This window comes from Sturnira hondurensis, unplaced genomic scaffold (assembly GCF_014824575.4).
Source record: "Sturnira hondurensis isolate 20B ecotype Veracruz unplaced genomic scaffold, ASM1482457v3 Scaffold0001020, whole genome shotgun sequence".
NCBI classification, from domain to species: Eukaryota; Metazoa; Chordata; class Mammalia; order Chiroptera; family Phyllostomidae; genus Sturnira; species Sturnira hondurensis.
Genome location: NW_028073651.1, coordinates 1,913,491 through 1,983,789, shown reverse-complemented (window position 1 = coordinate 1,983,789; position 70,299 = coordinate 1,913,491). Strand labels below are relative to the sequence as shown.

The following is a 70,299-nucleotide window of genomic DNA, read 5'->3' as shown; positions in this document are numbered from 1 at the left end:
GCCCTGGGGCCCTCTTCATTTGCTGGCTGACGGCACCTCTCTCCCCCTGTCCCGCAGGCCCCAGGGAGCGCCATGGCCCGAGCACGCCAGGAGGGCAGCTCCCCGGAGCCCGTAGAGGGCCTGGCCCGCGACGGCCCTCGCCCCTTCCCGCTCAGCCGCCTGGTGCCCTCGGCTGTGTCTTGCGGCCTCTGCGAGCCCGGCCTGCCTGCTGCCCCTGCCGCCCCCGCCCTGCTGCCCGCTGCCTACCTCTGCGCCCCCACCGCCCTGCCCGCTGTCACTGCCGCCCTGGGGGCCCCCCGCTGGCCTGGGGGCCCCCGCAGCCGCCCCCGAGGCCCGCGCCCCGACGGTGAGTGCCCGCCCCACAACAGGGATGATGGGAGCCGGGCGACAGACACTGAGGAACTGGCCAAGTGGGAGCGGGTGGGGGGAGGTGGCGAGCAGGCCGGGCCACAGGGAGGGTGTGGCCTGTGTGGTCTTTGTGTTGCAAGAAGCAGGAAGACGGAGTAGGAGGCTTGGGGGTGGGGGCACGCCGAGTGGGAAGTCCCTCCTGGAATCTGACTGCAGTCCCCGAGTTGCAGCCTGTGGCCAGCCTTTCCCAGCCCCTCTCCCCTAGCCTGGGTCCCTTTAGTCCCCCTGAGGACTGTAGAGGGAGAGAGTGTGGGCAGAGCGGGAGGACGGTCACTTCAGGACTTTGGGGAGGGGTCGAGGGTGGCCTTTTGCCATTATCTGCGTGTTTTTGGCCGAGGTCCGCCCTCTGCGCAGTCCTGTAGGAGGACAGAGGGGGGAGGGGCCATTGTGTTGGGAAAGTGTGTGTGTGTGTAGGGGGGGGTGAGCTTTGGGGAGGGAAGGGTTAAAGGTCCCCTGCCTGATGGGCCGTTAACCCTGTGGAGCCCGGTAGCCCCATCCCAGCCGGCACACTCGGTGGCAGGGGACCGACCCACTGTCCCGGTTGCCCTCCAGCCCCACCCCGTCCCTGGAGCCCAGGGAAGCTCAGAGAGAGAAACTTCTCCGACTCAGTTCCCTGGAAGTGGGGCAAGAGGGGGCTCGATTTCAAGACCGGAGTCCCAAGTGTGGAAACTGAGGCCTGATTTGGGGCCTTAGGGATCCCTCAGGCCCGGACCTCGGGTGACAGGAGGGAGGAGGAGAGAGCAGAGGAGCTGAGAAAAGGGTGGGGCTGGAAGGCATCCCTACCCCGCATCCCAGCCCCCCAGGCCGGTGCTCGGAGGCAGCCAGCCTGGCCTTCTGGTCTCCAGGCCACATCCGGAGGTGTGGCTTCACTGTGGTTGGACGCGACAGGCCAGGAGACCTGAGGCTTGTGACTCTGGGTGTAGCCAGTGGCTGTATCCCTGTGTGACCTTGGGCCACTTCTTAGGGTGGCCCTCAATTTCTCCATCTGTTAAATGGAGCAGGCAAAATTTGGCCCCGTTCTGGAAGACAGGTACTCAGGTTAGGTGAGAGGAAGGCCTTCTAAACTAACATGGGCTAGACAGGTGACTTCCGAGAGGCCACCCCGAGACCTCTTACTGCTTCCTGGTGCCTGGGGAGTAGGAGCTGACCACTCAGGCTCTAAGAGGGGACCCTGGAATTGCTAGGTATAACGCAGGAAGCTGAAGAGAAATCAGGTGCCTGGAACAGGGAGAAGCGGGCCCTGGCTAACTATCCCCCAGGAACCCCTCGGGGCCTAGAGGGATCATGGGTGCTGACCACACCCCTCGGCTTTTCCCAGGTCCTCAGCCCTCACTCTCGCCCGCGGAACAGCACCTGGAATCCCCGGTGCCCAGCGCCCCGGGGGCCCTGGCGGGCGGCCCCACTCAAGCAGCCCCGGGAGTCCGTGGGGAGGAGGAGCAGTGGGCCAGAGAGATCGGGGCCCAGCTGCGGCGAATGGCGGACGACCTCGACGCTCTGTATGAGCGGCGGGTGAGTGCTGGGGGAGGGGTAGACGGCAGGTGGGACTTCCCGCCGGGGAGGGGGCTGCGGGCGGCCCCGCCAGATGTGCCGCAGCTGCTGCCCTGCGCGGCGGGGTCGCGCCGGGGACAGGCCAGTGGGAGGGGCGGCGCGGCCGCGGAGCCGCCGAAGGCCCCGCGCGGCGGCTGGCCCGGCCCGGCCCGGGGCTGCCCGGAGCGCCGCGGCGCACCCGAGCCCGCGGCCGCGGGGACTGAGGGCGGCGCTCCGCGGAGCGGCTCATATATCCCGGGCTATTTATAGCCGGTGAGTCAGCAGCGGCGGCGCGGCCGCGCCCGCCCCTCCCACCCGCCCGCGTTGCAGGCGGCGCGCCACGCAGCGTTCCGAGCGGGGCGGGGGCGGGGGCGGGGCTCCGGGCGCGAGGGCCCGCCCCCGAGCCCGCCGCTCCTCCTCGGAGCAAAACAAAATATCTGAAGCCTGCAGCAGGGGATGGAGAATAACAAGCACCAGGGCGCCCACCCGGCTCTCTCCAACCTGAACCTGACACCCGCACTGCCTGCTTATTGAAAGCAAAACAAAAACCGGATGTTGTGAAGCCCCTTGTCCCCCTCTGTGACCCCATCCCTTTCCCATTCCCAAGGAAAGCTCTCAGGCTGGCCTGTCCCATTCCTCTGCGGGTGTGAGCCTTTTACTCCGTATTTACCAGGCCACAAACAATGCTAAGGACTGTGGGGCATTTGTGGCGTAATCTGTAAGACAGAGAGTGTGTTTCCCTCCAAACTTTTCCCCCTCTCCTTTTTTGCTGGAGATTCCTCCACGTGGGCAGAGGCGGCTCACCCACTTTCACTGCTCCTTAGCTTTCGGTTGGATCGGCATATAGCATCCACGTTCCTTCTCTCATGGTTGGATCTTTAGGATTTAAAAATAAACGTTTCATATTTTATTCATTGGCTTTTTTGTTTTTGTTTTTTTGGCTCTCCCAAGTTAAGCACCTTTCCAGGAGCACCTGTGTGTCTCCTGAATAGATTCCCCGGGTGGTCTGCCCACCCTTATGGAATGTTTGCTTGCTTGCTCACCAAGGTGGCTGTGCTGTGTGGCACGCGGAAGCCATGTGAGGGTGTCAGGCTTTTAAACTTATGCCAATCTGTCCTGGCTGGTGTGGCTCAGTGGATTGAGCACAGACTGTGAACCAAAGGGTCACGGTTCGATTCCCAGTCAGGGCATGTGCCTGGGTTGCGGGCTAGGTCTCCAGTGGGGGCCATATGAGAGGCAACCACACACTGATGTTTCTCTCTCTCTCTCTCTTCTTCCCTTCTCCTCTCTCTAAAAATTAAAAAAAGAGAAGAAAAGAAACTAAACTTACTCCAACCTGATGTGCCCCCTTTGCTACCTCGTGGCTGTGGGAGTTGGAGTTGGTGGGGAGTGAGGAGGGCGCAGGGTCAGGCACCAGGCATCGCCCCCCCACCCTCGGATGCTTTATCTGAGCTTGTTCCCAACTCTAAGGGGGGCTTCTCCTTCCCAGTAAGGGAATGGTGTCACTACCTTTTTATTTTATTTTTTTAAAGATTTTATTTATTTATCTTTAGAGGGGAAGGAAAGGAGAGAGGGAGAGAAATATCAGTGTATGGTTGCCTCTCGTGAGTCCCCTGCTGGGAACTGGCCTGCAACCCAGGCATGTGCCCTGATTGGGAATCGAACCGTGATCCTCTGGTTCGAAGGCCTGTGCTCAATCCACAGCTACACCAGCCAGGGCTGACTTTTAATTTTTATTGGTGGGAGTCTTTTTGTGTCTCGCTTCCTTCTTGCTCACTTTCCTAACACTCTGGAGCTGAGAGGGTCCTCGAGGCCACTGCGTGTCTTCATCCTGCCCCTCAGCCCCTCAAAAGAGGACAGGGCAGGGGTCAGCTTTGCCTCGACATACTTCTGTGCAGCCTCAGCACAGGTGATCTGTTCCCAGTTCTCCTCCTTCCACAGATTGTTCTAGAATCGCTGAGACTGCAGGCTCCCTGCTCCCTTCCCACCAGCAGCCTTTTAGGCTGCGATCCAGCCCCACCCCTTCCCCCTCGAGTGACTTCCGTTGGGTGACTGTCATCTGGAAATTGATGACGCACGCTCTGTCCTCTCTCGAGGTGACGACACTGGCCCACTTCGGCAGAGGAACTGGGGTTTGAGCCCAAGTGATAATAAAAAGAGCACCTACGTCAGCGGCTGGGCCGGCCGAGGGTGTAGCTCACCCTCAGGACCGTGCCTCCGGCTCCTCCATGCCCTGGGACCCGACCACACTTGTGCCCCTGCCGCGAGCCCACTCTCTGACTTCCTCTTCTCTCTCTTTCCCTAGAGACAAGAGGAGGAGCAGCGACACCGCCCCTCACCCTGGAGGGTCCTGTACAATCTCATCATGGGACTGCTGCCATTACCCAGGGGCCGCGGGGCCCCGGAGATGGAGCCCAACTAGGTGCCTGCACCCGCCTGGCGGACGTCGGGGACTTGGGGGGCAGGACCCTCCCGCCTCCTGACGCCCTGGCCAGCGCAGGGGTCGTCGTCTGCACCATGTAGCATACTGGACTGCCAGCCCTGCCTGTCCCAGGGGCGGGCCAGGGCAGCCCCTCCAGACCCAGCCCTGGCTTTGCTTGGGGTGCACTGAGGGAGATGCGGACTCCTGGGCCCCTGGCTGAGAAGCCGGGGGAGAGAGGGCTGATGGACTCAGCGTCTAAAGGCGGCGGTGACCGAGGGGGTGGGGACTGAGCCGCCCGCCTCTGCCGCCCACCACCATCTCAGGAAAGGCTGCTGGTGCTGGCTGCCCGTTCCGGCTGCAGGGGTGACATTGGGGGGGAGGGGTCTCCCACCCAGTGCTCCTTCACTTTGGGCCTGGCCTCAGGCCCCTGGTGCTTCCCCCCCTCCTCCTGGGGAGGGGGCCCATGAAGAGCAAATGAGCCAAACCTGACCACTAGCCTCCTGGAGCCAGAGAATGGGGTGCGTCTGCCGGCTGCCCCCGCCCAGTGCCCAGCCGTCTTCCCTGAGCCAGCCGGCAGGTGGTGGGCATGCCTGCCTCACCTTCATCTGGGGGTGGCCAGGAGGGGCCCAGACTGTGAATCCTGTGCTCTTCCCATGACCACCCCCCGCCCCCATAAATCCCATTGCATAGGTTTAGAGAGAGCACGTGTGACCACTGGCATTCATTGGGGGGGTGGGATATTTGGGCGGAAACCGCCCCAGCCTTAGTCCCCAGGGCAAAGCGCTGGGGGGAAGACCGGGGGAGTCAGGGAGGGGGGAGTCTCAGAAGAGGGAGGAGTCTGGGAGCGGGGAGGGGCGGCCCAGCTGTAAATTTCTGTATATGCGCTGCTGTAGATACCGGAATGGATTTTCTGTACATGTTTGGTTAATTTTTTTTGTACATGATTTTTGTATGTTTCCTTTTCAATAAAATCAGATTGGAACAGTGAATACTCACTCTTTCTGCCCTCCTTCCCCGCCGCGCCAGAGCCCCTGACCCGTCGGGGCCCACGGTCACACCCGACCGGCTGAGGCTTTTCCTGGGGGGAGACCGAGCCTGGCCCTCATGGTGCCTGCCCTCCTCCCACTCAGTGCAAAACCCAGTGAGGGTTTGGGTACTTTCCCATTTACCCACCCCCAACCCCACTGGGTAAGGTATGTCACGGGGGCTCAGTATTTACTGAGTGACCTGCGAGGAGTCTCAAGGAATATGCCTGTCATGAGACCTTGTCCCTGCTCCCATGAAGGCACAAGGTGACGTCTGGGAGAGCATCACGCTAAATGCAGAGTGAGGTTCGCCTATGTCTCTGTCCCAAGGCCTAGCCCAGTGCCTGGCGTAAAGAGCTGGTGTTGAATGAATATAAGAAGGGGCCCTGGCTGGTGCGGCTCAGTGGACTGAGCACCGGCCTGGAAACCAAAAGGCGGTTGGTTCAATTCCCAGTCAGGGCACGTGCCTGGGTTGCAGGCCAGGTCCCCAACAAGGGGTGCATGAGAGGCAACCGTGCATAATGTTTCTCTCCTTTCTCCCTCCCTTCCCTTTTCTAAAATAAGTAAAATCTTTAAAAGAAAAAAAAAGGATGCTCCTACAGGGCAGCTAGCCGAGTGTTTTTCTGTGCCCTCCCACACGAGACTGGCAGACACACCTCCGATCCCAGCTCTGTCCCTTCCTGCTCTCCTCCTGGGACACGGCTCTTTTCCTAAAAGTCCAGGGCCAGAGGGAATCATCAACTTGCTATTCCACTTGTGGATGCGTCCATTGGTTGATTTTTGTATGTGCCCTGACCAGGATCAAACCCACAACCTTGGTGTATTGGGGTGATGTTCTAACCACCTGAGCTACTCTGGCCTGACCATCTTTTTTTTTTTTTTAATTTGTTTACAGAGTGAGGGAAGGGAGGGAGAAAGAGGAAGAGAAACATTGATTAATTGCCTCTCACACATGCACAACTGCAGTCCAAACCTGCAACCCAGGCATGTGCCCTGACTGGGAATCAAACTCGTGACCTTTCAGTTCACAGGCCGGCATTCAATCCACTGAGCTATACCAGCCAGGGCCGACCATCTTCTTATAAGTGACAGAATCAGATTGCTTTAGTCATGCATATTTCAAATAAGAGAGAAAAACATTTTTTAAAATTTTCTCAATTATCTATCATTCCTAATGCTCTTCAATGTGTGCTGGAGTTTGAATTTTCTGAGCCAGTATTTATTTATTTGTTATTGATTTTAGTGAAGAAGGCAGAAAGAGACAGGGAAACATCAATTCGTTGTTCCTTCCACTTCTTGAAACAATCATTGGTTGATTCTTGTATGTGCCCTGACCAGGGATCGAACCTGCAGCCTTGGCGTGTCAGGATGACGTCCCAACCACCTTAGCTAGATACAGACAGGGCCGGTATCTTCTTGGTTTTTGTTTTTTTAATATTTTATTTCTTTATTTTTAGAGAGAGGGGAAGGGAAGGAGATAGAGAGGGAGAGAAACATTAATGTGTGGTTGCCTCCCATGTGTACCCCACTGGGGACCTGGCCTGCAACCCAGGCATATGCCCTGACTGGGAATCAAACCTCGACCCTTTGGTTCACAGCCCACGCTCAATCCACTGAGCTACACCAGACAGGGCCAGTACCTTCTTTTTAATAGAACCAAGCCTATCATATTGAGGACTGAAAAGTGGGGAATCCCCCCCCGCCACCACCCAGGTTAGATGGTTGAGAGGCAGGGACCTAGGGACTGGGACTGGTTGTTCCAGCTGTCCGTCTGTGCGGCCTTCTCCCCAGCGCTGAGCCCTCCTGCAGCTTGGCAGAGCTCATATGCTGAGGCTCGTGGGGGCCTGGCCGTGAGGCTGGCTGCCAAACCCCGGCCACCTGCAAACCGTGTGACCCCTAGCAAGCTGATCCCACACTTGAACCTGTGCCCCTCACCGCCTCCAAATGCTCCTATCCTGTGATGGTTGCTTCTGGAGAGACTTACTTTTCATTGTCCCTAGTTTCGTCCTTCCTTAAAAAGCAGGACTTTGCAAAGCCTTCAATTCTGTGCTAAGTGCGTATGTACTATCTACCCAAAGCACAAGCGGAATGTACAGTGCCACCGCCCTGCAGTATTTCGGAATCACCGTCTCAAATGCATTTGGACACCCCGTAACCTGAGCAGGCGGCTTTGGAGAGCTTTTCCCCGAATGCGAGCAGAGAAAAGGGGCCTGGTGTCACTCAACGGCAGCCTGATTAAACGGCTTACGGTTCATCTGTGGTTTCGGAATTTGATGCCTGATGCGCTGACAAGGATCTCCAAGGCAGTGAGGAAAAGCGAGTTGCAGACCAAGTTATTTCTAATAGCAGCTCAGAGAACATACTAGTTCGCTCCACGTTCGCGTGTCAGAGGGATGTGCGACCATGACCCCATCTCACAGACAGGGCGACTGACAGGCAGAAGGGTCCCTCGCCCAAGGTCCCATAGCGAAGTGGTCAACTCTGGATTGGAACCCAACAGCCTGGAGGGAGTCACTCTCCATGGCCATGAGGGGTGACCTGTGGGAGCTGGGTATGAAAGCAGACACACCCAACCTACACAAACAGCATCTCGTGTTTCTCTCCGAAATCCCGAGTTTGGCTGTGAGGTTGGCTGCTCCTGCTACGTGGCTGACATTGAGCTGACAGGCCGAGATGCGGTGGGGGGAAATCGCTTTCCTCTTATTTTGGTATGTTGCCTGAAGGGTTTAAAAAAATTTTTTTTTAGATTTTACTTATTTTTAGACAGAGGAAAAGGGAGGGAGAAAGGGAGGGAGAGAAACATCAACGTGTGGTTGCCTCTCACAACCCCAGGCACGTGCTCTGACTGGGAATCGAACCGATGACTTCTTGGTTCACAAGGCAGAGCTCAATCCACTGAGCCACACTAGCCAGGGCACCTGAAGGTTTTAATACAGGCTTAAAAACAGATTCCAGCCCTGGCTGGTGTAGCTCAGTGGATTGAGCGCGGGCCTGCAAACCACAGGATCGCGGTTCGATTCCCAGTCAGGGGACTCATGAGAGGCAACCATACATTGATATTTCTCTCTCTCTCTCTCCTTCCCTTCATCTCTAAAGATAAATAAATAAAATAAAATTAACACAAAGATTCCATCTGCCCTCCTGGAACCAGCTGAAGGCCCTCCCTTACCACTTGGGCCTGACCAGGGGTTTTCAGCGCTACTAGGTCTATGGACCTTGGGAAGGCAGAGCCCAAGTCTCCTTGTCCTTTTTGAGATCAGAGGCATGGCTGTTTCACGTCCCCCACAAAAGCACTGCCCATTGACCCACAGTCCGTGCCTCACCTCTTAGGGGAAGCTGTTTCCTTATCTGCAACATGGACACAACAGCAGCAGCATCTACCCACGGGGTTGCCGTGAGGACCGGAACAACTTACCAAAAGCACCGATATTTTGGGACCTGGCCAGCGTGGCTCAGTCGGTTGGAGTGTCACTCCGTAAACCAAAAGGTCATGGGTCAGGGCACACACCTAGAGTGTGAGTTGGTCCCTTGTTGGGGCATGTGCAGGAGGCAACCAACTGATGTTCCTCCATCCCCTGCCCTTGCTCTAAAATCAATAAGCATGTCCTCAGGTGAGGATCCAATAAATAAGCAGCATTTTGGAAAGAACCTGGCAGGTAGTGTGAACACATTAGCATTATTATTATTAAACTCTTTGGCCTGAAAACCACAACCAAAGCTTCCTTCCCTCCACCTGCAAAGGGGAACATAGGACATACCTCAGTAGATTAAGACGTATGTACCGAAGAAGTGCAGGAAACTGAAGGCATGGATCTACACTGTAAGAACGGGGGTGGGGCTGGGATGGAACCGAGCATTTTTCATTGTAATTTTTTACCTTTTTGTTTCTGAGTAGCATCTGCTTCAGTAGAACGTCCTGAGTCTGTGGCGCATTCACCAGACTCGGGGCTACCGCACAAACCAGACAAGAGAAGCGGGGCTGGCCGTGGGCAACCCTGGCTGCCCCGAGGTACCTCCAGCGCCCCGAGCACCCGTCACGCCTGTGGAGTGGGCCCTCCTTCCCGCTCGGGCTATGCAGCGCCTGGAGGTACCCAGAAACCTCGGGATAACCGCTGCGCACTTCCTGGAGACTAGGAAAACCCATTTTAGGCTAACACTGACGTGGAACACGGGAGAGGGCGAAATTTGAGGAGACGGGAAGAGACACATTTCTTGCCTGGGGCTGGCGGCTTCCAGCACACCCTCTCTGATTCCCGAGGGGGTCCGCTCTGGATGACTCAATCTCTGCCATGAGAGGTACAGGGTGGAAAAGTTTGAGAAGCTTCGGAGAAAGCTACATGTCAATTTTGTTCTCATCCTTCCAGACCCACCTGCGCCCCCTTGTGACCAAGGCCCCACATTGCAAGGTAAAGGGTGTTGGTGAGCTCTACCTTTCAGAGGGCCTGAGATTCGTGGGTTAGAACCTCTGACCTTGGGGTCCAGAGAGGGGGCCGTTCAAAAATGCAGCCCTAGCCTCGCCTAGGGTGGGAGCTGGGGTGACCCCGAGGGTCAGGAATTGAGTTCCGCCTCCCGCAGACCAGCTCCTCTTCCCCGAGTGCAATGGGATTACAACAGGCAAGGAGCTGATCATTCCTTCCAGCGGGCCAGGCGGGCCCAGACCTGACAGGGTTTTCCATTGTTGGGACGAACGTGCTGTTCCGATGACAGCCTCGACTCATCCGAGTTGTGGGACCGGGGCATGTTCCTCACATGCCACTAACTTCCCAGCGAGGCGGCGCCCACCAGCACCCGGGTCCACTCCCATCCTGTCTAATTCTCGTCACCCAGGGCAGCCACCAGCAACCGAGCCACTCGCAGACAGCCGGAACCAGGAGCCTCTGTGCCCCCCACCCCGCTGCACCGGCCACACGCGCAGCAGTGGCAGGGGAAGAATCTTGGGGTCACATTCAAGCACCCAGTGGGATTTTCTCAGGTTTAAAACGGCGAAAGGCGGGGATCACTCCATCGGAGGACGTTTCAAATGTGCAAGAAAAACAAACAAATCCTATAGCAAATAACTTTATTTCTATCATTCCTGTTTAAAGAGCCATGGAAATCTAGAAAGTATAAAAAACCACACAGACAGCTGCCAATGGGGGGGTGGGGGGAGTGAAGGACCAACACGGCCCTTAAAGGCAGGTCTCCAGCGTGGCACCGGGTCTGGGGCTCCGTGAGGACGGCTGCTCCCTCCCAGCATGGCCTGCACGTCGGAATCCCTGGGGGGTGGGCTCCTGGCACCTGCCCTTTAAAACAAGTTTTCTTCCTAATTTTCAGCTTGAAGGCCTCGCCCGAATGCCCAGGAGGACCTGGCATCCCCGGCCCAGGCTGGGACTCACTAATCCTCGACTGAAACGCGGCAACGGCGCGCCAGGTGCCACCTGTTGTTTTGCAAGGTCTCGAGCTCTGGAGGAAATGCATCCCGCCCGCCCGGGCTTTTCCTCCCGGGGCTCCCGTCCGCCTTTGGAATGGTGGTTCCACCAGTGCTGCATCCGGCCTGGGCCTTACTCTCCACCTGAGGCCACGTGCCTCTCTGTGTGACCTCAGGCAGGGAGCGAGTCCAAGGCGGCAAGAGGCTCCTGAGCAGCCAGGCGTGCTGGTTCCTGGCAGGCATCTCCAGCAGCGCCCCAGGGGCCTGGCGACGCCATGGTGGCACCAGGGCAGAGCGGCGTCAGAGGGCGAGCTCTCAGGTGATCGCCACCTGGGAACTGGCAGGCTGGAAGCTGGCACACGGTCCTGAGCAGGGCTGGGTGGACGCAGCTGGGCTCTCCACCCCCAGGCGCAGAGCGGTTGCTGGCGCTTGCAAGGAGCACATCCGCACAACGTGGGCGTCCGCGGAAAACGGTCTGGATGGGTCCAATGACTTTGCTCTCTCTCACCCGGAGAGGCCTTCGTGGGGGAGGGCATGGGACACACTCGGGCATTCGGGGCGTGGCATCTCCGAGGCAGCCGCCCCAGGGGGTCACTTGGGGCCGAGGCACTCCACAACACCACTCCCCTTCATGCCGTCGAAAAAGAAGAAGTTGTTGTGAGGTGGGTCCCTCTGAGACAGGGCCTGGGAGAGAAACAAGGAGAGCCTCAAAATGGAGAAAATGGGGGGGGGCGTAGAGAGCAAACCACCTCCAAACCCGACCCTTGATAAGCAGTGTGGGCAGTGGTGTCCTAATACAGGTCCATTTGGCCTCCCCAGGGGCCAGTCGGCCATCTCCCCAGACATTCTCCGCCCCCAAGTACTAGCGAAAGTTCATTTAAAGAATGAGAGGTGGGAGAAGTGAGCCAGCTGGGCTGCGTGGGCTCCGAAAACAGGGCACAGAGGCAGAAGGAGGGCCCTGAGAGGTCAGGAGGAAGGCAGAGACCGCACCGGGGAAGGAGGGGGCAGGAGGGGGAAGGAGGGAGAAGGAGGGGGAAGGAGGGGGCGTGCCCCCAGAGGTGCACACGGAGACATTGGGACATTTGCGACCCTTAGGTCTCTCGGTATGGCCCTCACCAGCTGTGTGCCCTGAGACGGCTCCGCCTCTCTGAACTCACTCTCCCGTGTAAAACAAACACAATGAGTGTGTTATCCTAGGCATTAAGAGATGATGTGCCTCAAATACCTTAAACAGTGCCTAACATGGAGGCCGCTGCCTGGTGAATGACGGAAACAATCATTTATGACTCGGACTGAGAAAGGCAGTGATTCACCCCGACTGCGGCCTTCATGACCCGCGGGGACGTGTGGGGACACGTCTGCAAGACCGCTCCTCCAGGAAGGGCCTGGAGCTGCTCCTTCCCCTCAGGCACAGCAGGACACGGCACTTTCTGGACAGAGTCAGGCAGCCTGAAAGCCAAGCTGATTCATGCGTGCCTGTGTGTGCATGCCCGTGACTTTCCCGTGAGGTTCCACACCCAAGCTGGGTGACCCCTGAAGGACGACGCCACCCATGCAAGCTTCTAGTCCATGTTCCCAGGTTCCCGGGGCACCACAATGTTGCTCGTAGGGCAGGACCTCATGAACAAGGTTAGACACTGTTCTCCACATCCTCAGTGTCTCCTTGAACTGAGTGCCAGTCCCAATCTGCTCCCTCAGCTGTGAAATGGGGACAATCGCATCTGCTCCGAGTGGCCATTCGGTCACTTGCCCCCGGGAAACGCACCGAACACCTGCTCGGTGTCAGGTGCAGTATGAGGCATTTGGAGGGTGGTTTGCCCCTGCACTGGTGACAAGGCCCAGCAACAGCGCCTCCTGCTGGAGCTGCGGCTGAGAACTTGGTGCCACCAGCCTGGCAGCGAGTTGGCACAGAGAGAGGTCTTGGTGAGGGGGCCGCTGCTGCTGACAGGGCCAGGGTCCCGTACCAACGTCCGAGGACCCCAAGCACCCAGGCAGGTGGGAGGGCCCGAGAGCCCAAAGCTGCACCTCCGAGAGCCTGGAGTGAGGCCAAGTTACAGGAGATGACACAATGCGCCCTAACGTGGAGCCTGAGGAAGCACCGCACGGGGACAGGGCGGGACGCTTGGAGGCTGCAGCGATGTGAGGACAGAAGGGAACCAGGATGGCTACGGGGACAGGCTTTCACCCACAGGCCTCATCTCCTACTGCTTCCTTCCTGGGGGGTCAGAGGGCCTCTCGGCAGGGAGGGCAGCAGGCCCCACTGCCAGCTGACTGAGGCTGGGGCCCTGTTCACTGCGCCTGCTCGTGGGGCGGGGAGAGGGGGGAATAGGATATGGGGTGAAGCAGGGCACGGGGTGAGCGGGGGCAAAAGGTAAAGCGCTTCCCAAGCCAGATGGGGGAGGCGGAGATGCCAGACACACCCAGCAACCAGGAATGTGGAGTGGCCGCACAAACAGAAACGGGACGCTGGGCAACAGCTGTCCCCAGCAGGCGGGGGGAGGGGCTGTGCTGGAGGTCAGGGCTGGGTACAGAGGGGCTGCTGCCAACAGTGGGGTCCGGGCCCGAGAAGACCACGCAGACCACCTGAGGCACGCCGACCCACGCGGCGGCGAGTGGAGACCGGACACCAGACGGCTCCTCCACTTCCCCACACCCCCGCCCTGCTTTGTACCCCAGGGGTCCCAACACTTCCTCCCTCCCACGGTGGCTGGGGGGACAGGTGAGCTCAGCCATGGAAAGAACAGTTTGGTGGCACGTGCGGGACTTTGAGTGCATGTCCTCTGTCACAGGCTACAAGATCGCGCCTGCACCCACCCCCACCTTACGCTTTTCCTGCTGCTGCTCTCCTTCACTTAACCAACCAGGCACAACCCCGGCCCATGGAAGGGAAAACTAAGCTGCCACCGCCGGTCCACCGTGGCATGGAGACCCCGACAAAGGTAAATCTAACACCTTTAGGCAAACAGCAAAGTCCCCAAAGGATGCAAAATTTATGTGAGACATGCTATAGTTTCAGTAACCCAAATGTTCCTCTGGAAGAAATTTAGAACCCTGTGCCAGCGACAGGTCACATGACCCCAGGTGAGGCGTGCCCCCTTTGGAGAGAGCCAATGGCGCCCACCCGACACACCACAGGCCACGGGCACCAACCTCCCTCCTTCTCTATGAAACCCTACGGGGAGGCCGTGGTGATGGGCAGAGGGGGCCGTGACAGCACCCTGTCACGCTGCGGGTGTAGCTCAGGGCAGGCACTCAGAGGCTGTTTGCTACACGCCCGGCGGACAGGCTGGGAAAGGGCGGGAAGGAAAAGGTGGGGAAACCCGGAGGAGCCGGGCGAGGAGCCAGGGCTGACACTTGGATGTCTCCGGGGTGTATGGCCGGGGGTCGACTGCCGTCTGCTCCACGGCGACTGTTTACCTTCACGATTTCCTGGGCCAAGATCCCCCCAACCACGGCGCACACCGGGGCCATCTCCGAGAAGCAGTACCTGGAAGAGAGGACACATGGGATGAAGCGCTGAGGAGCAGGAGGCTGCCAGGGCGGTAACGGGCCTGAATGAATGAATCATCTCCTGAATGAATGAATCATCTCCTGAATGAATGAATCATCTCCTGCCAGGAGGAGGCCATTCCAGTGAGAAAGTTCAGCCGGATCGGGGGTTCGAGCACAGGTGGCTGGGAAAGACCTCTGAACCTTGGCAGGCAGGAACTGTTTCACACCACTTTTTTTTTTTTTTAGATTTTATTTATTTATCCCTGGAGGGGAAGGGAAAGAGAGAAGGAGAGAAATATCAATGTATGGTTGCCTCTCATGAGTCCCCTTCTGGGACCTGGCCTGCAACCCAGGCATGTGCCCTGACTGGGAATCGAACCGCGATCCTGTGGTTCGCAGGCCCGTGCTCAATCCACTGAGCTACACCTGCCAGACTCACACCACTTTTTTTTTAAATTGAAGGAAAGACAATCTCTGTGCCTCCTAAAAATACGGTCCCCTCCAACACCAGATGTTTCAGTGCCCGGGTCACATTCCTGCCACTCCCTCCTGACCCCCACGGGCGCTGGGTTCTATATGCTGCTCTCGGATGGCTGCCAGCGGGAAGGCCTGTGTTAACCTGCAGGCTCGGGAGATCTGGGGCCCCAAATTACAGTGCAGGGACCGAAAAAGTCTCTGCTACCCACGTGGACTCCAGCTCTTCCCAGCCAGGATGGGACACCCAGGGGACAAATGTCAGCTGATCCCCTCACTGGCCCCTCCAGGGGATCATCGTCCCGGGGACTTAGCACTCGCTCCCACCACCTCCCCAGAGGAGGTGCGCCCTGGACTCCAGGGTATTTCTGAAATAAAAAACGGGAACACCAACAAGGTGCGGCCCCCACCGCCGACCTTCCCAGCCTGTGCTCATCCTCCTGGACGCGTTTAAAAGTGCGCACATCTAAACGCATGCAATTTTAAAGCCACATAACACCAACTACCGTTCACTGCACACTGTCGCCTACTGAGGGGCATTCAGACTGTTCCTCATCGAGACCACACACCCTGGCACAAGTGTCCCCACAACTTGGGCAAATCCCGGAACGCAGAACTGCTGGGTCCCGACACATTTTGCCAAACCGCCCTCCTTCAGAAAGGCTACGTCCGTCACGTCCTCACCAGCTGGGAATGGACGTGCCCTCCCCTCACACCCCCGCCAGCACCAGCGCTGCCGTCCGTCCATCCATCCATCCGTTCATCCGCTCAGCCATAGAGGGAACTCGTCCTCCTGGGGGGAGGACCGGCAGAGAGCTGCCACTCACGCGGAGGACAGCACCAAAGACAACAGATCACCCGGAGCACGACTATTCAACGATAGCGAAGTGTGAGAATGTTTTCCTTTTATTTAAAAACAAAAACCAAAACACACCTATTTATTCTCTTGTGATCATCCCACACAATTTAATACTCTGCTTTTTTTTCTCCCTCTTAAAAATATATTCTCTTAGTCCTGGATGGTGTGGCTCAGCAGATCGAGTGCTGGACTGTGAACCAAAGGGTCACATTCCCAGTCAGGGCACATGCCTGGGTTGCGGGCCAGGTCCCCAGTGGGGCACCAGGGAGGCAACCACACAGTAATGATTTTCTCCTCTCCTTCCTCCTCTCTCTAAAAATAAGTAAATAAAATCTTTTTTTTAAAAAGTATATTCCCTGAATTAAATGCTAGGAAACCAAACCAGGAAAACACAAAAAGGATTATGCACCACTGTTAAGTGGGACTTACGCCAGGAACGCAAAGTCTGCCCAACACCTGAAAAAACAACCGATGTAGTGTGCTGTATCCACTGAGTAAAGGACGAGAAACACATGACACCTTAAAAGACACGGAAAAAGAACGTGAACAAATCCAGCACCTTTTCACGATAAAAGCACTCAGCAAAGTGGGAAGAGAGAAAAACCTCTTCAGCCCGAGGAAGCGTGCCTGTGGGAGCCCCACGGCCAACATCACGCCAAGGGCAGACCAAGCGCTTCCCTCCCACCATGAGGAACCGGCCGAGGATGCCTGCTCTCCCCACGGCTACCGCACGGTGCGCTGAAGGCTCCAGCCAGGGCAGTGAAGGAAGAAAAAAGACACGAGACCTCAGATTGGAAGGGCACACGCAGCCAGAGGTAACAAGCTCTAGTATATAGAAAATACAAAGAAATTCACAGGAAAATCACTGGAACGATTAATTCAGCAAGGCTGCAGGATACAAGATTAATATACGAAAATCAATTGTACTTCAATACATTAGCCGTGAACATTCTAAAAATGAAATTAAAATTAAGGCCCTGGCCGGGTAGCTCAGTTGGACAGAACATCATCCCGACGCGCCAAGGTTGCGGGTTTGATCCCCGGTCAGGGCACCGACAGGAGTCAACCAAAGAGCGCATCAAGTGGAACCACAAACTGATGTCTCTTTCACCTACCCCCTCTCTCCCTAGAATCTATAAAGTTAAACAAATCTATAAATTAAAAAAAGAGAAAGAAAAAGAAATGAAGAATTCCACTTGCAATAGCATCCAAAACGAAACATTTAGGAACAAATATAACAATGAATGTGTAAAACATACTCTAAAGACTACAATATAGTGTTGAAAGAAATAAAAGACCTAAATAAATGGAAACATATCTCGTGTTCCTGGATCAGGAGACTTAGTATTGTCAGGACGGCAATACTCCCCAAATTAATCTATATACTTGACAAATACATCAAAACTGCAGCTGCCTTTTTTGCAAACACGGAAAAGCCACCCTAACACTCCCATGGGAAAGCACGAGGCCCAGAACAGCCAAAAGAACCTGACAAAAGAACCAAGTCCCAGAACGGAGGTGTCCTGATTTTAAAACCACTTGGAGCTTGGTGGCGCGGTCTTGGTGACCGCGCCACACCAGTGTGCGGACAGGCACAGAGAGCGATGAACAGAAGCAGGAGTCCAGACATAAATACATAAACACACACAAGGTCAACAATTTTCTGACGAGACCATTCAACGGGGATGAAAAAGCCTTTGAAACAGACGGCCCTGGACGACTGGGTCTCCACGTACGCAAGAGTGAAATGGGACCAGTCCTTCCCGTCATGTACGAAAGTTAACTCAAAGATGAAGCACCGCCCTGGCTGCTGTGGCTCAGTGGACTGATCACCAACCTATGAACCTTTCAAAAGGTCGCTGGTTCAATTCCCAGTCAGGGCACATGCCTGGATTGCGGGCTGGTTCCCTGCAGGCCAAATCCCAGCAGGGGACACACGAAAGGCAACCATACATTGATGTTTCTCTCCCTCTCTCCTTCCCCTCTAAAGATAAATAAATAAATAAAATCTTTAAAAAAAAAAAAAAAAAAAGACTCTCAGAAGAAAACAGAGGAGTAAATCTTTATGACCTTGCACCAAGCAAGGATTTCTTGGGTGTGACACCATACGGATAAATGGAAGAAGAAAACAGATCAACTGTATTTCATGAAACTCAAAAACTGTACTTCAAAGGGTTCCATCAAGAAAATAAAAAGACAAAGCACAAAATGGGAGAAAATGCTCGCCAAATACGAACAGCGGGCTTGTACCCAGAGTGGATACAGAGCACTCCCTATAACCGCATCGCTGCGGCGGCCTGGGAAAGGCAGACCTGTCCGCACAGAGCAGAGGCCAGTCTCTGTGGGGGGAAGGGGTGGGCCACAGCAGTGCCACGGGGGATTGCCAGGTGGCGAAATTTTACTAAGTCTTATACCATGAAGAAGCAAAAAGGAATTTTACTATATGTAAGTCTAAATAATAAAAATTGCACAAGACAACAAGACAACAACAGCATTACCTCAAGAAATAATCAAACAGCCCTGGCTGGTACGGCTCAGTGGATTGAGTGCTGGCCTGCAAACCAAAGGGTCACCAGTTTGATTCCCAGTCAGGGCACATGCCTGGGTTTCGGGCCAGGCCCCCAGTTGGAGGCACACGTGAGAGGCAACCCCATGTTGATGTTTCTCTCCCGCTTTCTCCTTACCTTTCTCTCTAAAAATAAATAAGTAAAATCTTAAAGAGAATTTATTAAAAAGAAGAGAAATAATGAAGCAATCCAGAATATGTGGTATTCTAAAATATAAATGGCCTGGACTGGGGGAGGAGGGGAGGGAGGGAGGGAGGGGGGGGGAGGGAAGGAAGGAAGGAAGGAAGGAAGGAAGGAAGGAAGGAAGGAAGGAAAAAAACGGGGCCAACTGTTCTAGATCAAGAGATGGGGCCCCGACTGGTGTAGCTCAGTGGATTGAGCACGGGCCTGCAAACCAAAGGGTTGTCAGTTCGAGTCCTGGTCGGGGCACGTGCCTGGGTTGCAGGCCAGGTCTCCAGTAGGGGACACGTGAGAGGCAACCACACGTTGCTGTTTCTTTCCCTCTCTTTCTCCCTCCCTTCCCCTCTTTTTAAAAATAAATAAAGTCTTTAAAATTTTTTATTGTGGTTAAATATATCAATATAAAATATTCCATCTTAACCATTTTTTAAAGAAAGATTTTATGTATTTATTTATTTTAGATAAAAGGGAAAGGATGGAGCAAGAGAGGGAGAGAAACATCAACATGTGGTTGCCTCTTGCTTACCTCCCAAGTGGGGACCTGGTACACAACCCAGGCATGTGCCCTGAGTGGGAATCGAACCATTGAACCCTTGCTTCGTAGACTGGCACTCGATGCACACTGAGCCATACCAACTGGGGAGATTTTAACCACTCCTGAATGTACGGTTTGGCTGCATTAACTGTATTCACACTGTTGTACAATCACCACCACTATCCATCTCCAGAACTTCTTTATCCTCTCAAACTGAAAATCTGCATCCATTATGCACCTTAAATACCCGCTGACAAGATGATGGTTAAATAAATAACTAAACATTGGACAGGGATATGGATGTGAATTTTTGACAGAAACAGGTCTGACATGCTGGAAAAAGGCTATTATGTGAAGAGTGTGACCTCATTTTGACTTTAAAAAGGAGAAAATACATGGGTAAAACATACACAGAACTCTGAGGCCAAACCCCAAAACGTTAGCCACGGCTACTTCCCAACATTGGGACCCCGGGTAGTGTTCTTCCCTTCCTCGTTTTCTGCCAACAGGCACCTGTTCCCTTCGTAACCAGAAAAGCAATAAAGCTCTCCGGGAGGAGAATAACTAAGGCCCCATAAAGGACGGTGCAAGCGAACCACGGACAGATGAGGAGCACGGAGACTTGGGCACGGCTCCGGGAGGCAGCACATACTGCGTGAGGGGGCGCAGCTGCCAGACGGCCTATTCCATCTCAGGCCGTGAAGAGGCCACCAAACCTTCTTACTTAAGAGGCAACAGAGTGGGAGCACCCGAGCACACGAGGACCTGCACACGGGAAAGTGGGTTCTCTAAGCGGGTGGGCCGGGGCAGGAAGTGTTTCGCAGGGAAAACCAGCCGGCAGCTAGCTGGGCTGTTAGCTGTCAGGAGGCAGCCCTCTCCTTGTGGGAAGCGGGGCCTCTGCCGCTGGCCCGTGTCGCAGAGCCAGGACACCCGTCCCTCTAAATGCCCAAATTAGTCACTTGGCTGCGTGCTCACGGTCAGGCACTTGGGCGCGCTCGGCAGACGGAGCCCTGCCTGAGCCAGAGCAGGTACCACCTGCTTCCCATGCCAGGCCCCCCTTTCACCCAGCCCGAGGGCCTGGCTGTGAGTCCGAGACGCCCCCCGCCCCAGCCTGCAGTGCCAAGGGCCCCTGAACTCTCCCAGTGCCAACCTACGAAAGCACCTTATCTACGGCTGCCTCTGGCTTGGCGGGCAGTTTAAAGGCTACCGCTGGTCCCCCATCTGTGGTGTCTGCCAGCGCCCACCCAGGGGTCGAGGCCCCGGAAAGACACGCAACTGTGCTGAGACCGACGGCCCCGCAGGACCAGACCCTGACTCACCTGACTGCTGGGAAGGACAGCCCAGCAGCGTGCTGCCCCAAGAGATCCGTGTGGTGAGGTCGGTGAGGCCTCGGCTGGCTGCTCACAGAGTCCTCAAGCAAGTGATGGAAAAGTCTTTCTGCTCTAAGTGTCTTCATTTAAAGTATGGGGAAATAATCATACCTTGAGGGACGACAGTGGCAATTAAGCGGGGTAGAGCAGAGACGGTCTCCCGCACACGGTGCTGCCGTTACTGGCCACACGAACCGTGCATGAGGCCCTTCGCTTCCTCACCTGTGACAAGGGCTGTGGTAGGGAGAGACCATGCCCACGAGTGCTATTCAGTACATCACCACCGTCATTATCACCGCTACAAGCTGGCCGCATGGCAAAGCAATTTGGGAAGTTTCCCCAAAGACAACGTGAGAAAACAAGAGTGAGCAGACGACCGCAGATCTTCCTGGAAGGGGCTCCTGACTCAGTCACCGCGTGGACTTCTCCCATCAAACCCTGAACCGACTGTGCGTAACCGCGAAGGCCGGTCACGTTACGAAGAAAGCGCCCACGAGCCCCAGGGAGTGGAGGCTGGGGACACGACTGCGCCTGCTGCTGAGGGGACGCACTGGCAAGCCACCTGTGCAGGGCAGTGAGGTGGCGTCCACCAGGGAACAAAGCGCACTGTTCTGTGCCAGCCGCCCCCTTGCTGGCCGCGCACCCTGCGGCTGCAGCTGCGCGCACACGGCCACACACGGCACCACGCTGCTGGGACAGAAGCCCGGCCACACTGGAGGCTGCGCGGCCTCAGTCTGGGGACGCGGAGGCCCCCGTGCTGGAAAACCACAGAGCTGGAGAAAGGCGGGAGGAAACTACCTCCTGATGGGGAACACCCCCGGGGGGCGCTGCCAAGTGAAAAAAGCACACAGCAGCGCACGCAGACTGGGCACCGCCCGAACCCTGGATCATGCGAATCCAAAACACCCACTGAGCAAACAGACTGCGTGCACCTCTCTGCTTCTTGCACTCAGTAGCCGCACCAAGGCAGAGGCCCTGGGAAGAGAGGCCTGGGAGGACAGGACGCGGGACTCGGGCTCTCTGCGGGGCCGCCGGTCTCAGCACAGCATGTCCGAGCTCACAGGAAGTGCTGCAGGGGTTTACCAATCTGGGGCAAATCTGCAAACGCCGAGACCCACCTGACGAAGTCTTCGGGAAGCAGGTCAGGACTCACACCCAGGGCGTCAAGCACGTCATTTCGAATCTGGAGCAACAGCTCTGAATCTTCCCCAAAGGTGTCGCAACCGGGGTCTCGGCCCTTGTCCGTGCGGAACTTCAGGAGCACTGGGGAAGGAGAAGGGAGGAAGGTGAGAGAGCAAGTCTTCTCTCAGGAAGCGCTTGCAGAGGTTGGGTGTTTAAAGAATCACTTTTCCTTCTCTAGGAAGTGCACACTAATTAGGGTGTGGGCCACGTGACAGGCAGTGCACTTTTCATTTATTCTACAAATAGTCGAAAGGTAATTAATTACTAAAATAACGAAACGGCCTGTGACGAGTGCCAGGATAGCATCCCCGAGGGTCTGACACCGTGGGGAGGTGTCAGGTGAGGGGCCCATGGGGTTGTGTGTGTGTGTGTGTGTTGTGTGTGTGTGTATGTGTGTGGGTTGTGTGTGGGGCGGAGGGAGAAACTTCCTGCAGAGGGAGGGGGGCTGACCCTGAGCCAGAGCGGAGGTCGGAGCGGGAGGCACGCATTCTAGGCATCGGTTCAAAGGGCTGCTCCAGCCAGAAAGGCCAGCCAAGGGCTCAGGCTCATCAGCCAGGCGAGTCATCACAAACAAACCCTCCCTTAGTGCCACAATTATGTCAACCTCCAGAAATGAGGGTTTAATTTCGGTTGCGAGCCTGAGAAAGGTTGAGATGACGGCAGCCAATCAGAACTGCCGTGTAATGAGACCCTCACAGGGCTTGCATTTTCAGTCCAACCACAGAGCCACAGGCAGGAGAACGGTTAAGAGCGACCCAAATACAAACCCCTTCTAGTCCTACCACATACCTGGCAGGGACTTTACAGCTCACAAAATGCTTCCATTGAAGTCTCACTGTTACTGGCTGACTGAAAAAGTGAACTTTCCCAGCAAACTATACTCTCTTAGCAGTACAAGGGGCTCACCCCCCAAAATAAAGGTGGGTCGAAAACGTAGGCAAGTGCCGTGAGGCCCTTTGAAAATGCGTTTGGAGCCCACCCCGGACTGAGGAATGAGTCCTCCTTTCTACTCATTTTCTCGAGACTCACAAGCAGCCTCGGGGGCGAGCGCCCGGGGGCTGAGGTCCCCTCTCTGAGAAAACACAGGTCCATCCTTCACCCAGCCCGCAGGCCCGGGCTGGCTGCGTGCCCGGCGGACCGAGGCGCTCAGGCACACAGGCAGGCTGTCTGCGTGAGTGAAGGTGGCGCGGAGAGAACAGGGAAATTGGAGTCACGGCAGACAGCTCCGGTGAAGCGCGAGACGTTCATAAACCGGTTATCAGGTGTTCCGAGAGGGCCCCCACCCACATTGCCCAGGGAAAAGGAGACCCGGCCTGCCCCGGGCTCTGCCTCCTGCGGTGCCAGAGACGGGCCCTAGTCCGCTTCTCTGGCAACTCTCAAGTAAATGCCCAGTGTGGGGCTCTGCACAGTGGAGGTTTGAAAGAAAGGGGGGAGCAGAGGGCCTCTTGAGAACAGCTGTTGTGCACACTGTTTGCCATCTGGGAACAGGACTCTCCTCTTTTTCAAGAACGCAGCTCCTCGGACCCTGCACGGTGCCTGACCACTGGGCAGCCAGCTCAAGGCTAACGACGTCTGGGTGCTCTGAGCTGATCTGCCTCCCCCTCAGCTCAGCTTCTCCCCCTGCAGGTGTGCTGCTGGAATCCCAGTGTGGAGTGAGTCGGTGCAACCGCAGGAGCACCAGGGGCCAGGGCAGAGGGGAGTCCGCAGGAGAGGCAGTTAATCCCTGCTCAGACCAAGCCTCTTCCCCAGCAGCACCCTGTGAGGACAAAGGAACCCGGGAACCTGCCAGCCCACACCAAGCAGAGGATACGCCAAGTGTCCGCTACGGAACACCAGCCTGTCCCTGTCCATCCCTCCTGAGAGGACACAACCATGAACCCAGAGTGCGGACCAGGGCTGCCTGCGCCGACGGAGGAGGCAAGGCCAAGTGCAGCCGCTCATCCCGCACGGCCCAAGGCCCAGTGGCAGCCACTAGGAAAGTAAGAGAAGCTGCTGAACTTCAGGCTGTCAGGGTGGTAGACAGCTGCCTGTGCGACCTTCTCATTTCTGTCACTGGGACAGAAGCATCAACTGGTGTGGGGGGGAGAAGTCATTTTTAGAGACATCATCACAAAGCTTTTCATCTTTTGGTTAAACATAAACTCCTGGAGGAAAGCTCAAACCATCACAGCAACAGCAGAACCAGCTGTGCCTACCAGGCGCCGGGCATCACCACGGAGATTCTGCACACACTGACGCCCGCCCAGAGCTAGCCAGTGGGGTTGGTAGGTGCCCGCAGTCTCTCCACTTCATAGGAGAAGAAACCAAAGTCCGGAGAGGTTAAGCGGCTCCTCCAGTGCAACTGCCAGTGAGCGCGGGAGCAGAGATGCCGACTCCGGCATCGAGACTCTGGGCTTAACCCAAACGGAAACCAGAAGAAGGGGCAGGGCCACTGGGAACGCAGCCCCAAGGACGGCGAGCGGTCGGGCTCGTTGCCCCACGCCCACCCCCCCACAGGACTCCCATTCCACCACATCTCTGAGCCTCTTCCAGACGGGCCCTGCCCTCTCTCAGCTGATTGATTAATTTTAAGTTACTAATTGAGTGCGTGAGAAGTGGAGGCAGTGGCCACAGGAAACCCCGCCGTCGGTGTTCAGAGAGTGAGGCCAGTTTCGCCTCAGGAAGAACTGAGACGGCACCAGGAGGCCACCAGCAGTGGCCCCGCTGCTTCTCTGGGCCCCTCGCCTGCCCCCGGCCCAGGCGGCCTGGACGAGGGCTCACAGGCTGGCACCGTCCAGATACCTCCCTGACCACATCAGAAGTCCTCTCAGGGCCTCTGGGAAGGAGGCCAGGCAGTCCGGCCACTTCTTTGCAGCAAAGCAAACAGAAGCTGCATTTTTTGCTTTTTCAAATGTCAGCACTCCAGTTAGCAGGGCGGGAGGGGGTGGGAAGAAGCCCACGTTCTAGACAGGCATCAGCCTCAGAACGGACCCTTGCCCCCGACGTGTTCCTGCTTATTAAATTCTCCTCTTTGTTCCGCTCCCACCCCCCGCCCTGCATACCCAGACACACACACACACATCACTGTTGACTCTGCATTTCTGCAGAGCACCCCCCCGCACCAGTTTCCAGATCATAAAACTGTTCCACTAAGATCAAACGTCTTCGGGACCGGAGGGCAACTCTGCCAAAAGATGACTCATCGAATCGTATGAAAACACTGCACAAATCAGAGTTCCAAACCTGATTAACTTCATCCGAACCTTTTAATTAACTCAGGTTGTGGGAGTCCGGGGAAGTGACAGTCACCGCTGCAGATGACGGGCAGGTGGCTCTGCTGAAGACCAGGGCTTGCCCATGTAACAGAGGGCGGCTCGGGAGAGGGGAAACCACGCACCTCTCCCCGTGTTAGGGGGGAAGCTGCGTACGTGTGAAGAACTGTTACTGCCCCGATGTCGGGCGATCCCCCACCCACCGACAAGCCTCCGCCCCGAGCCAGCTCCCTCAGAGGAGCTGGGCATCCTGGGCACGTTGTGGAAAGCAGCACCACTCCTGGGTCACGTAAATGTCCAGGAGAGTGAGAAGCAGTTGTCCTTGGGACAGGTGCCTATCTGCTAAGGCAAAACACTAGGTCTGACACTTCGTCAACTGTTCATTCTATAAATACGGCCCAAGGGCTGCCTCTGTGCCTGGCCCTGAGCTGGGCAAGGAAGACGAAACGCATGCTCTGCCCCCTCAGAGCGCAGGGCGAGGGGGACAAGCCTTACAAGGTAACAGAAGGCGGGAGCCAGAAGAGCAGCCCCGGGACAGTGTGATGGCGAGTGGGGCAGACTCATGGGGCAGCCAGGCTCCCTACCAGGGGCAGGACCACCTCCTCTTCATGGTTCCCCCAGGCCGGAACACGGCCCCCCACCGCCCCTCGGAAGGCTCACAGGCCGCCTGAGGGTCCGCTGCACCATCTTCCGGCGAAGCCCTTCCCAGGGACTGGCCGGCCGCAGAGCACGGCAGTGAGGAGCCCGGCTCCGGGACCAGACCACCCAGGCCGGATCCCCCTTCACATTTACTGTGACCTTTGGCAAGCGACAGCGTCCCCGTGCTTCAAGCACCCACCTTCCAGGGTTTAAGGATTACGTGACCCGACCCCGAGGTAAAGCGCCAAGGAGAGCGCCACGTGTGGAGCAGGAACTCAGTACACGTCCGTCCTCCAGAATCCACCCCCCCCCCCGTCTCCACACACCCAGCCCGTGCCCCCCAGAGCCGACACTGGTACATGCTGAATTTCCTCCGTCCACGGAGCCACCAGAGACTCTGCTGTGGGCTCCGGGGACCACAGTGACCTGTGAATGATGCTCTCCGAACCCCCCTCCCTTCGGGGCTCTTAAATCTCAATTTGTGACCCCCCCCAAAAAAAATCTTCTTATCCTCACCTGAGAACATTCTTTCAATGCTTTGAAAAAAAAGAGAGACGGGAAGGGAGACAGAGAGAGAAAGAAAACCATGGATAGGCTGCCCCCTTGCACACACCCCGACTGGGGACCGAACCCGCAACCCTTCGGTCCACAAGACAGTGCTCCAACCAAGTGAGCCACGTGGGCCAGGGCTCAGCAGCGACTCTACAGTCGCCTGTGCCAATGAATGCACTTGTACAAGGACTGGCCCAACTTCTCCGCTAGACGCTCACTCCGTGGGGCAGAGACCAGATCCATCTCATCACCAGCGCTCATCTGACCCCTGACACGGGCGTGCCCCCGGCAGGCACGGAGAACATGTCCGTCCGGTGGGAAACCTCAAGGTCTGGGGACAGACAACAGTCACACGCTAGGGGAGAGGACTCATGAAAAAGTGACATGAGGTCCTCCCAGATCCTAACTGGGCCCGCTCCATTACTAATCAAATGGAATAGTTTTCAAGATAATCCAGGATGGACGTGCTTCTCATCAAGTACTTACAAACGTGCTGGGTACGGAATGCCCAGCGAGGAAGCCGACAGATACCCGCACCCCGTCTGCCCGAGGAGGGAGACAACACAAGCCCGGCTCTCAAGGCCAAGCCTGAGGCCTCAAGGTGCAGGAGTCAGCCCACGGCGTGAGCTCAAAGGAGGGGCGGGGCTGTGCTAGGCAAGGCACGGACACTTTGGGAGCCGTCCTCTGCCTGGCCTCTGCCCTTTCATCTGGTCATCTGCTCAGCCCGGCTCCACAATACTCCGCCCTTCGCTTACCTCTCCCTCAGTCTTCTTCTGGAATCCAGAAACTTAACAGTATTTGTGTGTACATGTGTTCATTCATTCATTCATTGTTTCCATCCTCAAACATGCCCTGGGCACCAGCCCGCACGCTGGTGCCAGCAGTGCTGGGGACCCAGACAGTGCCAGGCCGTGCCCTCGAATGCAGAGCTCAGAATCCAGAAAGGGCGCACTGACAAGCCCCCGGTCTGTCCCCACGGCCACACGGTACTGGGACCTCTTTCCCCAGAACATCACCTCCAGAGTGCCCTCCCCCCGAAAGCCTCACTCTGAAATGCCCCTCCTGAGTGCCAAGTCCTGGCTACCCTGCCCTCTCTACAGCAACCCAGTCCACAACCGCTTCACACAGGAGCTCAGAACAGAGAAAACACGCAGCCGTTGCTCCTCATTTACATCGCACTCTCTTCCGAGAAGAATCTCTTCCGAGAAGAATCTGAGGCAGCCAGATAAAGTTGTTGATGGGTGAAAGGCGAGCAGTACTTCTCAGAAATGGCCTGAAAACAAGTTGCCATTTTGCCTATCAAATGAAGGACCAAGATTACTCAACCTAAGCAAGAAGGCCGTGGGCCGGCTCCGTCACCCAGAGCTGGTGGAAGTGTCGATGTGCAGTAAACCACGTGAAAACACGGTGCACGGAGGATCCGCACAGAAGGTCGTGACCCTGGGCTGCTGATCTGATGACGTATTATGGTCACCGCCACGTTACTTACGCCCCAGGAAAACTGGAGGTAAGGTCACATCCAGTAACAGGACAATTACGCAGGATATGCTAACAGAATGAACATTATTCAGTTATTACAATTATGTTTGGGCAGTTTCACTCAGTTTTTGCAACGTTTAGGGTTTTTTTAGAAGGCATATACTACCCTACGCTTAGAATGAGCCTTCCCATGCAAAAATAAAATAGAACACAGGGACAACGGCAACCATTACTGCCCCCATTTCAAAGGTGGGAAACCAAGGCTTCAGAGCCACAAGGGTCCCAGCGGACAGAAGTCGGAGCACCGGCAGCCTCTGCGTCCCGCTGTCTGCTCCGGAGCAGAGACAAGATAGCAGACATGCTCTTTCTTGAAAAGTCACTTCGAATGGATCTGGCTCCCCACCCCCGGGCCTGCCAGTCTGGAATAACACGAACCACCCGGTAGGATGCTGCAGCCAAATGGTCTGTTTCTTCCCTTAAAAATTGTCAAGTGATTCCTGCGCATGACTCGCACCTTTCAAGTGGGACATTCTGACTAGTAAGAAAAGACTGCAATTTACAAAAGAAGAGGACAAAAAAACCTAAACTGCAGCGGCAGATTACGCAGAGGACAAGCCGAGCGCTCTCTGGACCCCAGTGCGCGGCCCCTCATCCATCGGCTTGGCCGGCAGCACCCCTCCTCGGCCAGAGAGTGTGACAGAGCCCTCCACAGTCAGACCCACTCTGCCGGTCACAAGCAGCAGGGAGACAGGGGCTTGTCTCCAGGCCGGCACTTGAGTAGCACATGACCTTGACTCTGGGCATCTGCTGCTCTCTGCCAACCACTCTCACCGAGGGAAGATGGCACAGGACATTCCCGTGACTGCTGTCTGACACTCGGAGAAAAGATGGGATGCTTTAAACAAGAATCGCAGCTGGGCTCGGGCCCGCGAGGCTCCAACAGGCTGAAGCCGGGGGTGGGGCGACGCGGGCCTGGAAGAGAAAACAAGGCAGGTTGCTGACAATGTCGCCCATTATGGCAATCTGCAGACGCGGAGGAAGAAAATGTCACAAGGCTCTTGTGAAGTTCGGATTTTGAAAACGGCCACAGTGCTGTCATTAGCACTGCTGGTGATGAAACTCCAACGGAGCGAGCACTCTGAGGGACACAGTGCTAGGTGATGCTGAACCACTGTCCAGGTGTGGCGAACCTGGACAGACGACTTGGCCTCTCCAAGACTCGATGTCTTCTCGTGAAAATGGGACGACCACAGTAAGACCCACTCTCCCGGGGGTGCCAGGAAGATCTAACGTGATCACGAGGCATGTAAAGCGTGCAATTAACACGCGCCAGTGCGCACCACGTGCTGGACCTCCACTTAGCCGCTGCGCCCTGGGAGGGAGCCACGGCGAGGGCGATGCCTGTTTATCCGACCGAGCGGCGGAGCAGGTGCCTAACCAGAGTGGCGCTCTCGCAGACAGTCCGCTGAAAAGCGAGTGTGGGCCACCCGTGCCCTCCCCCCGCCAGCCCTTCTCTGTATGACAGTGCCTTCTTCCTTTCTGAATGACTGTGGTCTACCCTCTCTACCACCGATAAGGCAGTGGCACCAAAAAAAAAAAAAACCCACTGTTTTTTTCTTTCTCCCTCCCTACAAATTATTTTTAAACACCTGTGGTTGGGACAGCGGCAAATCAACAAGTGCTCGGCTGCCGCCCTGTGATCGGAGCCCATTTCCCAGGGGGCCATCTCCTCCGAGGCAGTCCTCATCCCTGCTGGACACCCAGTGCCCCTGGGGACAGCGGGCCCAAACGGGGTGGCTGCCTGCGGCCCGGTGCACAAAGGTCACGAGTTCTAAAATAGAAGTTCCTTCTGAAGAGAACTCATCACCAAATGAAACTGATGTCTGGAGACAAAAGTCAATTAAAAAAAACAAAAAAACAAAACAAAACAAAAAACGGGGAAGTTGGGAGTGTGGTGGGGGAGGGAGAACTGAGGAAAGAGGAATTGAAGTTTTCTAAAATCTATCTATAACAATTAAGAGATTATGAAGTGCCCATCATTAGGAAACCTTGCCAAAGAACCCATGCGACCCCAGCTGGTGTGGCTCACTGGGTTGAGCATTATCCCATAAACCAAAAGGTTGCAGGTTCAAATCCCAGTCAGGGCACAGGCTCCTCACTCTAAACATAAATATATAATATGGTAAGAAAAAAGCCCTGGCTGGTGTAGCTCAGTGGATTGAGTGCGGGCCTGCGAACCACCCAATCGCGGTTCGATTCCCAGTCAGGGCACATGCCTGGGTTGCAGGCCAGTTCCCAGCAGGGGACCCACGAGAGGCAACCATACACTGATATTTCCCTCCTCTCCTTCCCTTCCTCTCTAAAAGATAAATAAATATTTTAAAAAGACAAAAAAAGAAAAAAATCCATGCAGTGATGAGGTATAAAATACCAGGAAGTTCTGGAAAAATACCTAAGAAATGATACTTTTCTCTGAGCTATCTAAGTGTTTTGCTAAGCAGACATCTTACTTTTGCAACTTAACAAAGGAGAAAACCACTACTTCTAAGGCTCTTCCGTACATCCGGGAGGAGAGGGCTGTCAACCCCCGCTCCTACGGGGGAACAGAGGCCACCAGCTGAAGGGACTAACTCAAGGCCCAGAAGTACATGGCAGAGCCGGACCCCAGCGTCTCTCTTCCAAATCCAAACCAGAAGACCTCCAGGCTGGGGTGACCGAGACGGTTCTGCTGGCAGGAGAAAACGGATGTGGACTCCAAACTTGTCGGGCTAGGTTTAGGGACAGCTCAGCCCCCCCATGGGGGACCCCAGGCCCAGCAAAGATGGGAGCTGCAGGGGACCTTTGCTGCCTGGACACCGGGAGTTAAAGGGGCACGGAGCACCCCACCCCTCTGGATGGTTCAGGCACCGTCCTGCAGCCGAGTCTGGGTTTAGAGGTACTTCCTGTTCGCGGCACACTGGGGAAAAGGCCGAAGGCCGACTCTGCAAACCAGCACCACCTAGATGGCTTTACATGGGCCTCAAAAAAAATCAGTAAAGCCACAAGAACTGGCGAGATCCCCCAAACCTGGGAGAGGTGATCGCAGCAACCAGTCGAATCATATCTACCAAGTCCCACTCTGCGCCTGGCGGGTGCTGGGCAGTGGAGACAGGGAGCTGCGGCCCCCGCCCTCCCCTCAGCTCTGCGGTCCAGAGGGTGGGGTGGGATCTCAGGGGAAGGAAACGCAGCTCGGAGAGGGGCGTTAGGTCCTGGGGCTCAGTCCCAGCAGAGCTGGCAGTGAGGTTAAGGAAGGGCCGAAGCAGGAATTCCAGGCAGAAGGAACAGAGGAGGGGACAGCAGTCTGGGGGACACCAAGCAGTTCAATACGAGGGTGGGGTTCGAGGAGGGCAGAAAGGAGTCGGGGGGAAAAAGGTCAGCCGGCCCAGGCCTGGGACTCGGATCCAGGAAGGCTAACTCATATCTGAAGGCAAAATCGAATCATGGAAGGGTTTTAGTTTTTCAACAGATGAGTCTGGTGACTGCCATGGAGGAGGAGGAGGGCGGCTGAGGACAGGGGGCAGCAGGCGACCCTCTGGGAGAGCCCAGGGCACATGAACAGGAGGGCCAGAGGAGTCCAAGCTGGATGCCATGGGCACCGCAGACGGTGCTTGGTGCTTGGTGCTTGTCTGGGGCTCTGGGCGAAAGGAGCCGTCAGTCAAGTTCCGGAACGCGATCAATGCTCTGCAGAAGAGGAAATGTCGCATGGGCTGGGACAAAGCGAAGCAACAGCCCAACCCGGAGCGCTGGCTTCCGGCGGGCTCATCCCTTGGTGCACACAGGTGGCCCGTCAGGACATCTCCCGGCTGACCTTCAATCCCCTCCTTAACCCAACCTGGGACCAACAGTGGGGCTCCGCAGGGCAGAGCGACTCACCAGAGGCCACCAAGGAGGCCTCTGCTCCTCTAGGAGCAAAGACCCACTGGGAAGGAGGCCTCCTGTCTGCCTCTGGCCCGGACCCTCCAGGCTCCGCTGTCCTCCCCCAGGGGCGCGGGGCTCCTCCCACAGCAGGGGTCTCTCGGCACCCTAGCAGAGCTGGAAGCACCCTCTCCTTCCCAGAAGAGCTGTAGCCAGAGAACACCAGGCGAAGACCTCCCAGCCCCTGCGGAGATGAGGAGGATGCGCTGCGAAGTGTGCCCCCTTCCTGGGGACCCCGCACAGACGGAAAAGCCCTTTGCAGGTATCATCCGACTGGCCACACGAGACGCTGAGGTTTGCCCAGATGCTAAGAACTGGGTTTTTTTGGAGGTAGATTTTTGTTATTTTTAATTTTATGTTGAAGTAACTTCAGACATACAGAAAAACTGTACACAGAATTCCTGCGTAACACATTCTCCTGAACGCTTTGAAATGTGCCCCAAGATACTTCTTTGTGTATCTCCTAAAAATAAGAACATTCTCTTACATGACCATAAAACGATGATCAAAATTATAAAATCAACAATGATCAAAGTAGTATCATCTCACCTACAGACTTTTATCAAACTTTACCAGCTGTCCGGCAAAACCCTTAGAGCAAAGAGCAAGACCTTCCCGGCTCCGGGATCCGGCCCAGGGCCCCACAGGCCACTTCATCACCACCCCGGTTTTCTAATCCAGAGCGGGGTCCCCCAGTCCTTCGGGCTACTCTTGAAGAGTGCAGGCTGTTTTTTGAACAGAAGACTCTTCGGTTCGAGTTTGGTATTTCCTCAGCCCCGGAGGAACCACCCTGTGCGGCGTGGCGCGGGGCAATGAATCTTTCTCGGTGCAGCCTGTCAGCAGGCGCGTGGTCTGTTTGTCCCTCCTCGAGATGCTGACTTTGACCTCTTCATTGAGGAACGATCTGCCAGGGTTCCCTCGAGTCTCTCTCAGCATTAAAAAGCACCCTGGGAGGAGACACCTATCCTAATTTCACAGCACAACCTCCCACCGGTTTTAGCACCCACCAATGAGTCTGGACTGAAACAACTCTTAGCACCGCGGTGAGAACACAGACACTTTCACCTGCATCACCCCTGCTTTACTGCTAATTCCACTACGAAAAAGAACCTCCTCCTCGCCCCCGTTTGCCTCCCTAGTCACCTGCCAGTGCGAGGCCACAGGTTCTCACTCAATGGGCTACGGTCTACTGCTGTCGTCATTTACTCTGTCCACGGACCGTCCCCAGAGCTGGCCAATAGCAGCTCCTTCACGCTGACTCCCGTGTCCTTATGACACGACCTGTCATTTTCTGAACACTTCCTTCCTTTCTGGATCCGAGCTCACCTGGCATTTTCTGACTCTCACCCCAGAACTGGCCGTTTCTCCCAGGAGCCCTGTTCCCAGGGGTACCAACAGTCACAGCCTGGGCATGGGTTGTGCTTCCTGTCCCCAGCTGTCTTTGCCTCTAAAGCCCCTCAACAGATGGAGCTAGAAAACAAGCATGTAGCCCTGGCTGGTGTAGCTCAATGGATTGAGAGCAAGCCTGAGACCCAGAGGATTATGGTTCGATTCCCAGTCAGGGCACATGCCTGGGTTGCAGGCCAGTTCCCAGCAGGGGATGCACAGGAAGCAACCATACACTGATGTTTCTCTCCTTCCCTTCCCCTCTAAAGATAAATAAATAAAATCTTAAAAAAAAACCATGCATGTATACATGTAAAAGCACACACGTGCACACGTCCACTTCTCTGGCTACAAATAAGAAAACCACGGGTTCATGGAAGGACTCAGGTCCAGACGCGATCCCACAGGTTCCTCCTGGCCTCCCCACCCTGCACACCGACAGGAACGCCCTTTCTGGCACCGACGACACAGAACAGAACCACCCTGACTCTCGTTACCCACAATATGCGCATTCACATGTCTGTGTGCGCGACTCTGGAACACACGGTGAGTACTCTCGGAACGGCTAACCCTCACCGCTGGGACAGACACACCTACCAACCAGAGTTCGGCGTTTGTTTATAGTTCTTTTTTAGCTGCATCGCAGCTACACGGGTTAGTTCCTTTTTCCTGCCTCCATGTAGCAATGGCCCCATTTAAAACACAGCACCCAATAGATGTAAAAATGCAAACACAATCGAGGCTGACCCGGGACACGGGTCCCCATTCCCTGGTGGCAGGGGTCTCCCTCTGGCTGGCTGGCCCTCAGAAATCGGGGGGCTTTACGGGCATGTGGCGATGCCAGCCATCCCCAGGCTTTCTCATTCAGTCCCTCGGAGCTAGAGCCAGGGAATCGGTGTTTTGCAGACATTCTCAGACTGACTCTGACGCCCTGTCCGTGGGAACCACTGGCTCTAAGACAAAACCCTAGAAACACAGGGCCCGAGAGTCTCCTTCGGGGGGGCCCATCCAGCCCAGCCCCTTGGGGCCTCGGTCTCAGCACTGCTGCCCGTCTGCCCGGGCTGCTCCTCGGCCCGCGGCAGCCTCACCTCCCTTCACGGCCTGGCAAATGCCTAGCCTCTGACATCCAGCGCCCACGTATGCCCTCCTCCTCCAGGAGGCCTTTCCAACTCCCCAAACTCGGCTGCGCCCTGAGCCCCCCCAGACTCCCCCCCACGTTTGCTTCGATCACTACGGGGTAACTCATCACTATGGGGCAATTCGATCACTAGGGGGTAACTCGCACACACTGAGAAACGGAACACGCAGTGCAACGGCTTCTGCACTGCCCTCCGTCCAGCTCCCCTCACGGGAGCAGAGTTATTTGCTTGTCTCTTCCTCTGGCCGCAAGGCTCAGCCTCCCCGCTCAGATGGCTCCCAGCACGGGGCGCGGCGCCAGTGGGCGCCCCGAAAGAAGGCTGCCCGACGGTTACCGGCAGCACCAGCCCTGTGGCTCCGACACGGCCGGAGCTCTCTGGGCCGAGGCACCGGAACCCAGACCGAGAAAGTCAAGGCTGCCAAGGATTCTCTGCTAAGCAATGTTCATCTTGAGATGAAGCTCCATTTCTCCCTGAACCTGCCTGTTACTGCTCCTGCTGGTTACGTGAACGCTGTTTCCATCCTGGACCTGATATTTTTAGCGCTCCTGTTATGATAAACTCACACTAGCCTCAAAGGAACAAATCAAAGTCAACTTTTTGCCACAGGAAACCAGCTCATGCTTAATGTTTTGCAACTTACCACAGGAGAATAATAAAAAGATGAGACCTTTCTGCTCACAGATGGGGAGGCCAACTCTCAAGATAGTGGAAAAATGCAACAGGAAGCGTTCAGTCTGGCCACTCTCTTATGGTAAACTGGAAAAACACTCAGCACCCAAACAAGGCAGGAACATGCGCAGGGGCGGGGGGGGGGGGGGGCCGCTTCCCCAGAGGCCAAACTGTGAGTGGGGCGGTAAGACACCTGCGTGGGAGGGGCTGGCCCGGGGCCAGCCCGGCTTTGGATCTTGCAGCGTGGAGCAAGTGACCAGACCAGCAACAGAGAGTCACTCATGCCGAAAATAGGTATTTATCAAGCACCCACTACGTCCTCCGAGGGGGCAATGAAGCCAGGGTCTCCATGAGGCAGCCTCAGGTGTGCATCACAGCCAACACCATCTGCACTGGGAATTCTTAAGGCACCATTAAGTGGATCGGTCATGTTCCTAGAAGGGTCTTGGGAATAAATCCCAAGGATTGGGAGGCCCTGGCCAGGTAGCTCAGTCGGTTAGAGCACTGTCCAGGAACACCAGGTGGTAGGTTCAATTCCTTGCCACGTACTAGAACCCACCAATGAATGCACCGGTAGGGAGCACACCAAGACCCGGCAGAACTGAAAACAACGTAAGTGACGTGTACGATGAGACTGGTCACAGAACCTATCAGTGACATCACGTGAGAACTCAGTGCACCCTTTTAAAATGGGTCGACTTTCCGGAATAACACCTCAATAAAGCTGTAAAAGCACACAAATAAAAATACAGAAAAACAAGACACAAGATCTCACTGACTTTACGGCGACGAGAGATTTCAGACACGGGCTAAGTAGTGTAAGTCCTTCCCTTTTCCTAGGAGAGGAGATCAGATCCTAGAGAGGCAAAGTGACCAATCTGCCCCAGGTCGCAAAGACAGGGGACGGCAAGCGTGCTCGGCAGAGGGCACCGCCCCCCGTGGGAGTGTCTGTGCTCTCCTGGGTAAGTCCAACAGGGTTGAGTTACAGGAGAGTCTCACGGGTGTACAAGGGGCTGAGTAGAAAACGGGAAGAGGTATTTCTCTGACTGTAAGAGCAAGGGGACGCGGCCACAGAGAGGCAGCTTAATGCTCACGGGCTGAGGGCTCTAGGCTGCCGGCAGTAACCGGGGAACGAGAAGGCAGCTCCCTCCACTTCCAGAACCTCGTGCAGCGGGCAGCCGAGGGAGTTCCACAAGGAGGCACCGAGAGAGGCGCCCACTGCATTCGGACCAACTCCCAGCAGACCCGGGCTGCTCCGCTCCCACCCGCTCAGCCACCAACAATCTGTGTCCTATGCAGAACACGCAGCCTCTCCTGGGTCTCTGTTTCCTCATTGCGAGAAACCAAACCGGGGGGTTCTCACGGTGCTGACCTCATCTGGGGCTGTGATGATGGTCTGGACACGGAAACACTGTGACAACGGCAAAGGGTTAGATCAGGGTGCCCCGACCTCGGCACCACTGCCGCCAGGGCCCAGGTAACTCTCTGTCGTGGGGGGCCGTCCTGGGCCTTATGTCAAGGGACACTTAGCAACTTCCCTGCCCTCTCCCCACTAGATGTCAGCACCCCCTCTTCACCCCACCCCCAGCGGTACCAACCAAACGTGTCTGCAGACACCGCTGGTGTACCGGCAGGCACGCTGCCCCTCGCTGGGAATCTTCAGATCACGGTAAACTCAAATACCAGCTGACCAATGATAGAAGCAGCAGTCTTGGCCGAAACCTTTGCAGACCGGCCTGACAGGTGGGGCTCAGTTGGTTGGGTGTCGTGTAGGAAAATGAAAGGTCACCGGGTTCACTTTCTGGTGAGGGCATGTGCCTAGGTTGCAGGCTTGGTCTGTCTCGGTGCAAGAGGCTGACAGACGTGTCTCTCTTTCTCCCACCCTTTCCCTGCATCGCTCTTAAAACAAAAAAACAAAACACACAAAACACCACAACTTGGCAAACTAAGAGCCACTATTTACTGAAGGCACTGAGCAATCAGCCTCTCCCAAGGGGCGAGGCCCAGTGCTCTCTGAGTCCCAGAGAGGGGGCACTGCTGTGACCGCAGCTGGCACTCTGGGGCTGAACTGTCCCAGTCCTTAAAGGGGCTTTTCTCTGAATTTTACACTCACAAGCAACAGACACATTCCTGACTGCAGCCATTCCATTACTTCTACACAAACAGGTATTAAGTGTTTCGAAATAGTTCATTCCCCAACTCTCCTTGTTCCTAACCAGGTTAACAGCATTAATTAGTAGGGGAAGAGCTTTCTCATAAATAATGGAAAGGTAAACGTTAGCTGCGTCTGACCTTCTGACTAGGATATTAATATTAAGGAGGCTTTACACGGTTCTATGCATTCGGAGAGGCAGGAACGTGTGTGAACCAGCCTGCACAGCCTCATCCACCCTGACTTTGGAGGGGGTGGTGCTCCCGGAGTCTGCGCAGACCAAGTTGGAGGGAGTGGGGGTGCAGCTGTCCCCTCAGCGCTGGGGGGAGGAAGACCAAATACCGTCCAAAGGCAAGTGAAGATGCTACAAAGACAAGCTGCAATCTGCACCTCAGCGTCGCTCAGAGAAAGGGTCACAGTGCAGAAACACTGACGCCCACCGGCCTGGGTACACGCCTGGGGCCTGGGACAGGTGACCGAGGGGCTCCAGTGCCCTGTGCAGCGTGAAGTGAGACATTGAGAAAGAAGTTAGGGGACCCAGTCCCCAAAGCACAAAAATGTCAAGGTGATTTTTTTCTAGTAGTTTCTACAATAAGTTTAACTGATATTTTTACTCTTACCTGCTGTGTAACTTTGAGCATATGAGTTAATCTCTCTGTGCATCAGTTTCTTTTTCTTTAAAAAAGGGATGGTAATCGTTATCTATGCCCAAGGGCTCGTACTGAGCACTCAATGTTAGTTATTAAAAGAATACTGAAGAAAATTTAAAGTGCCAGGGAGAAGAACACTGAGGAAGGAGCCAGGCGATCCTTCGCTCACAGTCCCGAGCACCAGCAGGAAGGGAGGAGGGGAGAGAGAACCACCGGGCGAGGAGAGCTGACTTCGGGCCCAAGGAGAACGCAGAAGAGGGAAACGTGGTCTCAGAAGGTGTTTGATTTACGACACGTTATCGCAGGCTCGACCTTGAAGGGCTGTTCATTGCAACAAATAAACAACTGCAAAACCCACTAAGAAACCAGAGCTCAGTGATGGCCCTGGTCTCCATTCGCTTGGATGTGTGGCCACAGAGAACCGGCTAATGAGGAACTCCGCTTGACACGGACCCCGCAGCCATGCTTGTGAAAGCCAAAGCCGGTGTGCCGGGCGCCTGGAGCCCTCACCTTGGAGGAGAAAGTAATCCGGAGTCGTGCGCTTCAGAGCAGCCTTCGCTTTGTCACTGCTCCAGTCCACCTCCAGCGCTTCTTTAACGGAGCAGAAGACCACCTTCTGTTGAAAAAAAAAACAAAGGCAAGACTGCTTAGGGGTGAACTATGTTGGCTTTAAACCACAAGGCAGCTCCTCACCACCCAGAAATGCCAGTCTCTAAGGCCTGCTGTTCACCGGAAGAGGCGCAGGCGCAGTCGGGCCCAGTAAGGGTGCACTGAGCATGGACGGTGCGGCCCCCCTGGGCCTGGGCCACGGCGATGAGCGACACGCTCCCCGCTCTGAGGGGACACCGGGCAAAGCCGGAGCCCTGGCTCGCTCTTTAACTCTGGCCATATTTACCCTGGAGAAATACTTGCACAAGCAATGAAGTGCCTAAAAATAATAAGACCATTTTTGTAACAGTAAACAAAAATTAACAAAAATTAATAAACGTCTCTCAGTAGAGAATGCTTTGCTACTGCCGCTGGACGACAGTATGAACAGGAAGCAGCAGCAGCAGCAGCAGCAGCAGCAGCCGGGGTGTGTGTGTGTGTGTGTGTGTGTGTGTGTGAAAGGACAGCGCCAGGCTATGAAAATAGCAATGGCCATGGCATCTGCAAAAGCCCTGAGGTAGGAGGAAGTATGGTTAAAACCTCCATGAAACCAAGTCAAATAATCTTGGAAAATGCCGTAACGTGTATTTTAAGGCACAATTAAATGTGAATGAGAAAACGGTGTCCCTCTCCCTTTCCTGAAAAGGCAATCCCAAAGCCAGACGCTGGGACTGAAGAAGGGCAGGGAGGAGAGCGCGTGCGGAGCCCGGGTCCGGCGGCTCAGGGCTTGGCGTGCGTCCCACACACGGAGAGGTGGGGTTTGGATTCCAGGCCAGGGCACATCCGAGGCTGCAGGTTCAATCCCTGGTCAGGGCGCACGCAGGCAGGCAACTCAAACGATGTTTCCCTCTCAGATCCATGTCTGTCTGCCCACTCCTCTCTCTCTCAAAGTGAAAACGTTTTTAGGTGTCGATTTAAAAAGTAATAAAAGCAACGATACTCTAGAAGCAACGAGCACACCACCAACACCCAGCCCTTGGTTTCCAATCACCATTCCAGTGTCTCCGAGAGAAACAGTTCTCCCTGGAGAAACGCGGATCCAAACCTCAGGCAGGGAGAGCGCGAGAGATTCCAGAGCGCCACCCTGCGCCCGAAACAAGGAAGTGCTCGGAGAACAATGGGGACCCAAAACAGGAAACAGGAGCCCGCTCAAAGGAGCATGCACTGAACAATTTGAGGATAAAGGGAAACAAGAGTAAATTACACCACTTTAAATACGCTAGAATCCATCAGTCCACAAACCTAAAATTAATCAAGTTTAACGAGGAACGGGATACTTACGTTGTCAAAATACTTCCGCACAAAGCGCACCAGTCCCACCGAGCAGGGGACTGCATTCCGAGAGGCCCGGCACACAGACCCTCCCTCCGCACACGGAAGCGAGCGCGAGCAGTGGGGGCACTCTGAGGCCAGCCCAGACCGCAGGCTCTGGGGAGACGCATCCCCACCGCGGCGTGTTTGCCAAAACGTTGGTGCTGGAATCTCATCGTGGGGGGACATCGGACACACACATGATCCTGAGCTGGGTCCTTCTGCCACACGGATGTGACTGGAGCCACTGGCGATGCCTGCAGGGTCTGAGAACTGCACAGCGGGACCTGACCAGTGAGTCTGATGCCTCTGACGGTGGGGCTGTGGGGGTGGAGCAGGCCTCCTTTGAGAAAAACGGCCTGAAACACCGGGGAGTGATGGGGCACCGTGTTGGCGCTGTACTCTCAGATGGCTCAGAAAAAATACGGCTTTCAATATTAGTTGCTTTTACTGAATTTAAGATGGGTGTGAGTGCGTAAATAATTCAAACCTTACGGAGGCATGTGTCTTCTCTCTTCTGTCTCTGGGCACACACCGCACGAAGTCCAACCCCAGGTGTGTAAGACAGAGACGGAGAGACTGAAAACAAGTGTGACCTTCAGGAGGCTTGGTAAACCAAGACCCATCAGCTCCCACAGCCTGCCAAGGACCAAACGGGTTTTATGGGTAGAAGTTCAAGCTGCCGGTGAAGGCGCAGGGCAACGGTCACAGCTTAGAAGGCGGCTTTCTGCACCCCCAGCATCGGTCCTTCGGGGCAGCACACGAGATGTCCGCACCGCCCTCAGACCTCGGGTCAGTGGGCCTGCTGACCTCAGAAGATAAGTCACGGGGTCGAGACAGACCACCCGCCCCTCCTCAGCACGCCTTAGGCGCAGATCGAGCCGCGAGCAGCACGGCCTGAGAACACCACCACGACGAGGCGACAGACTTGCATCACACTTGAAAAACGACCAAGACCTTAATCCAGAGTTTGGAGGACTGCCCGACTACAAGCAACACGGAGAATCCCTGGATCCGTCAGACCACTATGTGATGATGAACCAGGCGGGGGGAGTTGTGTCTTCTCGGTCCCAGGCAGATCCGCCTCTAACACTCTCAGGGCCTGGGGCAAGGGCACAAATGAAAACCCATGTATCAGGCCCACACGGTCGGCTACATTGTAAATCACACTAAACAAGCTATTAAATAAAGGATATATACTTGTCCTTTCTCCATAGCCACTTAGAAGATCAGCTTCAAATCCGGAATTTTCACACTCCACGGAGCTCTGTGCCGGAGCGCGGCGCACTGGGAGGCTGCCCCCGCCCTTCCCCCTTCTCTTTCAGCTTTGACCCACAACCTGAGCGTGGCCCCCAGCCCCTAGCCCCTACGGTGAAGTCTGCACTCAGAGACGGGTTGGGGAAGAAGTCCATAAAGCCTGGGAGGTAGGATTCCAGGGTTCCAGGCACCCAGCACGAGGTCTGCAACTGGGGCGAAGGCTATACACTCCAGGGCGACACATCTTGATCCTACAGAGGGGAATGGCTGCAAGGAGGACACTGGGACCTTCTAGAGCACCAGGGCCGAGAACAGAGGCCCTTTTTCCTCCCCAAGTCTAAGGGCAGAACAATTCCCAGTTGGGTCACTTACTTGTGACCCCAGGCAAATGAATACATGCCCAGGCCTGACTGTGGCAGATGATTTTTAGGGACACTCCTTGGGTATGTGGGGCAGAGGCCCACAGTGGCCCTGTCTGTGCTGGGGACTAGCCCTCCAGCCACAGGTGATGTGCCAGGGGAGAGTTCCGGCCCAAGCCTGACCAATCAGATTCTTCCTTTCTCCTGGGAATCAAGAATTGAAAGCTAGAAATAGACCCCTATTAAGGGCAGAGCTCTAAAGACAAAGGCCAAATTCCTAGGACCTCGGAGGCCCCAGCTGCCTGGTTTCCACCCCCTCAAATCACAGTGCTTCTTTATCTCGTGCCGCTCCGGCCTCCCTCCAATCAATGTCCCCTTCTTTATTTCCCGACCGCCCCAGGTCTACTGTCATGGCTCACAGCAATCAGAGATGAAACAAAACGTACCCAAGTTGCCTGATTTGGGGCAGGACCGACGCAAACAGCGGTGCTTGCCTTACCCGGCTCACCAGCACTGGGCTTACACAGAAAACACACGGCGGGGAGGACGGGTCTTTCCAGGGAGGCACCCGGGACAGCACCACCCATCTGTACCCAAAGGGCACGCTCAATCGGGCAACTCGCCCCTCACTCCCTGGCCCCCGCCCCTCCGTGCCCCAGCTCTGGGACCCCCGACTAGAATGCCTAAGGCACTCCCCTCCTTCCTGAGCCTTAAGGCTTCGGATCCCAGGGTCCAGTTAAGACTAGCACGGAGCTTCTCACACCTCAGAGATTCCCGAGGCAGGGCCCACAGGGAGAGGCACGGCACGGAGCAGCTACACTGTTCAGCAATACCCAGGAGCTGCCTCTCACCCGCAAAAGCCCAGCAGTGACTACAAAAAAACGAGTTCTCCACCTGGCCTACCAGCCATCAGATGGGGGGGCTGTGCCGGGCCATTTACAAGAGTGGGAGGGGACAGTGACCTTGTCAACACAATGGGAGCCGGNACAGCACCACCCATCTGTACCCAAAGGGCACGCTCAATCGGGCAACTCGCCCCTCACTCCCTGGCCCCCGCCCCTCCGTGCCCCAGCTCTGGGACCCCCGACTAGAATGCCTAAGGCACTCCCCTCCTTCCTGAGCCTTAAGGCTTCGGATCCCAGGGTCCAGTTAAGACTAGCACGGAGCTTCTCACACCTCAGAGCTTCCCGAGGCAGGGCCCACAGGGAGAGGCACGGCACGGAGCAGCTACGCTGTTCAGCAACACCCGGGAGCTGCCTCTCACCCGCAAAAGCCCAGCAGTGACTACAAAAGACGAGTTCTCCACCTGGCCTACCAGCCATCAGATGGGGGGGCTGTGCCGGGCCATTTACAAGAGTGGGAGGGGACAGTGACCTTGTCAACACAATAGGAGCCGTTTGTTAGACCACCGCGGGGCGACGCAAGCCAGGCTCCCCACCAGCGCGCACAGGGTCGGGGAGCGCTTCTGAACACACAGAGTAACAAAATCCAAACACGTGTCGTATGTGTCAGGTCCTCACATGTCTTACATGTACTCGTGTGCATTCATCAGCACCCCAACTTTATTACGTATGCTACTGTACGCCTGCTGGAAGGAATACTGAAAAGTCACTATGGGGGGCGGGTTCACATTCATTCAACGTGCTCTGTGGTTCTCACACCTGGGTCTGTGAAGAGGTTTGACTTTTTAAATTAGGCTGAACATCTGTAACACGTGACGGGGTTTTGGATGTAAATCAGAATCGAAGCAACATGCAAAACGACAGCTTTCTAGGCCTAACCTCCACACCTTCTCCTGGGAGGCTGGCGTCTCGAATGTGCAACCAGAGACAGTCTCACCCTCGGCCAAGTGGCACCAGGGCCCGACGTCACCCCATGAGACTGTCACATGGGGCTGGCTCCGAGATGTACATGGATAAAGCTGCTCGGGAGGAACTGCGCGGGCAGGGCCTGGTGAAGGTGAAGAGGTGCACATCCCATTTTCGTCCTGCATTATCTCCCCCGGAGAGACCACACAGCTGCCCGAGGAAATCAGCAACACACACACGGAGCACCAACTGCAGCACGCTCAGCTGTCACAGCAAACACTCACACACCTACACGGCCGTCAACGGCAGGATGGCAATGCAGGCGCACAACACACACTCTGCAGCCAGAGAAAAGGGAAGAAAGGAAAAGGAAAAGGAAAAGGAGGAAAGGGAAAGGGAAAGGGAGAAAAGGAAAAGGAAAGAGAAAGGGAAAGGGAGAAAAGGAAAGGGAAAGAGAGAAAAGGAAAAGGGAAGGGGAGAAAAAGAGAAAAGGAAGAGGAGTGCTGTCCTAGAGAACTCGCCGCGCTGGCCAAACACCGCCCCTTGAGGGACAAATGCAACAGCCACCCGTGGTTACTGAGCACGTGGACTGTGGTCAGGTCAGAGATGCTGGAGGAGCAAATTTTTTATTTTATTTAATCTTAATTAATTTTAATAGTCACCTGCAGCTAGCGGCTACCAAGCAACTCCATGTTGCTGGGAAATGCACGCATAAGAAAAAATGCACAGGAATGAAAACCACGACTGAGGACAGAGGCTACTTATGACGGGGAGGGACTCCAGGGCTGGCCCCGGCCACACTGGTCATGCTTTACGCTCTACATTAGGTGATGGGTCCATGCTCGGCTATATCCTTCCTAATTTATACCTACGATATCACGTAGTAAGTTCTACAAACTCGCAATGAAACACCGGGCCGAGCAGGGCTCTATCTGCCCCTCCCAGACACCTTGTTAAGCCCACACAAGGTACCGGCACCCAAGGGAGAAGGGAGAGGAGGGCACACAGCTGGCACAATGGCCCTGGAGAGGTTTTGGGTGTTAAGTTCAATGGTGTTTTACTGTCACGTTCTGAAACTTGTGGCATCACTGTTTTGCATCGAGTATCACACACACACAGAGACTGGACTGTGCTGTAAAGCTGGGAAGGACCCCCTTCCCTGATCCCTAGGGCCCAGAAACTTTCCCCAGTGGGACAGGGCGCCACCAGACCCCGCCACCATCAGCACTGCACCAAACCCTCTGCAGGCGCACCCTGCAGCCCTCCCCCAGACCAACAGATTCTGACATTTAGCAGCGTTTGGGCCTCAAGGATCTGGTCGAGGCAACTCGATGACTTACTTCTAGACATTCCTGGCCAAGTGCCTTGTCCTGTTTACAAATCTGTTCTCGGCTTAGCTCAAAACCCTAAACTGTGAGGACTAATGTGCCACAAAGCTAATCCAGCTTAGGTGATCACAAAAGAAAGTTAACTCAAGAATTCTGTTTAAAATTCCAGTAATCTGTACTAACAGACAGCCATGACCACCCCACACACGAGTTTCCTGAATGTGAGCGCACCAGGCACTGCCTGGTGGAGGGCGCTGCCCGGCCTGTGCAGGGCTTAAACCCCACGGAAGAGGCACTGACACTGACCCGAAGAGCAGTCAGCCTCACGAGGCAAGATGCCACCGGAGAGGAGGTAAGAAACTCGCCAGTCATGAGGAATGTCTCTTTAAGGATGCGGTGAGGGGAGGAGGCAGCTGTCAACAAACCGCTCCGAATGGGGGGGGTCAAAATAATGAATCACTGGCCCCCTGTGGAATTTTACACCTAATTCATGAGCGGAGTATTAACAGGGCCCAAGTTAGTCACCTACTATTTTCGGAAGCAGAAGTAAAATTAAATCTGTATTTCTTAGCACGTCATGAACAAATCCTACTTTATGTTTCCTTTAAAAGTGCTACGAGTAGGGTGAGTAACGCCTTCGGGCAGCCCCTGACAATAAAGAAACTCCAGCAGCAGATGGGACTGTGACAACGGCCTTTCCTCCCTAAGGTTCTCCCGGAAGGATCTCCATCTTCACACGCTGCATAAAACGTCAACCCCCCCCTGAAAACTCCCAGGGGACCGACCGTGTAAGTCGCATGGGGAGCCAGTGCCCTGGGCTCGGCCTGAGCTCTCCCACCTGCTGCTGCTGTGTGACCTCGGCGGGTCGCTGAACCTCTCCTAGCTACAGCACTGGCTGCAGACGCGACAACAGGGCTGGGTGTGACCCCCTGCACCCGACACGGTGTAGGGAGTCACACCCTGCACTGTGAACTTGCCTTGCACATGGCTTTTTAAAAAAATTCATTTACTTTAGAGAGAGAGAAACGTCAATGTGCTGCTCTACTTATGTACGCACTCACTGGTCATTCTTGTATGTGCCCCAATTGGGGATTGAACCCGCAGCCCTGGCGCACTGGGACAATGCTCTAACCAACTGAGCTACCGGGCCAGAGCCGCACGGCAGGCACTTTGCAACTAACAGAAAGAGAAAGAGCTGCTGTTTCAAGTGAGGAAAGCCAGAGTCACTCTGTCCTGGGTCTGTGCTTTTGTGGATCCCGCTTCCTGTCACCAAACGCTGGTCCCAGCCTCAGGGCAGCAAACCGGCATCTGAACACCGACCCCGACAGCTCCCTCTCTGGGAAACTTCCCGAGCACCACCCGCTGCGCATCCCTGCCCACAGAGGTTTGTGCCCGAGACCCAATTCCCATGAAATCTGTCAGTCGACTTCTCCGGGGCACCAAACGCAGCACGCAACCCCTGAGCACCCACCTCTGGGCCGCGCTCCCCCACCCATATTTGCCACGATATGGCACCCGTGCCACCAAGGCCTAGAAAGGCCCCGTGTCTTCCTCGATGGTGTGAAAACCACAGCCTCTGTTTTCCCTCTTTGTTTTTTAACGTTTCTAATTTAGGAGCACAATGCGTACCTTGAAGCAAAAGGGGCTTTACCACAGTTGGAACCTGACCAGAAACCTTTCACAGGAAACAGGAAGTGGCTGCTCCCCCACCCCCGGGCTGCACCCCGACCATAACCCAACCAGTTGTTCCGGCCGATTTAGGCAAAAGGGCAGAATCTGAATCAAGGAATTTCTGAGCTAGAAGAAAATGTCCACACCAGGTCTCTGCCCAAATGGAGAAGCCTTGTTGTTGCGAGGGGACAAAGCCCCGGCCTGGACCGGGGAGGCTGCCCAAAGGTCTGGAATCCCGGGGATCGGCACCAGGAATGCACCGAATGCCTCGCAACCTTAAGGGCTCCGGCTGGAATCCAGGCCTGAATTGTCCGAGGGGAACAGCTGACTAACAATGTCAGCTGGGGCGTATTTTGATACCTTCCACTTTGACCCCACGTAGGAAGGGGCCACACGAAGCACTCCGTGACTGAGGAGCCCCGGGGATGACAGGCAGTGCCTGCCCGCGCCGCCGGCATTCCCCTCATAGCTACACAAAGTGGCTCCCGAGAGGGGAAAGGGGTGTCCGGAGCGGCCCCAGCGGGCACCTTCAGAACCCACTCCCAGGACACTTCTGGCGGTGGCGGGGACAAAGCCAGGCACTCTCCATTTGAATGTGAAAGGCCCGCCCCCACCGGGGAAGCCCCGAAGCCATAAAACCCTTCAGACCAAGGCCAAGTGTCACGCTTGTAAGAGGGTGTGATTTATAAATTGACAGCACCCACAAAGCTGCTTTTGTCCTCCTACATTGGTTAACAATTTATCCCCCCCCCCTCCAAACTTGGGAACTATTCAGATAAGGCCCAACTGGGCCTCCGAAAGAAAGAAAGGAAGAAAGAAAAGGACCCAAGTTTCGGCCAAAACACCAACATGGGATAATTATGGTCCTGTGAATAGACACTAAAATTAGGGCTTAATAATTCCTCTGTCTCACACTCAGGGCATCAAACTGCTCCAGCACAAACATAAAAGGCAGGAGAAAGAAAACCTGCAGCGCGGCCTGGCTAGAAGCTGGAGGAGTCCCCCTTCTGAGGCCGCTGCGGCCTCTTTTGTGGTTTCTGCACCCTTAGAACCAACGCCCCCAGCCCCTCAGAGCGATTCTAACTCCGTGCTCTGACCAGCTGTTTTTCTTTCTCGACATTTAAATCTACACAGTGAAGAGGACGTCTCTTTCCTCTCAGTTCCACAAAACCAAGTCTGACCACTCCACCTGGTCTCCCCACTGCCAGGTTCCTTCTCGGATTTCACCGCCATCTCTCCTTCCCTTCCGACTCCCGCTCCTCTTTCTAGAAAATGACCCTGAATTACTGCACCAATTCCAAGTGCAGCCTAAGTGCCCATTAAAAAATATACACCTGATAACATTTGTTAACACTGAGGCCTTTCTTCTTGAAAGATTTAGTGAAAACAAAACTTGAAAGAAACAAAAGAGGCAGTTTAAACTGCCTCCGCCCATTCAGGTCACCTGGACCTTCCTAAATTGTCTATCAATCTGATTTCTTAAGACAACAAAAATAATGGCCTTTGCTCAAAAAGCAGTCTTTCTGACACTACCCCACACACCACGCTGGTCCTGCAAACAAGTTCTCTTTAGCCCCTGGGGTTGATGAGAGCAGCATCCAGGTGAGTAAGATGCCAGTATTGAAGTTTGGGCCCTGGCTGGTGTGGCTCAGTGGATTAAGCACCAGCTGGCCTGCATGCGAGCTGGAGGGTGGCCAGTTCAATTCCCAGTCACGGCACATGCCTGGGTTGCGGGATAAGGTCCCCAGTAGGGGGCGCTCAAGAGGCAACCACACATTGATGCTCCCCTCCATCTTTCTTCCTTCCCATCTAAAAATAAAATCTTAAAAAAAAAAATTGGGGACAGAGCATACCCTCCCCCACCAACCTACATTTCTAATTCTCTTTAAAGAAGTCATATCCGGCCCTGACTGGTGTGGCTCAGTGGATGGAGCGCCAGCCTGTGAACTGAGGAGTCATCGGTTCAGTTCCTGGTCGGGGCACATGCCTGGGTTGCAGGCCAGATCCCCAGTTAGGGGGTGTGTGAGGGGCAGCCACACACTGATGTTTCTCTCCCTCTGTCTCCCTCCCTTCTCCTCTCTCTAAAAATAAATAAATAAACAAATAAAACCTTAAAAAAAGAAGAAGAAGAAGTCATATCCAGCGCCCTTGGCCCACCCATCCCCACAGCTCACAGGCTGGCTCTACGCAGCAGCTGCGCCCCCTTAACTGGCACAGGCACCAGCCCCCTGAGCCCAGACCCTTTCGAGCCCACCACGCTGGCTTCCCTCATCTGCCAGGGTCACTGCCTGTCCCCACAAGGCCCAGGGTTTCTGAGCCCTGCCCCCTGCCCCGAAGCACGCGCGCGCGTACACACACACACACACACACAGAACAGACGTACCTTTTTGACCATAGTTGTCTCAGATGAATCCAGTCTTGCTCTCTTGGTATCAGGTCCATCTTCTACCCCTTGGCTAACTTTGGCAACTTTGGTTTTCTCCCTAGAGGGACACAAGGCAAGGAACCCAGTTCTACCCTAGGAATCATGTTATGAGACCAAAGAGAGTGTTATTCCCTCACAGAGTAGGATGCTTGCTGGTTAAGGGCAAAAGCTTTGGAGTAAACAGACCAGGTTCAAATCCCAGCCTGGCCACCCATCAGCTGCCAAGCCAGGCACCCAGCGTGTGGGAGTGATGGCCGATAACAGGAGGTGGTTGGAAGGAGAGAAATCAGCACACTGCGTAGCGCACTGCCTCGTGAATTCTAGCAAACTCTGTGAACGTTCCTCCTGAATCATGAGAAGCGGAACTGAATTCTCCCCCTTTGCCACGGGGAGCTCACATTAAATTAATCTGGACTGCTTTCCTCTATGACTTCTTCATCCACTTACAATGTGCCCAAAGAACTGTATTTTCTTAAAGCCATGAAATAGTGAGGTTGCAAGCCCTGACTGGTGTGCCTCAGTGGACTGAGAGCCGGCCTGCAAGCTAAAGGAGGGCTGGTTTGACTCCTGGTCAGGGCACAGGCTTGGGTTGCGGGCCAGGTCCCCAGTAGGGGGCACATGAGAGGCGGCCACACACTGATGTTTCTCTCTCTCTCTCTCTTTCTCCCTCCCTGTCTTCCCCTCTCGAAAGTAAACAAATACAATCTTAAACCAAAAAACCAAAAACACTGAGGTTATGAGCTCTTGAACATGCCTGTCCTTTCCGAAAGTCAATTTCACAGACAAGAAACTCACAAACCATAGAAACTGCGGGGACTTGCTTGACCGGCTGAACTACAGAAAGCGGTCCCTGACTCGGTGAGAAGCTTCGCCTGCCACGAGCAGGGTTTCCACCTCTCGTGGCGGTGGTGGGAGAGCCGTTAGGAAATCCCAGGCAAAGAACCAGCTCATGCAATTGCACAATAAAGTGTCATCTCATCGAGAAGCTCCAAGTTCAAAGCACTGCAGGCCCCATCTCGTGAGCATCACCTCGGTTTGCAACAGCAGTGCTCAAAATGAGAGGACGCGGTCTGTGTGCCGCACCGGGGCAGTCTCTGGGCCGTGGGCCTTTTTCTCTCCAAGGTAGATGGTGGCCAAGTGCTACCCAAGCAGTCCATCTAACTAGCCCGTGCTCAGTCACTATCTCTCGGCCTGAAAGCAGCACGCACGCCGAGGCTGGGCCACGGAGGCTGCACAGCCTAGGCCACCCCTGCAGAGGACGCGCACCTCGCCCCGGACATCCAAACGGGATGATGTCCCTTGACTGTCTTCTCTGCTTTCTTTATGCTTCAAAGGATAAAGACCAGGGCAGAAACCCCACTGCCTACGATTCTGAACACAAAATCCACACATCACACGCTCTTAATGAACTGATTTCCCGATGTTCTAAGTCTTACCATAAAAGACTTTCCTTAAACGGCTCGTTTCCCGTCAGGGAAGAAAACTACACCTTGAAAACGTTACGTTCTCCCCTCCTCTGCCAACACTTACTCTACAAATTCGTGCTCTCCGAGATTGGCAAAGGTGTATCCGTGGTAGCCAAAAACATCGCCTGTGAAGAACTTGATGCTGTTTTTGTGGCAGATCTGGTCAACCTTAACTATGACGTCCCTGGAGCAGCGAGTCAGGCAGACCTGCGGGAAGGAGGAAATTGGCTGGGCGTGAGTCCTGCAAACTGTGAATCCTGGCCCTGATGTCTACAGAAATCTGAATGCGCAGGCGCGTCCACAGCCAGATCCAAACTGGTGCAACGGGTTTCCCTGGGCCCTACGGTTAGAGACGAAAGAGAAGGTGCAGGTTGGGTGCGTAGAAAATGTAAATTATGAGACTGTCACTTGCTGCTGCCCCAAATAAAATGTGTGCAGCTAGAGAGTAAAAGCCTTTTGATGAGTTTGTTTCCCCTGATCTCTGAATATATGTAAACCACATTTCATAGTTCTTGCGAAAGGAAAAGACAGTAATAACTTAGTGTAAGTTATTTCTAAAGAGTTATATTATAATCTGAATAAGCTCCAGCAAGAAGAAAAACCAGTTTTTAAAATTGACCCATAGGTCACGTTTAAATACAAGGGCATTTCTCCCCCTTCTTTTGAATGATATGTTAAGATAAAAAAGGCCCCGGCTAGTGTAGCTCAGTGGATTGAGCACGGGCCTGCGAACCACACGATCGCGGTTTGATTCCCAGTCAGGGCACATGCCTGGTTTGCAGGCCAGTTCCCAGCGGGGGACACACCAGAGGCAACCACACACTGATATTTCTCCCCTTCTCTCCTTCCCTTCCTCTCTAAAAAGATAAATAAAATCTCTTTAAAAAAAGATAAACAAGTCCGGTTGAGATTATTTTTCCCCAGTTTTCCATGTGAAATTCTATCTGACTTGAGGGACAAAGGGAAAGGTTACGGACTGAGTGACCTTCCATTCAGACCTCAGACAATGAGCCATAGTTCACGCCATGGGATCACCGATGCTGCTCTGAAGCCCAAGGTTTTGCTCCAGTAATCGGGGGACACTGGAAACGGCTAAACTTCGCCGCACAAAACACCCTCTTTCCGGGAGGAGCGTTGTGATCAGAGCCCAGAAAGAACTCCTAATGTGTACATTTTTCACCTGAACACACCAAGTTGGAGAAGAAATTATGAAAGGATTTATTTGCACGTGACGGGCCCTCTCTGGCAGCCTGAGCACTGAAATGCACTCACAGAGAAGTGCATGCCTCTGGTGGCATTCGGAGGACACAGCCTCCCACGGAAAAATCAAACCGAGAAGGTACGACAGCCACCAGGGAACATGCCACCACTGCCCAGCGGAAGAAGCCTGCAGGGCCGCAGGCGACCAGTCCCATGTGAGACAGCCAAGCGTGCCCCGTGCACGTGCCTTATACAAGCAACTGGCCCCACGCCCCGGCGCTGACAGAGCTTCTCTCTAATTGCTAGAAGTTCCCGGGACACCTAGGCTACATCAAATGTGGTTTCTGTGGATACAAAAAATGAAGACTTTCTTCCACATGGAAAACGTCCCAATATCTGGAGTTATGAAGCAGAGCAAATTAAAGAGAGAAAAGGACAAAGCGCACAGACGAGCCATCATCGCGAGCCCGTATCTGAACAGATGCACATGTGAAATGTAACAGCGTGGGAAAAACAAACCACCCAGCCCAACTCCTAACCTCTCGAGTGCCGGGCCTCCCATCCAAAAACCAAGGAGACCGGTCATCTGTGACTGTTTCGCAGCCACCCGACCTTCCTCCAGGGTACGGGACCCACGTCGGAAAGGCCACAGATACCCAAATGGAGCTTAACCTATCTTTTCACCTCTGCAGAGATCTGGCAGGGAAGCCAAAGGGTTGGCTACGCCTCATTTGGCTTGTGACTACTGCGATTTTGCCGCGTTATCCATGGCAACGCGGTCGGAGTGGCTGTGTGAAAGAGACAGACCAAGATCAGGTGTGTTCTTTTCTAAAGACAAAACACAAGCTGTAGTTTGGTATTTCTAGCAAAAAAAAAAAAAATTGACTGTGCTACAGAAATTAATCACCAACTCGTTAAGTTTTCAGGAGAAAACATTTGCAATTAAATGCACTAAAGCTCCGTGCACAGAGTCTGGAAGGAAGACAACATAGCACGTATGAGGCCTGGTCCAGGGGACACCCGCACAGACCGGGGCACTGGACCCCTTCCCACGCGTTCTACCCACCAAGGAGGCCGCGTACTAGGCCCACAGGACAGTCCAGCTTATAAACTTACCTGGGAAAAAAGCACAGACTTCAAGATTCTGATGTCCCAGTTTACCTCGAAGACACGCAAATTAAAACACATTAATGCTTTCATTAGCTGCATTGCCCCAGATCGGTCGCCCTCGGTGACACTTACGGCGTCAAACTGAGTGAAGAAGGACTCTGGTTTCTTTTCTATGTTCTCAGTGTCCACCTTCACGTCCACCATGGGGTTGAGATTCTGGGCTCGCTCCAAAGAGGCTTCGGCCCTGTTTCGGCCCACAGACCCGGTTCGGATCAGGAACTGGGCTCCGGGGTCTTCTGGAGATACCTGCAGAGAATTTGTTTTAAAAAAAATACTTGAATTTGGGGGAAAACAGATCTCCCAGACAACACGCCTTTCTATTTTGAAGGATAACTAAAACACCCAGCATCTACTGCAACACTGTTCCTGCAGGAATCTGCCTACCGCAGACTCCTTACACCCTGTACCCCCTCTGAGGCTTTAAAGCAAGAAGTGGAACTTTTACTGGGCATTGGTGGTTAAAGGGCGCCCCCTTGTGTTTATAAAGAAAACTCACCCTGAAGAGAAACAAACGCCCATGCTTTCTTCTACGTCAGTTTGTACGGCTAACAAACAGACCCAACTATTACGGTAAGAATTCACCAAATACTTACCATGTGCCTAACTCTGAGCACTCAAACATAAGGAGTTTAAAGGATGCAGTCCCTGCCTACAGGGGTTTAAAATCAGACAAGGGCAAAACCCAAACACAATTAAGAAATGTTTGAAATAAACTCTTAAGTTCAACTGGAGTTCAGAGGAGGACCGATGAATGGGGGCCGGAGCAGAGATGATTCCACCCGTGAGGCTGGATGACACAATCCTGACTCCGCACTGCCCCACACAAAGCCTTTCTCCCCGCGTCAGACGTCGAACACCTGATTTAACCATTGCTCTCTAGGTACGAACTTGCCACCGTCCCCAAGACTGGGTTCGCCAGGAGTAACCTCCCCTCCCCTCCTCCTGCCCAGCATCCACAGCACTGACTACCTTCCTGCCTTTCCTCCAAGAAAATGTGCTGGACCCTCTCCCACTCAAGGCCAACCCTGAGAGGATCCTTGACCCCTCCCATCCCACTTCCTCAGGGACCTCATTACATTCTGAGAAGCTGAACACCCTGGTGACTGACGGCAAGGCTCTGAAGTAATTCAGGCAGGATTCAAATCTCTGATGCAGATGCTGGCTCAGCCACTTACTGTGTGACCCTGAGTGCGTACGGAGGAACCACGTGTAAAAGGCAGGTGCTAATGAAAGCAATGCACTCGCTAATCACGCCATCAGTGTTCACTGTCGCTATCTGGGCTCTGGCTCTCCTCCTCCCTCGCTGGGCGGTGCAGCCTCTGCGGGCCCTCTGAGGGCGGCTGTCCCCGACTTCTGTCGCAGAGTCATTCACCTTCTCACTCTGTGTACCGCCACATACCAACTCGATGCCTCTTTTAGTTTCTCCCAGAATTGTTTGGTGTTCCTCAAACCACTCTTTTAACTTTTTTTAAGGTTTTACTTATTTTTAGACAGAGAGGAAAGGAGGGAGAAAGAGAGAGGGAAACATCGATGTGTGGTTGCCTCTCACACACCCACTACTGGGTACTTAGCCCGAGACCCAGGCATGTGCCCTGACCAGGAATCAAACTGGTGACATTTTGGTTAGCACGTCTGTGCTCAATCCACTGAGCCACACCAGGCAGGGTTCAAATTGCTCTTACTGGTAGAGTTCTTCCTGCTCTGAGTCTTGTACTAAACTAACTGCCCACCAGATACCTCCTCCCAGAGATCTCATGGGCCCTTCATTATGTGACTCCTGTATGTGTCGTCTTTGCTGATGAGCCCGTCAACTACGCATCCAGACCCCCGAATCAGAAACCTGGTCCTCACACCCTTGCTATATCCTCAGTAGAAGCCATCTGCTACGGTGGCTGAGCGTGGGCTGCCTGGGTCATGGCCTCCCACCGACAGCTGTGACCTTGAGTGGGCCAGCACTTCACTTCCTTTCCCTCAGTGCCCTCATCTGTAAAGTGGGGACGACGACCCCTGCACCTCAGAGCTGCTGTGAGGACCAGACGAGGCACCGCAGCCACGGCTCTTGGAACCGTGCCCAGCACCTCCCGTAACTGTCCGCTGCCGCAAGCTGCTCCTGGCTTTCCTCTCGCGCCCACAGACAACCCTACTGGTTCTGCCACTGGAGTTTCTCCCCGTGCGTGCTTCCTGCACAATCACCAGTACCAGTGCTCGGATCCTGGCCATCTCTCGCCAAGACTACTGAAGCAGCCTCCTAAGTGGTCTCATGCCAACCATGGCTGATACAGTCATTAGCCATCTACCCAAAGCCGACCAGGTCCCGTAACCCCTCTCAAACTGGACACGTCTAAGTGGGAGCGAGCAGCAGGGCTCGCTAGTGCACCCTCTGTGACTTGGACCCTAGTGGCATCCTGCTTTCACCGCTTTGGTTTCACACTCTGGACGTTCCAAACTGCTCGCCATGTTCTATTTCTCCCCTGCGGCTTTGCACCACTGCTAGGTCCCCTGCCTAGAATACAGCCCTCCACACGGCTCTACCTGTTGAACACTCGGCTCCATTCGGAACTGCAGAAGGCCTCCATGCCCCCTACCCGCAGCCTGAGTCAGGGAGCCCAGTCTGGTTCGCGGAGGAATCTTGACAATGGGAACCAAATGCCCTGCATCTTCCTCTGTACGGCCAATACCTGGAGCGCTTCTGGGTAACAGAAGGCATGTCGAATGCCAGTTGAGGCAGCAAAATTAAATCTCCAAGGGGCTGGGAACAACGCCCTCATTTTACAATGAGCAAACTGAGTCTCTGAGAGGCTGGGTCCCATGCCCAGCTTGAGGAGGGGGGATTTGAGCCCAAGTCTGCATGATTCTGAACTTTCTGCACTACGCAGCACTGCCTCCCTTACATGCTCCTAGACTGGGGGAAGAAAAACGCAAGCAGACTGCGAAGGGCAGACCAACCGCAGAGTGTTCGTGAACTATTACATTTATAGGACGGGGGTCAGGCTGGATGAAGACACTGGTTCCCAACTCTGCCCGTCAGCCTCACCTGAAGAACTTTTATTTTTTTTAAGACTTTATTTATTCATCTTTAGAGAGGAAGGGAAGGAGAGAAGGACAGAAACATCAATGTATGGTCGCCTCCGGTGAGTCCCCTGCTGGGAACTGCCCTGCAACCCAGGCATGTGCCCTGACTGGGAATCGAACCGCGATCGTGTGGTTTGCAGGCCCACGCTCAATCTACTGAGCTACACCAGCCAGGGCAACTTCTATTTTTAAATACCCCCCTCCCCCACATTCCAAAGCGCTGATGGGACTGAGAACCTCGGTGTTCAGCATTGAGATCCAGTCAGAGGAGTCAGGCGCTGCAGTGGAAGGCGGGCAGAAGGCACTGTAAGTCCTCCAGGGGAACAGGTAAGGGAGGACAGTCACCCCGTTCGCGCTCACAATGGGTGGCATCCATCACCTCACCGAGGCAGTGACAGGACCATGCCACACACCCCTTGGTGTTGCACTGCCGTCCCTCTTTTCCACACCAAGGGCCTCCAAGTTCAGGAACTCTCTTTCCTCCAGGCTCCACTCTTAACCCTCTACACCACACATGCTTCCCATAGAGGGGCCGCTCCTGCCTCTAGGGGGCACTGTGCTCGGGGCGATGTCAAAGCCGAGGTGCGCAGACTGCCGATAACCCAGCATCTGTACTTGCAGAAATTTTCTTGCCTCAGGTTTTAAGTCATGTCAAAAATCAACATACGACTGTGACATTAAGTGAGCCAACCCACGTTTCCTTTCATACTACAGTAAATTTTTTAAAAATTAATGATTCCAGATATTTTTCTTCCGAAACCCAGAACAAGGTGTACTTTTAAAAACTGCATTAACAGCCCCGGCTGATGTAGCTCAGTGGACTGAGTGCTGGCCAGGGAACTAAAAGTCACCAGTTCAATTCCCGGTCAGAGCACAAGCCTGGGTGGCAGGCCAGGTCGCCAGTGCAGGGGGGGGGGGTGTGCTATTTGTCTTCCTCTCCTTCTCCCTGCCCCTCTCTCTGAAATAAGTAAAATCTTAAAAACAAAAAAAAGCTGCATAAACATTTACTTTTACACACAGAGCTTAGACCTCAGCCCATGTGCTGGTTACTTAGGATGAGACAGGACCCTGTTCGCTGCCCAAAGGAAAGAGCAACGCAAAGTACAGCTGGTGACAGTACAACCTCCTAAGTCTTTTACCCAAAGACATGATTTCTGGAATTTGCTCTAAAATAATGTCCAAAAAAAAAATTACTGTCCAAAAAAATAGAAGGTAGAAAAAATTTTTTAAACCCACAGTATCTGTGGAAACCAAATAGATGGAGGTCAAGTATTATTCTACTTTTATACATATTTGAAATATTCCATTAAGAAATCCTAAAATGTCACTGAGGCATAAGAACGCAGAGAAAGGAGCAGTTACTTCCACCGTGGAGAAGACAGGTCAGAGGGAAGCTACACTGGAGTCGCAGCGTTCATCATTAAATATCGTCCCGGGACATTTATAGTTACTACATGATGCAAACATCATGACATCATAAAATACCAGTCCGTGGACCATCTCCGAGTGGTGTGACGTCAGACAACTACTCATCACTGGACGCTGTGCCTGTTACGTGCAGGCACTAGCCTAAGCAGTCCACACACTTTCCCTCTGATCCAGAGTTTTCCAAGGTGATATCTGCGAACCATTCACATCAAGATCTCCTAGGATACCCTATATTTACTTTTTAATTTTTAAAAAGTGAGTTGAAGCCCTGGCTGGTGTAGCTCAGTGGATTGAGCACAGGCCTGTGAACCACATGATCACGGTTCGATTCCCAATCAGGGCACATGCCTGGGTTGCAGGCCAGTTCCCTGCAGGGGACTCATGAGAAGCAACCATACATTGATATTAATAAAAAAAAAGTGAGTTGGGATCCCTTTTAAGAGTATCTGTTTCTGAGCCTCCCAGCAGACTCTGCACTAAAGCAGTCACTGGGGGGTGTGGGCTCTGCCGTGACAAAGCTCCAAGGCAGTTCTGCGTTTCTGGTTATCCAGGGAATTTCTGGGCACCGACTGGAAAGCTACTCCTGTCCCTCGGGACCGCTCTCCAATGCAGCGGTTAACGCCACTTACGGAGAAGCAAGCTCCGTGAGGGACAGCAGCCTCCACTGACCGCCCACCCAGATCGTGGTGGTGCGGAAATCGAACACGTCATTGTCTCCAAAGGCTACCGTTCTGTTCATGTCAGCCCTCCTTTCACAGCCCGTAAGGTGAAAGCAGAACCCCCCAAATCTCTAAGTGTTTATACCCAAGAGAGGAGACAGCTTTCGCCCTGGCCAGGTAGCTCAGGTGGTTAGAGTGTTACACCGATATGCCAAGGCTGCCGGTTCAATCCCTGGTCAGGGCACATACAAGAAGCAACCAATGAATGCATAAGTAAGTGGAACAACAAATCACTGTTTCTCTCCCTGTCAAATCAATTTTAACAAGGGGGGTGGAGGGATTGTTTGGGTCACGCTTTGGAGAGTGAGGAGGTGGCTGCACATCTCACCTGCTCGTGATCCAGCATGGTCAGTCCCTTCACTCCTGCCAGGATGAGATTCTTGGCGATTTCTGCCCCGAGTCCTTTCATGCCGACGAGAAGCACCCGTGAGGCCCGTAGCCTGCAAGGCAGACACTGTTAGCGGCGTGACAGAGAGCCCTGGGAACGTGCCGAGTCATTGTGGAACAAAGCAAAAGGGCCGCATCTTTAATTTTCGTTAATTAGCTGCACGGAAGCAGCACAGCCTCCAAACCAGAAAAGAGACGCTCAGACCCATCCTACGGGGAACCATTCATTCAACAAGTATTTGCAGAGCACTCACGCCAGGCACCTCTCTCAGGCAAACGTGATCCCTGCCTTTCCGTAACTTAAACGTCATGAAGAAAGCAGGTGTATAGTCGTTCGTATGGAAAATAACACGGTAATTAATAAACAACGCAAGAATAAACTCCGTTTCGCACACAGGCAACTGTAAATCTACTTTCGTTTCACCTTGGATATCATGTCAAAAAGTCATGATGCCCTGGCTACACCAGCCAGTGGATTGAGCGCAGGCCTGTGAAGCAAAGGATCACGGTTCAATTCCCAGTCAGGGCACATGCCTGGGTTGCAGGCCAGTTCCCAGTGGGGGACACATGAGAGGCAACCACACACTGATATTTCTCTCCCTCTCTCCTTCCCTTCCCCTCTCTCTGAAAATAAATAAAATATTTTTTTAAAAAAACTCATGAAAATCAAGCGGCATGCGGGTCCAGACTAACAGAGGATGCTATTTCCGTCAGACTCAGCATGGAGGCCGAGCACAAATCAAAATGAAACAAAAGAATGAATATACTGATATTTGGGAGAAGAACCTTCCAGGCAGAGAAAAAACAAGTGCAAAAGCCCTGGGGCAGGAGCGCCTGGCGAGTTTGGGGGCCAGGAAGAAGCAGAGCGCGCAGAGGGAAGACTGGTAGGCAGTGAGGGTGCGGCCAGAACCAGGGGCTGCATTGTGGGACCTCTCCGGGGCACCGGAAGGGTTCAGGATTTTACTGGAAGCCTGGTGAAAAGCCATGGGGGAGAGGGGCCTGGAGGGGAGGAGTGTCGCAGTTAAGGGGAGAGGATGATGGCTTGGACTAGCAGGACAGCGCAGGAAGAGGTGGGAAGGGGTCCTATAGGCCACAACACACGAGCAAAACCACGCAGCAGGAAGGAGGGTGTGGCGAGGACACGTTTGGGTCATTCTAACCACCACCACGATGTTGAAGAAGATCAGGCCAACAAAAGGCAGTCAGAGGGTGGGCTCTCTGTCCCACGCAGTGTGGACTTGGCTCTGAGGTCAGAGCTACAGGGAGGCAGTGTGTAGGTCCACAATGTCTTATTTCAAATCCTTTGCGCTTGGGGGAAGATAGACAAAATTCCCATATATAACAGCACAAGTTCCTTTCAATGAGAAGAAAACAAAGAAATTCCTTGAAGCAAAAGTGTTTTAGAATCTGGCCCTGGCTGGTGTAGCTCAGTGGATTGAATGCGGGCCTGCGAACCACATGATCGCGGTTCGATTCCCAGTCAGGGCACATGCCTGGGTTGCAGGCCAGTTTCCAGTAGGGGACTCACAAGAGGCAACCATACATCGATGTTTCTCTCCTTCTCTCCTTCCCTTCCTCTCTAAATAAATAAAGTCTTAAAAAAAAAAAGAAGTGTTTTAGAATCCAAATTTTTCAGATTTGAAAGAGGAATAGAGTATGGTGTCACACAGGCCCATCTCACGGGGTGATCACTTTGTGAAGTATGAATGCCTTAGTCCCTGTTATGGGCCTGAGGCTAAGGCAATCTTGCACATCAACTGTAACTGAAAAGTAAATTCCGCCCTGCCTAGGTAGCACAGTTGGTTAGAGTGTCGTGCCGATACACCAAGGTTGTGGGTTCAATCCCTGGTCAGGGCACACACGCACGAAACGTAGCCAATGAAGGCATTAATGAGTGGAACAACAGATCAATGTTTCTCTCTCTCAAATCAATAAATAAGAAAAATGGATTTTACAAAACACAAAATAAAATAATAAAGTGCCTGGGAATGCAGATGGGTGCAGCCACTGTAGAAAGCAGTGTGTAGATCAAAAAATTAAAAACAGAACTGCCTCTTGATCTAGAGATCCCACTTCTGGGAATATACCCAAAGAAACCCAAAACGCTAGTTTGACAGAATATAAACACCCCTATGTTGGCCTGGCTGGTGTAGCTCAGTGGATTGAGCACAGGCCTGCGAACCACACGTTCGCGGTTCGATTCCCAGTCAGGCCACATGCCTGGGTTGCAGGCCAGTTCCCTGCAGGCCAACTCCCAGCAGGGGACGCACAAAAGGCAACCATACATTGATGTTTCTCTCCCTCTCCCCTTCCTCTCTAAAGGTAAATAAATAAATAAATAATCTTTTTTAAAAAAAAGAAGCATACATTGATATTTCTCTCCTTCTCTTCCTTTCTAAAGACAAATAAATAAAATGTAAACACCCCTATGTTCACTGCAGTGTTATTTCAATCACCAAGATAGGAAAGCAGCCCAGACATCAGTGGAGGAGTGGGTAAAACGACTATGGGACATTTACACAGTGGAATACTGCTCAGTCTGAAAAAAAGAGGAAAATTTTACCCTTTGTGACAGCATGGATGGACCTGGGGAACAGGTCCATGTCTGTTTGCTTCTCCAAAACCGGTCCGAACAGCCTTGACCAGCGTGGCCCAGTTCACTGGGCACCATCCTGCACAGTGAGAGGTCACACATCGGGCAGGGCACCTGCCTGGGTTGCAGGTTCGGTCCCCAGATGGGGTGCAACTGGTCAATGTTTCTTTCTCTCTCTCGCATCACCTTTTCTCTCCCCTTTTTCTAAAAATAAATAAACTTATTTTTAAGGAAGCGGTTCTAATCATGATGGACATGACACATCGTTAGGCTAGAAGTGTTGGGTGAGAACAGTGGCCGAGCCCTACACTGACTCTTGCCAACAGCAGATTCGGGATGTCCTTCATGGATACGATCGAGGAGAAGATGCAGGGTAAGGAAAATACTGACAGTAATTTCCCCCAAGGCATATATGTCTGGGCCTTGGCTTCTCCATTATTGCTTTTATTACTCCACAGCCAACCACAGGCTGGCAGACACGGCCTCTCCGGAGGAATGACAGGTCCCTTGTCCGAGATGCACAGCATCCCAGCGACGGGTGGGTGGGGGAGGAAGGAAAACTATGCAGCTTTCCAAAGGAGCGCCAACCCCTCCAGAATCAGCAAATGTAACAAGCTACATTTCCTAAAAGAATGCAGCACCCATACCAGACCCTTGACGTCAGAAAGGCGGAGTGCGCTTGCGTTTAGCTGTACCTTCTCCAAGTCTCTGCCGTCACCGCGAGTCTGCGAGCTCTCCCTGCAGAGTTCGGAGAGCTCTGGTCCTCACGCTGCTGCACCTGGAACTCCAGGTCCCATGCTCCCTTTCGGTCTCAGTGACCGTGTTTTCTGCTGTCTGGCTGCTCCAAAGATACAGCTGGAATGGCCCAGTTCTCTTCAGGGAATCTGTACCTTCCAATGTTACCGATGGCCTCCTGATCTCCAAGCCCACTCACTAACTTCTCAGGCTCCCTTCCCCTCCACAGTCTTTCAGCAGCAGGCAGTGCCTGTCATGCGCGCCCTCCAGGTTGGAAGGCCTGGGTTTGAACGCTGGCTCTGCCACTTCCTACCTGGGTGACCCAGAGAGGCTGCACAACCTCTCTGAACCTCAGTTTACTCGCCCGTAAAATGGGGATACCAATTCTGACTGCATGTTATTTAGTCTCCTCCACAACCTGGTCAAATGTGTATGCAAAGCCATCCAGCGTAATCTCAGATAAATAGGAGACACAGTATGTTACTTGAATTTACTGAACTTCTCCCCAGTCCCTACTGTCTTATCCATAAAAGGCTCAGTAAATGGTTCCTTTTGGTTTTCAATAAATCCTGACCAAAAAAACCCCCTAAGGCTGGCACTTAAAGCCACTGGTTCCGGCCCTCCTCCTACTCCCCAGCCTTACTTTGCGCATGCCCAAACAGGCCATCAGCTTCCGCCTGTACACTTCAAATGACAGCATGCCCTGCAACTAGTGGAGAGGTCCAAACGCTGCCTGCTTGCAGGTTTCTCATTCAAGTGCATCCCCATTCGCCATCAAAGTGATGTTGTTAATCCTGAACCAAGCCAGGGGCCCATGAGACTACAGCTGATTTAGGGCTCAAGTACATGAAAAGCACTTAAAATAGTAGCTGGCCCAGCCCTGGCTGGTGTGGCTCAGTTGGTTGGACCCGGAATAAGTTACCCTAAGTGACAAAAGGAATTGAGATGACGCAGTTAAATTAAGGGCTCCCCCTGGCTGGTGTATCTCAGTGGATTGAGCACGGGCCTGCGAACCAAAGGGTTGTGGGTTCAGTGCCCAATTAGGGCACATGCCCGGGTTGTGGGCCAGGTCCCCAGTAGGGGGCTCGTGAGAGGCAACCACACACTGGTGTTTTTCTCCTCTTTCTTCCACCCTTCCCCTTTTTCTACAAAATAAATAAAATGTAAAAAAAAAAAAAGATCCTGCTCCTAAAAAAACAAATCTTAAAAAACACACAACAGCTGTAATTACCACGCACAGAGGACTCACTAAGTACTGGGCACTGAGCTGGGTACATTACGTAGAGTACGTCAACAAAATCTGGATTGTGGCTCTTCACCATTTTTCTCTCTCAAATAAAAGCGTGCACATCCCCTAAACACTGCATAACATTTCTCTTCCTAAAAGTCCAAGGGGACTCCACAGACCTGGGGGGGGGGAGGGGAGGGGAATCATGTTTCCACAGGAAACAATCCATGTTTGCCTTAAGGAACGAACAACTAAGGCTCGGAAAAGGTGTCCGAGCTTTCACAGCTACCAGGCGGCCAGTACTGGGGTCAGAATACAGTTATGACCGTGACCTACGATTTCTTCCTCTCAGTGTCTCCCCCGTGATGCCCTGTATACAGTAGGTTCTAAATAAACACCTGCTGACTCAACTCCTCTCTCCTTGGACTTCTGCTGCCACAGGACTATCTTTGAAGTTTCTGGGAAGGATGGAATCAGAGGCTCTGTATATAAACTTTGAATTCACAACACATACTCCGAGTTAAGTCAAGTCAATGAAGTGCACTGGGGACTAAAAACTCTTAAGACTCTCAAATTCACAAACTACCCTTGACTGAGACTCTAATGTGTAAGAGTCGGCCATGCAAAAATCTGGTGTGAGGCCATTTCAAGTAGGGACAGCATGAAGTCCCCAGGGCCAGGGAGAGCTTCGGCACATCTGAGGACAAAAGACTCAAGGAGCCTGAACACCGGCCAGGTCAGACAAGCCAGGGCGTGAAAGAAAACAGATCCTGAAAGCTTTGGATTTTACTGAGTATGCCAGGAAAAAAAAAAGTCACTGGAAGACTTTAAGCAGAATGCCTTTTTTTTTTTAAAAATCCTCACTTGAGGAGATTTTTTCATTGCTTTTAGAGAGGGGGGGGGAGAAGGGGAGAGGGGGAGAGAGGGGAAAAGGGAGGAAGGGGGGGGAAGCAGAGAAAGGAGAAGGGAAACATCTATTGGTTGCCTTGTCATATGCGCTAACCCCCGGGGGTCAAACCTGCAACCCGGGTACGTGCCCTGACCTGGAACTGAACAGCCACCTTTCAGCCCACAGGACGATGCTCTAAATGAGCCCCACATATACTAGCCAGGGCAGGACCCTCAATTTAAATTCATTTGGCTGCTATGTGCAGAGTACATTATATGAGTGCGGGCTGCGAACCAAAGAGTCACAGATTTGATTCCCAGTCACCCAGTCAGGTCACATGCCTGGGTTGCAGGTCAGGTCCCCAGTGGGGTCCATGTGAGAGACAACCACATATTGATGTTTCTCTCTCTCTCCCCCCTTTCCCCCCTCTCTAAATAAATAAAATCCTAAAGAATTAAAAATATGGCCGCAGAATTATGAAGTCCCTCCCCGTGTGCGCGCGCGGGCGTGCGTGCGCACACACACACACACACACACACACAGTCAAGAGTGGAGCAGAGGAGACCAGAGAAGAGACCGCAGAGGTCACCTGAGATGATGGGTGTGGCTTAGGCTAAAAAATGTGGCAAGGCAGGTGAGATAAAAGTCTGAAGCACAGCCAACAGGGCTTCCCAACAGACCTGATGAGCGCTGAAGGGACACGCAGGAACAAAGAACTAGGTTTCTGCTCTATGCAACAGGAAATGGTGGGGCCATCAGCACGCTTCAGATGTGATTACTATCCCCTTCTAAAAGAAGTCTCTTCTTGCCCTGGCTGGTGGTGGCTCAGTGGATTGAGTGCAGGCCTGCGAACCACACGATCGCAGTTCAATTCCCAGTCAGGGCACATGCCTGGGTTGCAGGCCAGTTCCCGGCAGGGGACACACCAGAGGCAACCATATATTGATATTTCTCTCTCTCTCCTTCCTTTCCCCTCTAAAAGTAAATAAATAAAATCTTAAAAGAAAAGAAGTCTCTTCTTCACTTAACAGAGCCTTTCATTTAAACCCCCAATCCCGCTCCATCCAACCGACCATTCGTGACAGGCACTTAAACGTCCTGTCAAAACCCGAAATACAACCCAGGCCGGCTCCCAACCATGAGTCGCTTCTGCAAACCCGCTCCTCCTAGTCTCCCTCCTCCTCTGGAGTCCCCATCAACCCACTGACCCCGCTTTACATCTACCTTATTTATCTCAAGCTACTTCCTATCTGGCTTCTCTTCTTTTGTTGGTGGTAATTTATACTTGTCAAATAATTGCAGCTATAATTTGCCAAACGCCTTCTGTGCGTAGACACTACTCATGCATCTGCTCATTTAGTTCTCCACAGTCTCATCCGGTGGACGATACTGTCTCCACTTGATCAATGAGAAAAAGGAAGCACAGAGAAGAAATGTATCCGAGGTTAAAAAACTCAGAAGTTCTCAAGCTGAGATTCACACTCAGCTATTTGCCACTCTCGCCCCCTGGAATAAACCGGCCCTTAAAGGCAACAACCAGCACGAGGCACAGGCTCGGTCACCTCCATGGAGATGGGTGGTGCCTACGGAGCCACCTGCGGTGCTTCCGAACCGCCTGCAGTGTTGGGTTAAGGAGCGCTCGAAAACAGGGAAGGTTTTATAGTCCTTTCTCGTAAAGTCAGAATTTCAGAATTAAAAGAGTCCTTAAAGATTTAGTTACACTCATCCTTCCTTTGTGCAGATGTAGATCCTAAGGCCAAGAATTGGGCAACTCTCCCAAGGGGCTCTTTAGGAGAGCTGGGAACCGAACCCAGGCCTTCTGGCTTCCTAGCTCTTGGCAGACTGCAGCCATTTCATTCACTCAACAAGTATCTCAATGTCTCCACGCCCGCAAGCGTTGGAAATTTAAGAGACCAGTAAGAACTCACGTCTTAATTGCTGAACATGTATAAGCTGCTTGCCCTAACAGGGCTTACAATCTACTTCCCTCTTTCCAGTCCCGACCCTTCTCTCTCTTAGATCCGGGGATAAACTACTGTGAGCCTTTGTTGTGAAAGGCAGCACAAAACCTATGGAGGCGCACATGCCCAAGAACAAACACAGCTGGCAGCCTTTACGTCAATTTGATTGAAAGAACGTGCCCCTGTGGTGGAAAATGAGCTGGTACGGAAATAGCAGTCGTCGACCTGAGGCTAGCCACTCCGCACCAACCCTACTCCCGTCCACTCAGTGCACTGTATGGGGAGAGTTGGCTCCCTTCTGTGAACCACATCTGTAAAGTGGGTTATGCACCACAGCAACAGAGGCAAATTCACAGGCTTACAGGGGCCAATGTATTTACAAGTGAAGCTGAACTGTGGAGAGGATGGCAAAGTGGAGAACCCATGCTCTGCGTAAAAGAGGCCGCCGCCACTTAGCTCTGGCCAATGTGGGGGTGTCTGACTTTTCCTTTTTTTGATGGACAGAAATCGAAAACTGTGTGGGACTCTACATGAAATTTCTAGATGAAGGTGGGGGGGGTCACACTTTCCCCTAACTTCTCATTAGTAAAAATTCCAAACATACAGAAAAATAGAAAAAGTAACATTTTGCCCTATTGGCTTTACCCATAAACACACGCTATGGCATTCCACGCTTCTAACGGTACATCTCCAAAAAAGGACATTCTCCATAACCAAACTATTAGCACATCTAGGAAATAATGCCCAAATATCACCTAATAGGACTGAATGTTCTAATCTCCCCCATTCTCTAAAAAATGTTTTATTCTGTAAGTGTTCTTTTTGAGTCAGGACCCAGTCACGGTTCACACCTTGCATCTGGCTCCATCTCTTGGTTTTTATTTTTTTTAAAGACTTTCTTCATTTTTAGAGACAGGATACGGGAGGGAGAAACAGAGGGAGCGTGACATCAATGCGCTTGTGCTAGAGAAACTTCAATGGGCTGCCTCTGGCCTGCCCCACAGGCCAATGCCCCCGCCCCCGCCCCAGCCACCTGGGTGGAACCCATCCAGATTCAAACCAGTGACCTTTCAGTTTGCGGAAGCCACCCAACCCCACCGAGCCACACTGGTCGGGCTGGGCCGCTCCGCCTCTTTATTCATCTACAACAATGGCTTCGCTTGTCTTTCCCTTCACAGCGGCTTCTGCGATTGTCTTATAAAATGTATCATTTACCTCAATGGTGTCCTTCAATTTGTTCCTCTGTTCTCTAAAAGCACGATTAGGGTTACGGATACTGAGCAGGGAATCTCCAAAGATGACACTGTGATTTGCTCACCTCAGAAGGCACATTATTAATAATCACCTCCAAAAAAGGTTTTTATTTCTCTTTTGTTTGAGTATTACCTTGGTCTTAGGAATTCTAAGTTATTCAGTATTTTTTTTAAAGATTTTATTTATTTATTTATCTTTAGAGGGGAAGGAGAGAGGGAGAGAAACATCACTGTATGGTTGGTTGCCTTTCGTGCATCCCCTGCCGGGAACTGGCCTGCAACCCAGGCATGTGCCCTGACTGGGAATCGAACCACGATCCTCTGGTTCGCAGGCCCACGCTCAATCCACTGAGCTACACCAGCCAGGGCCTCTTCAGTATTTTTAAATGAAGTTGTTATTATTTTTGATGCTCAAACTGGCCCAACTTTGGCCAATTCTCTAGATTCTTCAACGCGGGCAACTAATTTCCAAAAATGTGCAACACTGCATGAGACAGAGTCCGGTGTAATCGCGAGACTGTGTGAGCTAGGCCCTGCCTGACCTGACCACTCTCTATTCCAGTTTCCTCCCAGAGCTGCTCATCCAACATCTCTGTCACAGAACGACACTGGAGCCAGAATGCCGTCTGTACAGACTGCCGTCTCCCGGTCAGGCACCCCGAGTTCTTTGCACTTCACAAAGGAGCCCCAGGCCCCAGAGTTTTCCTCTCACACCCAGCGTTCCCTCAGAGGCGAGTCAATTTGCTTTGTGGCACAACCTTCCTGCCTGCACAAGAGAGGAAAAATCACTGTTTCACTGCTCTTCCTAGTCCAGAGCCCTGCTGCGAGACTCGGCTGACAAATGGACGTGACAAGACAGTAAGCGGGGGTACGGACCGGCTCAGTGGGTTGGGCGTGCCCTGCAGAGGGAAAGGTGACTGGTTCCATCCCATCAGGGCTCATACCCATACCCAGGTCGTGGGTTCAGTTCCCAGTCAGCTGGGGGACATACGAGACGACAGCGGTCAATGTTTCTATTCCTCCCTCCTTTCCCCTCTGTAACAAGTAAATAGATGGTTTGTTTTTTTTTAATAGGGGAAAAAAGGGGCCCTGGCTGGCGTAGCTCAGTGGATTGAGCACAGGCCTGCAAACCACACGATCACGGTTCGATTCCCAGCCAGGGCACATGCCTGGGTTGCGGGCCAGTTCCCAGCAGGGGACTCATGAGACGCAACCATACATTGATACTTCTCTCCTTCTCTCCCCCTCTAAAGATAAATAAAATCTTTAAAAAAGGGGGGGAGAATGGACATGAGAGCCCTTTAATAAAATCCATAAGACTAGCTACAAATACTTCCCAAATTTTAGATTACTCCTTCCTTCTTTCCTTCCTTCCCAGGACTCTCAGCCAACCCTTTTCGGCTCTCCCGAGTTCAATACCTCTCCACTCCCTCAGAAAAACCGCCACCTCCCAAGCATTCCATACCCTTCCAACAGCAGACGCTAAAATCAGCGAGCCCCATCTATGTCTCCAGGCCCAGTGTCAGTCATCCCCGAGTTCCTCCTCTCCTACCCTGCACTGACTCCTTCAGCAAATCCTGGCCCCTGGTATCCTCAAAATAGATCTTGAATACATTAGCTGACCCCTTCTCAAGAGTTCTTGACCCCGTTACCTATGTCTCAAGTGGATTACTGTAGGAAATACTGCAGCAGTCTCCTAACTAGAACCCTTATTTCCACTTCTGCCCTCTTCAACCAATTCTCCACACTCCAAGAATGGTTCTTTTGAAGCACAAATCACATTAGGTTACTCCTACTCAAAACTCTCCAACCGGTTTCCCAGCACACTTAGAGTAAAAAAAATAAAAAGCTGCCCTCCCACTCATTTGGTGGCAACCATCCTCTTTTAACTTGTCAAGCATCCCTGGCCTCCAGGACCGCGCAGCTGCTGTTCCCTACGGCAGGAAGGTCCTTCCAGCCGCCCTTGCCCTTTCAGACAGAGCTGAGGCACAATACCTCCCCTTCAGAGAGGTCTTCCCTGGCCACCCCATCGAAACAGCTGTCCACCACACCGTCCTTTATCAATCCTCTTATCTTGCTTTATTTTAATCCCGGAGAACTTGTACTACCTAAAGTTATATTATTAACGTTTGTCGCCAACACTGGAATGTAAGTTCCACGCGAGGAAGGAGTTTGTTTAGTCCAGGGATCTGTGTTCTCCGCCTAGAACAGTGGCTGTGGAAGGGGCTCGATAAATATCTGACCAAATCAATCAGCTCTTTCAAAGAAATCATTTCCTCTGGCAGCTATTCCTCAATACCCCAGGTAAGCCCTGCCTCAGTGGCTCGTCTTCTCTGGACTCATCTCCGTTATCTACACACAAGCAACCTCCTCAGGTACCTCCAGCCCCCCTAGACTCCTTGAGCCTCTCGCGACCGCCACTAAAAATAATGTAGAGCTCAAACTCCTCCAAAATCCTCCTTCATTCAGACTGACCCACCCCTTAGGAGCCACAAGAATGTAAAATGCATGTTTGGTTCGCCAGTCTTCCCCAGCGTCCAGCAAAGAATGGGTCCCTACTATCTAGGAATGAATGAATTACGCCCCGTTACCCTTCATCTTTTCCCGGCATCCCCGGCCCCTCCTATTCCCTAAGCCCCCACCCCGGACCTAAACTCCACCATCACCCCTTTCGGGTTTCCGCCTCGCTAAGTTTGAAATCCACCTAATCCCTTAGGGCTCCACCGCCCCCTCCCAGAGGCCTCCAATCACTCAGAACGACCATCTCACCCCTTGGGACATCCCGCTTCCCACACCTTCCGGAAACCAACCCTCGCAGTCGTCCCTGGCCGGCTACCATCCCCGGATACAGAATTCCCGCCTCCTCTCTTCAAACTATACCCTCCGCTCCTGGAGGGCCGCAAACGCCTCAGGCCAGGCGCCCCCTACAAACCACTCAACCCCACAAGCTGCACCAGCCCTGACCGTTTCTGGGCCTCCAGTCCCCAGAGACGGATCTGCCGGTCATACTGCGCCGCCTCCTCCTCACTGATGCCGCCGCCTGCCTCCTCCTTCTCCACCATGGCGCCGGGTCCTGCTGCCTGCACTCCCGGTCTGCTCACGCCAACTGCCGCCGGCCGCACACCCCGGGCGCGTCTGCGCTTGCGCCAGACACCGAGCCTGCGCAGTAGCTCCTCCGAGGCCCAGCCCGCCCGTGCAGCCTGAGACCACGTGGACCTCTCCAGCTTCAAAGGCGACTGCCAGTCACGTGAAAGAGGATCCAGCCAATCCTGGCCCGACAATGGCCGGGCCTATGGCCCCCACGAAGATACTCAAGTGATCTTTGTGAGACTATTCACCCATTAGGTATTTACGGACCGCCTGCTGCAAACCTGCCTTTTGGGGGGGTGTTGTGAAGTAGAGTGACGAATAAAATAGAGGAGGTCCTACCCTCATGGAGCTTATCTTAGGTTGAAGAGGGCTCCCCCCAAAATAAATATAAATCGGGTCGTGCTAAATGCTTTGGAGAAACATAAAGCAGGGTATGGGGCTATAGGGTGACAGGGATGGCCCGGGAATGTCTCTGAGGGAAGGAGACATTGAGTAGCGATTTGAAGAAAATGATGAAACAAGCTATGTGAGTAACGGGAAGATGGCTCCTTCCCAGGCAGGGAAAGAGCGGGTACAAAGGCCCTGAAGCTGGAGTGTGCTGGCTGGCTGAATTGTGGTTGGAGGGAAGTGAGGGGGTGTCCAGTGGTAAGAGATGACATCATCGATGAAGCAGGTGATCGATCATGTAGGGCCTTGTAGGCTGATAAAAGCTAACACGTATCTTCTGTACCCAAGGTGCCTCTTTATTATTTATTCAATAAATACTTCTTGCCCTGGCTGGTGTAGCTCAGTGGATTGAGTGCGGGCCTGCAAACCACAGGATCACAGTTTGATTCCCAGTCAGGGCACATGCCTGGGTTGCAGGCCAGTTCCCAGCGAGGGCAGGAGAGGCAACCATCCATTGATATTTCTCCCCCTCTCTCCTTCCCTTCCCCTCTAAAGATAAATGAATAAAATCTTTAAAGATAAAAAAATAGCCCTG

General features: G+C 53.7%; 2 protein-coding genes across 3 annotated transcripts in view; one reads left to right on the top strand and one right to left on the bottom strand.

Moving 5' to 3' along the window:
- Positions 1 to 5,346, top strand: part of BBC3 (BCL2 binding component 3) — an 8,169-nt gene extending 2,823 nt beyond the window's left edge. Inside the window, exons 2-4 of one of the 2 annotated variants that reach the window (XM_037059366.1) lie at positions 58 to 346; positions 1,727 to 1,917; positions 4,241 to 4,445. In XM_037059366.1, the coding sequence (XP_036915261.1) occupies positions 73 to 346; positions 1,727 to 1,917; positions 4,241 to 4,357 (582 nt within the window). In that variant the 5' untranslated portion in view covers positions 58 to 72 and the 3' untranslated portion in view covers positions 4,358 to 4,445. Of the gene's footprint in view, positions 1 to 57; positions 347 to 1,726; positions 1,918 to 4,240 lie in introns of both variants that reach the window. The other variant, XM_037059372.1, reaches the window with a different exon arrangement.
- Positions 5,347 to 10,424: 5,078 nt separating this feature from the next.
- SAE1 (SUMO1 activating enzyme subunit 1) lies at positions 10,425 to 69,370 on the bottom strand. The gene is made up of 9 exons (XM_037059352.1): positions 69,192 to 69,370; positions 57,510 to 57,621; positions 52,035 to 52,208; positions 49,657 to 49,799; positions 48,085 to 48,184; positions 37,830 to 37,935; positions 21,385 to 21,529; positions 14,207 to 14,276; positions 10,425 to 11,473 (listed from the first exon to the last, which is right to left on the bottom strand). The coding sequence occupies exons 1-9, from the start codon at positions 69,287 to 69,289 to the stop codon at positions 11,381 to 11,383; spliced, it is 1,041 nt and encodes a 346-aa protein (XP_036915247.1). The 5' UTR covers positions 69,290 to 69,370; the 3' UTR covers positions 10,425 to 11,380.
- Between the last annotated feature and the right edge of the window lie 929 nt (positions 69,371 to 70,299).

Bases quoted from the DNA above. Each gene is read 5' to 3' on its own strand.
- SAE1 (XM_037059352.1), bottom strand. From the start codon at position 69,289: ATGGTGGAGAAGGAGGAGGCAGGCGGCGGCATCAGTGAGGAGGAGGCG. The intron at 52,209-57,509 runs GTGAGATGTGCA...AATTCTCTGCAG, and splicing joins CCATGCTGGATCACGAGCAG to GTATCTCCAGAAGACCCCGG. The intron at 49,800-52,034 runs GTAAGTGTCACC...TCCTTCCCGCAG, and splicing joins TCTTCACTCAGTTTGACGCC to GTCTGCCTGACTCGCTGCTC.